The sequence below is a fragment of the Phascolarctos cinereus genome, unplaced genomic scaffold, assembly GCF_003287225.1.
Source record: "Phascolarctos cinereus isolate Bilbo 61053 unplaced genomic scaffold, phaCin_HiC Scaffold_4;HRSCAF=312, whole genome shotgun sequence".
Lineage (NCBI taxonomy): Eukaryota > Metazoa > Chordata > Mammalia > Diprotodontia > Phascolarctidae > Phascolarctos > Phascolarctos cinereus.
Genome location: NW_027555847.1, coordinates 531,019,064 through 531,091,152, shown reverse-complemented (window position 1 = coordinate 531,091,152; position 72,089 = coordinate 531,019,064). Strand labels below are relative to the sequence as shown.

Sequence of the window (72,089 nt, the reverse complement as noted above, 5' to 3'; positions counted from 1 at the left end):
CCCCAAAAGATATTTTGCTAAATCTCTATTCTTTTTTACTGCCACACCCACAGAACAAACGATCTGCACTTGCTGTCTCCCAATTCAAACCACTCACTTCTCAAGTCCCTGCAATCTGGCTTCCAGCCCCAACACTGTAACAAAACTGTTCTCTCCAAAGATACTGAAGATCTCTTAACTGCTCAATCCAATGGCCTTTTCTCAGTCTTCATCTTCTTGACATCTCTGCAGCTTTTGTCTCTCCTCCAGTATACTCTCTTCTCCCTGACTTCTATGGTGCTGATCTCTCCTGGTCTTCTTTTCCTTTGCCCCATTCGTCTCCCACCCTCTTAGTGTGAATGTTCACTAAGGCTTATATCCTGAACTTTCTTTTCTTTTCTGTGTAAACTTTTCTTATTCAATAATCTCATCAGTTTCCATGAGTTTGATTCTTTTCTACTCATATCTAAATATTACATTCTTCCCTAATCTTTCTCCTGTATTCCAATCCTCCAACTCTGTCTGCCTACTAGATATCTCCAGCTGGATGTCACATTAGTAACTCAATATGTTGAAACTAGAACTTGCTCCTCCCCCCTCCCCCAACTTACTCTTCTCTAAAGCTTAACTATTTCTGTTGAGAGAATCACCATCTTTCCAGGAACCCATTTTATAAGCTCAAAACCCATGTTTATGGCTCCCTCTCCCTCCTCCGTATCTAAGAAAATGTCAAGTCTTTGATTCTACCATAAAAAAGTACTTCACATATGTCTCCTCTCCAACAACATGATTACCATCCTAGATCAATTCCTTATCACCCTTCCCATGGGCAATTGTAATAGCTTCCTAATTTCGCTTCTAGACCTTCCCCTCTCCAATCCATCCTCACTGAGCACAGAGAGGCTAGCCCAGGGTCACACAACCAATATCTGTCAGTCAGTCCGTCAATAAACATTTATTAAGCACTACTATGTTCAGTGGGGCAGCTAGTGACTCAGTGGATAGAGTGGCAGTCCTGGAGTCAGGAGAACCTGAGTTTAAATCCGGTTTAAGACATTTTCTAGCTGTGTGACCCCAGGCAAGTTACTTAACCCTGTTTGTCTCAATGTCCTCATCTGTAAAATAATCTGGAGAAGGAAATGGCAAACCACTTCAGTATCTTTACCAAGAAAAACCAAAATGGGGTCACCAGAGTCAGACACAATAGAAATGACTAAACAATAACATCCGTCAAAGGTTGGAATCTGACATTGAGATAATATTGCCATTCCATCTTCTGCCTCACCTTAGATGAATCCCGATGCCTGAAATGTACTTTTTGACCTCTTTGCAAAATCTTTATTCTGCTTTAAGATTCAGATCAGGTTCTACTTCTGTTTGTGAAAACTTCGCTGATACCCTCAATGGTATGCGCTGTCTCCTTAAATCACCTGGTTCTTACTTACTTGTTCATAGAGTACATCTCCCTATAGCGGGTGAGTTCCTTTAAGGCAGAGACTGCTTCATTTTTTACTTTGTATCCCTAGCATCTAATACCTTGCTTTGAACACAGTAGGTAGACATTTTAATAAATATTTGATATGTTTGTTAGCTAATTATAGACTAGCTTTATACATAGGTGGAGAAGGCAGTTTGCCCATGTGGTTAGTCTATATTGAAGGGGAATCAAGAAGGCCCTCCAGCCTGAAATTCCACTCTCAGAGATTCATTCCTTTGCATTTTGTTCTCATTTTGGTCCTCTTGTCATATTAAAATCACTAAGATGTTGTGTAGATAACCATAGAAAAGGGAAATTTTAAAGTCAAGATGTTTAGTGGCACATAACTCATTCAGTTCGTTCTTTTCAAGGGTGAAGACAATCCATTGGAGCTTCTGGTAACAGGGCTTCAAAGGGTTAAATTTATGTGATCAGGGCTTCCAAGGATTGATGATTTCTACAGGATGTCGTTCTGGCCATAAAACAGGGAGAGGTCTGGGTAGAGGTAGATCTCAACTACTTGGCAAGATGATTAACAAATGTTAATGTACCCTCCAGGCATTACTCAGAAGGTACAGAAATTGGTCCTTTTGAAAATACATGACTTGTGACTCATTGTTGCTAAAGGAAAATTCTTAAGCAAACATATCAGAAAAATCCTCTAAAGAGAAGCCAAAAAGTCTTGTTACTTAACTTTGTTTTGTGTTCCACTTAATTAGACAAATGTGATTACTGAGCACCTACCATGGATATAGTAGATAGTGTGATAGGCACTATGGGTTTGCAATAAATGTATTTTTCAAATGGGCCTAAAGTTCAAAGTTATCACTTTATTAGACTGTAAGCTCTATGACAGCAAGAACCATGTGTTAAACTTTTTATCATGGATAGAGCACTGGCTGTGAAGTCAGGAGGACCTGAGTTCTAATCCAGCCTCAGACCAAACACTTGACACTTACTAGTTGTGTGACCCTGGGCAAGTCACTTAACCCTAAGTGGCTAAAAAAAAAAGAAAAAGAAAAAAAATTATCTCTCTCAGGATCTAATAAAAATGCCCTGAACACAATAGGTGCTTGACAAGTATTTATTGAATGGAATGGAATGGAACTGGATGAGCTTTCAATCTAACTAGGGAGATAAGAAATAAAACAATTAAAGAACAACACACTAGAGTACAATTAAGTGCTAATATGTATGGTACTGAATATAATGAGCGCAGTAATTTAGTAAAAGAGATCAATAAGGGCTGGACTAGTCAGAGAAAGATTTATGGAAGATACTGGAACTGATGTGGACTAGGGTAGGCTGCTAATGAGATCGTTGTTTGGTCATTTTCAGTCATGGTCAACTCTTCGTGAGCCCATTTGGGATTTTCTCTGCAGAGATACTGGAGTGGTTTATGATTTCCTTCTCCAGCTCATTTTACAAATGAGGAAACTGAAGCAAACAGGATTAAATGATTTGCTCAGGGTCACACAGCTAGTAGCTTGAACTTTTGAAGACTTGAAATAAGGAAGATGAGTCTTCCTGACTTCAGGCCTGGCACTCTACCTAGCTGAGATACCTACCTAGCTAGTACTGGTGAGGTCTAGAGGTTTAGGGGTGCTGGGATCCCAAAATCACAACACACTGATCTTGCCTAAAAGAATTCAACCCAAGCCTTCTTTCAGCCAAAGACAAAGTTTATTAAAGATCTGACATATTAGCCATACTCTTAAGGAATCTGAGCACCTGTGAGCTATTGGCTAGATAGTAAAAATCTGAGCAGTAGCTAGACTATAAGAATCTTAGCACCTTAATGGTGACAAAATGGACTTTATATACAGAAAGACTGTGGGAGGGATCTAGGAGTAGCCAAGTAGTCTGCAGGGATTGTAAGGTAATAGAATACCAGGGACCTGGACCTGGCAGCATGAAGCCTAGCTAGGATTAAGGGTGGAAAGTGGCTGGGGGCCATAGGGAGGTAAAACAATTAAGGGCTAAACTAGGTTAAGGGTAAAGGAGAATTGGGAGATTGGGTGCAGCCACAAAGAAAGGCCAGTGGATGGGATTATAACCTCAGACAAAGGCCAGGGATTTGGCCATGTGGGAAAGTCCAGGGTTTTCCTTTCTGGGGTCCAGATCCCAACCCCATCAGTACTACCTAGCTGAAATTACTGTACTGCAAATCTGTTGGGCACCCAGAATCTTGAGGTCTTTTAAGCCTTGGACATTGAACAAGAAAAAATACTGAACAAAAAAAAAGTCAATTTAGCCCTAGAGAGAGAGAGATTCAATGTATGTATGTCGATTATAAATAATTTCTAAAAGTGAAAGTATCAGAAAAAATATACCATAAGGGAAAATTTCAAAATAGCAATTAATAATAATGAAACTTAGTATAAGTTGAGCTGTTGACCCCTATCATGGTAAACTATTAGCTCACAAATGAACATATTCTATAAAATAAAAATAGAATCATTAACAATCATTCTAAACATATGATGGGCAAATATTCGATTCCTATCCTAGACCCAATGGGGTCTTCTCAGACATGAAACTAAGTAAAATTCCCTATTAGAGAGATAGAGAAAGAGAGGAGAAAAAAAAACAGACAGATTTAGAGAGACATAGATAGAAAGAGGCCTTTTACCTGCCTCTTCTACTGAGACTGGACTTCCTAGAAGAACTTCCCAGAAGACCTGACTGAAGATGCCATTATGCTCCTAGAGGGAAAGAATTGAGGGTGAGGGGAAAATTGCCTTTATATCCCTTGCACACAGCATAGTGTCTGACACATAGTGAGTGTCAGTATTTGTTTAATCATTATCCATAACAAATATTATTGTAATTTAGTAATTTATGTTTCTGTAGTGATTTTCATTTTATAAAGCACTTTCCTCAGAGCAAGAGAATGTAAGACAGATAGTAGTGTCCTTTAGATGAACTGAAACCATTTTAATCCCACTTAGAAAAACTGATTGTTAAATTTCTGGTGTGAGCATTTACAGGGCTTGTTTTTGTTTTGTTCATTGTCTAGACTGGAAGTGATGGAAAAATTGTTAATGCAGATAAAACGAAAAATATGTCAGGGTTGTTGTTGTTGCTGTTTTTAATCTGGATGTTAAACATTCACCAGCACACCACACTTTCTCTGAAGTACTTAGAGTAATCATACAAATGCTTCAATCTAGTATTTCATTAAATCAGTGTATGCTTCTACCAAGGTAGATCAAAACCCCTCCAGATCTTAGTACACAGTCTTCATAAATTGCTGTGTGAAAAAAATCCCCTGGTAAATAATCTGAGAATGAGTCTCTTAAACTGAGAAAACAAGCACTCAGACAAGATATATAATCTGTCAACTGGACTACATTTGATGTTTTACTAGCTTGGTAAGGCTTGCCAAAGTTTACACTCCACTGATGAAACTTTTGCGAACCAAGGGTCAACTACACAATGTCATGAGGCACCACAGGAGGACTTCACCATGGGCAATAGGTGTAACTGATGGGGTACTAATGATAGGCCCCTAAAAGGCCCCAGATTTTCCCACAAACCTGGCCCTTCCCAATAATCCTTTCAACTGGCCTTTCATTGTGGCCTCATGCCCAAACCTCCAAGTCTCTGTTACTTCTAACCTAGCCCACCCTTAATTCCATCTAGACCCCCTCTCTGTTACCCTCAGTCACCCCAATATACTATCCACTCCCATCTAAATCTTCCCACAGATCTTTTCCCTATAAAAAGAGTTAGTCTACCAAAGAGTGGATTCTTAAAATCTTTCCCACCTCAGTCTGCGTTTTAATAATCATTATCATTGACTGAAATAAGGCTTCAGTGAATTCATTCAAGACTGGATCCAAATCTTCTGCCCTTGAATTTTGGGGTTCTCAGCACCCCTAGACCTCAACATAACCACCTCTTTGTGGGAACCCACAAAAAAAGTATGTCCCCCTTTTATGGAAATCTATCTGCTTTATAATTAATCATGGGGAAAAGAACCCTTTCTGAAATGTTGGGTTGAAGACTCAGTAGTTAACCTTTTGCAACTGCCAATACACATGTACTTTAAATTTGGAAATTGCTTATAAAATTGTCAAACATGGCATCTGTTCTTTGTGTGGTCAGGCTTATAGTTTTTTCACTAACAGAAACTTATTTCTGTGAACTAAGGCAGAAATCCAACAGAACAGAGGAACTGCTAGGGAACAGGGTTTTATCAAAGATAAAAAAGGAGAAAGAAGAGATCTCAACAGAACACTGGAGGTCACTGTTGCTTCAAACAAAAACACATGGAAAAACCTTTTGGGTGTTAAAGAAATTATTCAGTGGAGTCTGGAAAATGATGTTTTCTACCATTCCAACTGACTTTCAGACTTCCTGGATGGCAGATGGTTGCAATAGATTTTTAAAATATATTACATCGGGAAAAAAAAATGAATAACAGCACTATCCATGCTTGCTGTTGTCATAGTGATGATAGATGTTAGGGCAATGTGCACTGGGAACCTCAGAGGTCTAAAACAGGCTGGAGAATGAAACAGACAGTCAGTGAGATAGAGAAAAAGATCAAGCAAGACAAACAGAGACAGATGGAGAGAGCTATTTTAATTCAATGAATACCTATCCAATAGATCACCATGTCACTAGGCACTTTAGGGTACACAAAAGAAGGATAGCATTTGACCCCAGCCATCTACTAGTGATACCACTGTGCAATGGCACAATAGTTAGTTAACAATACAGAATGATATATGAGTAAGTACTCAAAAGAGCAGCACAAATGTGTGTCTAAGAGTTCAGAGAGGGGAGAGAAAGAAGAGAATGATCTGGAATAAAAAACAGTGTTGGTGCCATATTTTAAATAATGAGAAGAGCAATGGGGGAGTATAAAGTGAGGTGGGGTGTATAAAATGTAGTATGGTGCTGTCATTACTGTATGGGGTACTAGTCTGGGCACATCGGTTCCATTTCTAGCTGCACTGTTACTAACTAGCTACAGCAAGTCCCTCAACCTCTCCAGTCCTCAGTTTCTCCATTGAGAAAATGAAGGGATTGGACAAGATCAGAGTTGTCAAACACTGGCCAGCAGGCCACCCTGCAGCTGCAACACAGAGTATTGGGAACTAGATTAAAATGTAGTTGGGAAATAGTTTTTTCAGTTTTTTAGGCAATTGGGGTTAAGTGACTTGCCCAGGATCACACAGCTAGTAAGTGTCAAGTGTTGGCCTGAGGCTTCAGGGCCGGTGCTCTCTCCACTGCACCACCTAGCTGCCCCTTTAATTGGGAAATATTTAACAAAATAAATAAAAACACAATGGGACAAAAAAAATACAATGGGACATAGATGTTAATTTGTGGTTTTCTAAGTCAATATGCACCAGAAAAGATCTCTATGCCGGGTTTAGTGGCCTTTCTTCTATTTGACTTTGACACCAACAGACTAGATTATTTCTAAAATTCCTTCTGGCTCTAAAATTCTCTACAACTCTTTCCTGGAAAGGCTGCATGAATAGTAGTAATCCCTGATGTTTATATATCACTTTTTAAGGCTTGCAAAGCATCTCGGCTATATTACCTCACTTGAGCCTCACAACAACCCATGTAGTAGGTACTATTATTATCCTTTATATGATAGGGCATGGGCCCTGGAGAAACCACCCCCCTAACTCTCCTTGAATTTTCCTGCAAGGTCAAGTCTCTGGCGTTCACCTGAGGCATCAATCCATCCTAGTAATGCTCTCAACTGGCCTTTCACACCCAATCTCCCAATTTTCTGTTATCTCTAAACTAGCCCAGCCCTTCATTGTCTGTTACCTCCAGATTGCCCCCAGCTACTTCTTGATTCTATCTAGACCCCATTCTCCCTTGGCAAAGTGGTCCAGTTTCCTGGCATTTGCCTAAAGAACCAGGCCCTTCTCTGTTACCTCACAGTCACCCCAGTTTACTGGCCACCCCCATCCAGATCTTTTTCATATAAAAAGAGTCAGTCTCATCTATCCAGAAAGGATTTTTAGAATCATGTCCACTTTGAACAGTATTCTAATAAACCTTGTCTTTGGCTGAAAAGAAAGTTTGGGTCCTATTCATGGTCCTTGAAGACAAGGAAGGTCTTTTGTCTCTTTATGTGTCATTCCCAATGCTTAGCATAATGCCTGGCACTAGTAGAATTAAATTGATCACACGGATCCCCACCCATGCCCATCAGACTGGTCCAATGATTTCATCAGCATAGGGAACTGTCTCCATTAAATTAGATCAGTACCTTCTCTATAACATAGAGAATTGCTTAGAGCAGTGATGTCAAATTCAAAAAAGAAATCTAGACACTAAACCTTATGAAAGGATCCTTGAAGGCCATATATTGACTTAGAAAATGACAAGCATTATCCATATTTCACTGTATTTTTTAAAAATTTATTAAACATTTCCCACTGGTTCTGCCAGCACTAGTAATGTTATGGACTACATTTGGCCGAAGGCTGAATGTTTTACACCTCTAGCCTAGAGCTCTAAAAGTTTAAATAGACTTGCCCAGGATCACATGGTCAGCACATGTGAGAAACATATTTTCAATGCAGGTCTTCCTAGCTTTGAGGCCAGATCACTATCCACTATGCCATTCCATGCTGCTTCTCATATAAGTGTAAGTGTATAGAGACAGATATAGGTGAGGATATATAGCTACAGATATAGACATGGATATGGATATATATGCGTACATACATAGAAAATACATACATATACGTTTGTTGTTTAGCTGTGTCTGACTCTTTGTGACCCCAGTTGGAGTTTTTGTGGAAAACATACTACAGTGGTTTGACATTTGCTTCTCCAGCTCATTTTACAGATGAGGAAATTGTGACAAACAGGGTGAAGTGATTTGCCCAGAGTCAAACAGCTAATAAGTATCTGAGGCTAGATTTGAACTCAGGAAGAAGAGTCTTCCTGACTCCAGACACAGCATTGTATCCACTATGCCACCTGGCTGCCAAATACATAGTTTTTTCTTTTTTTTTTCTTTTAGTTAATTTATTTTGATTTATCAACAATCACTTCCATAAACTTTTGAGTTTTAAATTTTTCTCCCCCTTCCTCCCCATCTCTTTCCCCAAGACAGTGCACAATCTGATATAGGCTATACACATACATTCCTATTAAACATATTTTCACATTAGTGATATTGTAAGAATTAGAACCAATAGGAGGAACCAGAAAGAGGAAACAAAAAAAAAACAGAAAAAAAAAAGCAAATAGTATGCTTCGATCTGCATTCAAACTCCACAATTCTTTCTTTGGATGTGGATAGCATTTTCCATCATGAGGCCTTTGGAGATGTCTTAGATCTTTGTATTGCTGAGAAAGGTTAAGTCTATCAATATTAGTTATCACACAATCTGACTGTTACCATGTACAACGTTCTCCTGGTTCTGCTCACATCACTCAGCATCAAACCATACAAGTCTTTCCCAGTTTTTCTGAAGTCTGCCTGTTCATCATTTCTTATAGCACAGTAGTATTCCATTATATTCATTAACTGCAACTTGTTCAGCTATTCCCTGACTGATACACATCCCCTCTATTTCCAATTCCTTGCCACCACAAAAAGAGCTGCTATAAATATTCTTGTACATGTGGGTCCTTTTCTCATTTGTATGATCTCTTTGGGATACAGACTTAGAAGTGGTATTATTGGATCAAAGGGTATGCACAATTTTATAGCCCCAAATTGCTCTCCAAAATGGTTAGATCATTTCACAATTCCACCAACAATGTATTAGTGCTCCAATTTTCCCACATCTTCTCTAATATTTATCACTGTCCTGTTTCGTCATGTTAGCCAATCTGATAGGTGTGATGTGGTACCTCAGAGTTGTTTTGAATTGCATTTCTCCAATCAATAGTGATTTGGAGCATTTTTTCATATGACTATAAATGGCTTTAATTTCTTCAACTGAGAACTGCCTGTTCATATCCTTTGACCATTTATCAACTGGGGAATCCAAATACATGTTTGTGGCTATCTAAATACATACACACACACATATGTGGCCCACAGGTGGCATGGACAGAAAGGACCCAAGGTGTGACCTACTTCTGCAGAGGGTAGAATGAGGGTCATGCTTGTTCTACCACCAGCCTAGCTGAGGAGAGTAAGTGGGGAGGGTCGAGTATTCCACTTTCAAAGAGCTAGACTTATCTGCCATCCCTAAATATCTAGCCCAGGAGTATGATTCTAAGAGATACATAATGAAAGCTGCTTCCTTAATTGGTCTTAAGAGGAGAGGATGCCCTTAACTTACACCTGCTCCAATTAGCTCCTTCACACCAAACAGTGACACACAAGATCATCACAGATACCTAATAGCAAGTAAACCCATTTATCTAAACAAAGCAGTAAACAGAAGTGGGGAAGCGATACAAATTAAAATAGACCAAGGAAAACATAATAGTAAAGGAGTTCCAGCTAGAATCAAAAAATAATCCCTCAGCTCAGAACAGAAGAGAAAGGGAATGGTCTCACCAAAGGAAAGTGATCTCTAAGCATTCTCTAGAGTTGCTGGAGCAACTCTAGTTCTATCACTGGAATTTAAGGGACATGATAATTGCCCCCTTACATGTCTGTGGCTCTGACACCCCAAACTGCCTTTTTTTTTTTTGCAACAGCTCCACTCAAAATCTTTTCCTTTTTTTTTTATAAAGAACTTTCCTTGAGTAATTTTGATATCAGTATTGAGCATTGGAAATCTATACCCATAGAAGATTTCATAGAATAGCATTCCTCCCCCTACACACACACGCCAGGCCTCTTCCCAACACCCACTAGCACTTTGAGAACAGATCCCCAAAAGTTTATTGACTACTTCTCTCCTCAGGGTTAAGTCTAATGGGCTCTAGAATTTGCAATACTGTCACTCGTGAGCCCCCTGATTTCTGCCCATTGATTATCAGTGTCATGGAGTTTGAAAATCTGTTCTTTTAAGTTAAACTTCTTGTCCCAGTAAAAAGTGAGGTAGGATACCATGCAGGAAATATTTTGTGATTGGCTGAAGAAAATCAGACTACTGTGGATAATCAAATAGATAATAGATAATCAGATACATGGATAATCAGAAACTATGGATAAAATAGCATGCCAGTTCAGAATCTCATGTTTCAACATCAAGTCAGCCTATGCCAGTCAAGTTCTGGAACCATTCCAACCAAACTCATGGGAATTCATTTGATCAGGGGTGAATCAAGGATGCCTATTATCACTACTATTATTCACTATTGTACTAGAAATGTTAACTATAGAAATAAGAAAAGAAAAAGAAATTGAACAAATTAGAATAGGCAATGAGGAAAAAAAACTATCCCCTTTGCAGATGATATGATGGTATATTTAGAGAATCCTAGAGAATCAACTAAAAAACTACTTGAAATAATTAACTTTAGCAAAGTGGCAGGATATAAAATAAACCCACATAAATCATCAGCATTTCTATATACTACTAACAAAGCCCAGCAGCAAGAGCTAGAAAGAGAAATTTAATTTAAAATTTCTGGACGGTATAAAATACTTGGGAGTCTACCTGCCAAGACAAACCCAGCAACTATATTAACACAATTACAAAACACTTTTCACATAAATAAAGTCAGATCTAAACAACTGGAAAAATATTAATTGCTCATGGATAGGTCAAACCAATATAATAAAAATTATAATTCTACCTAAATTAACTTATTCAGTGTCATGCCAATCAAACTATCAAAAATATTTTATAGAGCTAGGAAAAATAATAACAAAACTTATCTGGAAGAACAAAAGGTCAAGACTCTCAAGGCAATTAATGAAAAAAAAAATGTGAAGGAAGGTGGTCTAGCCATACCAGTTCTCAAACCATATTACAAAACAGTAATTATCAAAACAATCTGGTACTGACTAAGAAATAGAATGATAGGTCAGTGGAACAGATTAGGTACACATTACTTTATAGTAAATGACCATTGTAATCTAGCATGATAAAATAGAAGATTCAAACTTTTGGAACAAAAACTCATTATTTGACAAAAACTGCTGGGAAAACTGGAAAACAGTATGGCAGAAACTAGATATAGACCAACATCTCACATCATATACCAAGACAAGGTCAAAATAGGTACATGATTTACATATAAAGGGTGATACCATGAGAGCATAGAATAGTTTATCTGTCATATCTATGCATAAGAGAAGAATTTAGGACCAAAGAAAATATAGAGAGCATCGCAAAATGTAAAATAAATAATTATGACTACACAAAATTAAAAAGTTTTTGAACAAACAAAACCAAATGCAACCAAAATTAGAAGGAAAGCAGAAAACTGGCGGGGGGGGGTGAGGGGGGAGATTTGCAACAATTATCTCTGATAAAGACCTCATTTCCCAAATATATAGAGAACGAGTCAGATTTATAAAAATACAAGTCATTCCCTAATTGATAAATGGTCAAAGGATATGAACAGGCAATTTTCAGACAAAGAAATCAAAGCTATCTATAGTCATAAGAAAAAATGCTCTAAATCACTATTAGAGAAATGCAAATTAAAACAACTCTGAGGTACTGTTGGGGTGCTTGGGTGCTTATGTTTGGGTGCTTGTACTTGGACCCCAATTTCTCCCTAGCCTCAGAAACACTGTCCCTGACAGTTTCTCCCCAGCCCAAGGACCCTGTGCCTAGCAATTACTCATGAGTGGGCCCCAGCTTATCTCTCTCTCTGGTGCAGTTCCAAACAGTACCTGAAGGATTTATTAGTTTGAACTGGCTTTGCACTGGGTCATAAAGACATTTTTACCCGCTGGACTATCTCCTACCACCCTACCTCATTATCTACATCCTGGGCTCCTCATTAACTGTATTCTAGACTTAAGACATATGTATACTCCCTACATCTATCTTGTCAAACAAGACATTGATTGGAGGCAGACTGGACAACTCTCAGTTACCCTGAACTCTGGTTGACTTAGTGACATAGCAGGCCTAAAACCACACCTCCACGTGGCCTCGCTTGTGGGCTTTTCCTAGTGAACTCTGGGTAAAACACCTGTGCAGTAGGTACAAGAAGTGCATGTTCCTTTAAGAACTGGCCACTCCTTAACCACGCCCTAATCCCACCCTGAATCACCTAGTTAGCATATTTGGCACATGTTTTATTGTACTTTATCCTATGTAAACTTTAACTGTACCTCTCTGTTGCAGGATCCTTAAGAATCCTTGCCCACTGAAAAGCATAACAATAAACTTTGCCTCCTTGACTTAAAGAATGCTTGAGTGGGTGAATTCATTCCAGATGATCCATCCTGTAATTCAGACTTTGAAGGGTCACAACCTCTCAACCTCTCAGTCCACAACAGCACCGCAACAGCACCACCTCACACCTATCGGATTAGTTAATATGACAAAAAAGAAAAACGATACATTTTGGAGATGATGTGGGAAAACTGGGACATAAATTGGTGGAGTTGTGAACTGATCCAACCATTCTGGAGAGCAATTTGGAACTATGCCCAAAGGGCTATAAAACTGTGTATACCTTTTAATCCAGCAAGTCCACTCCTGGGTTTATATCCCAAAGACATAAAAAAAAATAAAAGTAAAAGGGCCTATTTGTACAAAAAAATATTTACAGCAATTCTTTTTGTGGTGGCTAAGATTTGGAAATCAAGAGGATGCCCATTAACTGGGGAATGGCTAAACAAGCTGTAGTATATGATTGTGATGGAATTTTATTGTGCTATAAGAAATGATGATTTCAGAAAAACCTGGAAAGACTTACATGAATTGATGCAAAGTGAAGTGAACAGAACCAGGAAAACAGGAGCAATGTTGTACGATGAAGAATTGTTAATGACTTAGTTATTCTCAGCAATAAAATGACTTTTGTCTTCTGTCTTCTCTATAGCTATGCTTCAGTGTTACTATCCTTAAAATCTGTAATCTCTATCTTCACAGATACTGTGGGAAACCATTCCCTAAACTCAACGTATCATTCTTTGTGACAATTGTTCATACTATATATACCACCTCAACAGACTCTTTTTACTAAAAAATGAATTTAGGCTTTTGACTGTTAATCATTAAGGAATGTAGTGGGTGGGGTCTCATTAGTGACAGTAATTGTATAGCCCTCAGGCCTTTAGGATTAACACTAAAACACTGAAGGAAGGAGTAGTCTGGGAGTTCTTCAAAGTTGGTGCTATTGGTGGTGATAGTGATGACTGGGTATAGGCCCTGGAAATCCTCCCCACTCCTCCAACTTCCTCTGAACTCTCCATTTCGGTATAATCCTTTCAACTGTCTTTGCATTGTGGCTTTGACCCTGCTCCAATCTCCAATTCTCTGTCACCTCTAACCCAGCCCAGCCCTCACTGTTTGCACCTGGCCCCACACTAAACTACCACTTCTTGATTCCATCTAGACCCCTTCCACATGGCCCAGGTCCCTGGCATTAGCCTGGGGCACCTGGCCCTTCCAAGTCCTTCTCTGTTACCTCCCAGTCACCCCACCCCTTGACCACTGTAAGTGTCCATCTTGCCCCCATTAGATCAGTCAGACTCCTTAAGAGTGTGGCCTGCTATCCACATCCAGAGAAAAAATTATGGAGTTTGAATACAGATTGGAGCATACTATTTGCTCTTTTTTTCTTCTGTTTCATTTCGTTTCCTCTTTCTTATGGTTCCTCCTATTGGTCCTAATTCTTCCTTATAACATGACTAATGTGAAAATATGTTTAATAGGAATGTATATGTAGAGCCTACATCAGATTGCCCACAATCTTGGGGAGGGGAGGGAAAGAGGGGAAGAAAAACTTAAAACTCAAAAGCATATGAAAGTGATGGTTGAAAACTAAAAATAAATTAATTTTAAAAAAATTAAGAGTCTGGCCCAGTTGTATTGGCATCACAAAGGCTCAGACTCTTAAAATCTCACCCACCCAATTGGTGTTTTAATAAACGTTGTCTCTGACTGAAAGAAAGCTTGGGACGGATTCATTCGAGGCAGGAGCCACATTGTTTGCCCTTTAATTTCAGGGTTCCCAGAACCCCTAGACCTCAACAGGTGTGTGAGTGTGTGTGTGTGTGTGTGTGTGTGTGTGTGTGTGTGTGTGTACGCACTTTCAGGATATTTTCTCTTTAAAGTTAGTCCATTTGTCCCACTGAGGGATGATTTTGGACCTCCAGTTGGTTTTCAGATGTTATTTACTGAACCCTGGAGTAAAAATGGGTGCCCTATACTTCATGGACCCAGAGAAATTTTCTGTTATTAAACCTAGCTTGTATGTCTGGGTCCAGAGTAGAGGAACCTCTTTGTGGGAAGAGGACAGAAAGTGTTCCTAGTCTCCCCTAGACCCAGTGTTGGTTTGTTATAGCACTTAATACTCAAACGAGCCTAGAACAGAGGGACTCCACAAAGGAGAGGGAGAGTCTACACACTCACACAAATTCCCCAGTGCCAAGAAATTAGTATTACTTCACAAATAATCAAGCCAAATCTATTTGCCTGAAGGCTGGAAGAGAGAATTCCAATTGAATATATTTCTGTGGGAAGAGCCCCACATGTTCTGGAAGCTCAAAGACAACTAGATTTTTACTGCTGTAAGGAAAACATGATTTCATTTTACTTTTTCTTTTCTTTATTATTTATAGATTGGGAAAGGATTTTTGGAAGTACAAAAGTACAGTACAAAAAGTACAAAAAAGACAATAACCTATAAGGATATTTTTAAACATATTTTTATTACATTATATCACCATTTATTTTAAAGTAAAGAAAAAGTTCTTAATGGTTCATTAACTGTACCCCAGAGACTTTTCCTGAAGCCCCTTAACACAAGGCACTAGGGAAGAAATTCATAAAGGATAATTAATGCTGGACCTCCCCAAGGCAATAGAAATTTATCTAAGGTTTTAGGGCTTTGGACTTTGGCAAAAAGAGCACAGGTGAGCAAATATTTAACTAAGAAGAGAATGTTAAGAGTGGATGTCCACTTCCACCCCACAATTAAATACAGAAGGCCCAGACTTCTCAGTTGAGTCAAAGAATCAGTTTTGGAAGAGTTAAGTTTGAATGAAAATAAAAATGCCTAACAGGAAATATTTTTTGATTGCCTGAAAGAATCAGCCATACCTATAGCCCTGTGTATAATTTAAAAATCCAGTTTGGAAACACTTATTTCAACAATGAAGTAGTCAATCTTCAGGAGCTTCCAGGCTCAGGATCTCCTAGGGAAAGTATACCCTTGTGCCTGTACCAAAGAAAAGGGAGGTGAGGGTGTTGCCATTTGGAGTGCTCGGAACCCTAAAATATAGGGTACAGGGAGGTCTGCCTCAAAAGAATTCAACCACTCAAGTCTTCTTTCAGACAGAGTAATGAGGTTTATTTGTTATGAAGCCAACTAGATTCTAAATGAATCTGAGCAACTTAATGGGGGTAAGACTGGTACTTATATACAAGAAAAGCCTGTGAGAAGATCTGGATGGGATTAAAGAGTGATAAATAGCCTGGGACGTCCAGGTGCAACACAGAAGGGGGTCTAGATGGGATTAAGGAATGGGAAATGGCCCAGCTGGGCCAGGTGCGGACAGTGTTAAATTAAGTGGTCAGAGAGCCCCAGTGAAAGGACAGTTAAAAGGATTATTGAGTGTCTAGGTAGGCTGTGAAGGGCCAAAAGTCTCAGATGAAATGCCAGTGTGGTAAAGTTCAGGACAAAGCCATGTTCATTTCACCAGAGACTGGAGCAAAGGAGGGGTGAAGAAGAAATAATGTCAAGGGGGTTTGAAATGTAGACTAAGTAGCACACCACAGCAGAACCAGAAGATCTGGGTTCCAGTGTTCCTGTCTCTGTTGTGCACTATCTGTATAACCTTGGTCACATCCAACTCTTTGTGATCTCATTTTGGGTTTTCTCAGCAAAGATATTGCCAGCAAAGTTTGCCATTTCCTTCTCCAGCTCATTTTACAAAGAAACCAAGGTGAATAGGGTTAAGTAATTTGCCCAGGGTCACACAGCTACTAAGTGTCTGAGGCCAGATTTGAATTCAGGGAGATGAGTCTTCTGATCCTAGGCTGGAAATTATCCACTACACCACCTAGCTGCCCCCAAATAATCAGAGCTAGTACTTAGAGCTATCCAGAAGTGAAATGGGCTGTCTCAGGGAATGATAGGTTTCTTCTGTCTGAAGGTCTTCTTCAAACAGGCTGAAGAGACATCTGTAAAGGGTATTTTTGTTTCTGTGTGCGATGGAGTTACCTCTAAGGTCCCTGGTGGCTCAAATGCTGTGATTTTATGACCTCAGCCTAAGCACAGGGCTATGATACTGACCTCACAAAGGGAGGTAAGGGAAACTGTTTCCCTTGGTATTTTTTTTTCACATTACCTGGATTCCCTCTTTGGGAATAAAGTGGAACAGCTAGAGCTAGGTCCTGGAGCCATGTTATTTTGGCTGCCTGGTTTTTTAATGTGTCTCATGAGCAGTTATTAATACCTCTATTCTGCTGACCTCTCCCTCAGAGAGGAAGCTAGGACCGGGCTTCCCTTCTCTTTGTGTCTAAGAGGCACTGGACCTTGGGCAAATATAGAAAGGGGACAGGAGACACGAAGGACCAAACCTACTCTGGCTTCCTCAGCCTAAGCGCCATAGGCCAAGGCATACCAGGGAGAGCCCTCTCTATGGAAGATCCAATTCTGGGTGTACCAGCTACAACTTCAGAGTTCCTCTCTGTGCAAGCTGAGAACACAGAAGTGAGAGACTGGAACTGAGCTGGCAGCGGACCTAGGGCTACGGGAGTGGAAGTAGTTATACCATGGCATCCACTGCTAGAAAAACATACACTTGGCCCAGAAACTATCTCACAAGAAGACTACAAACATCTAGTGATGTGATACAGCGCATACAAGAAGCTTGGCAGAGAGACATAATGCGAGAATTTTTGGCTGAATTCATGAGTACATATGTCATGATGGTGTTTGGTTTAGGGTCCGTGGCCCAGAAGGTTTTGGGGGGAAATAATTATGGGACATACCTCACCATCAACTTGGGATTTGGCTTTGGTGTTACTATGGGAATCCACGTGGCTGGGAGCATCTCTGGTGCCCACATGAACAGTGCTATTACCTTTACAAGCTGTGTCCTGGGTCAGACACCCTGGAAGAAGCTTCCTGTCTACACAATGGGACAGTGCTTTGGATCCTTCTTAGCAGCAGCTACCATATATGGCCTCTACTATGGGGCACTCATGCAGTACACAAATGGGAATCTCACAGTAACTGGACCCCGGGCAACTGCAGGTATCTTTGCTACTTACCCTGCCCCTCACATGTCACTGTGGAGGGGATTCATAGATGAGTTAGTCTTAACTGCAATACTCCAGCTATGCCTGTTGGTCATCACTGACAAAAAGAACAGCCCAGCTCTGAAAGGGACCCACGCTTTGGTCATAGGTGTCGCCATAATCACAATAGGACTGTCACTGGGCATGAACACAGGTTACGCCATCAACCCGGCCAGGGACCTGCCCCCAAGGATCTTCACGAGCATTGCAGGCTGGGGCAATGAAGTCTTCAGAGCACGCGACAACTGGTGGTGGGTCCCTGTGGTTGCCCCAACATTAGGAGCTTTCGTGGGAGCCATTGTCTACCTAGTCTTTATTGGAAATGTCAATCGCCTTCAGAACCAAAATGTAAGGATACAGGTGAGTCTTTAGACCACTGAAGCCTTCTTTCAGTCAGAGTAGTGAGGTATATTTGTAAATCTGCTATCTTATCACCAATAGAAGCTGGCTAGATTCTAAGTGAAACTGAGCAATTTAATTGAGGGTAAGATTGGAACTTATATACAAGAAAAGACAGAGAAAGGATTTAGATAGGATTAAAGAGTAGAAAATGACCTGGGGTGAGCCAGGTGCAGACAATGTTAAGTGGTCAGAGAGCCCCAGTGAAAGGGCAGTAAAAGGATTATTGAGTGTCTAGGTGGGCTGTGATGGGCCAGATGCATCAGGTGAAACGTCAGTGTTCAGGGCAAAGACATGGTCTTTTCCTTTTAGGGGTCCAGGTCCCATCATCCCATTATTCCCCCTTCAAATAAATGGAACCCAAAATCTTTTAGAGTAAGGGGCAGAAGGTCCTGGCTTCTGAAACTACTTCCTTGCTGGCAAGGGCTATAGAGCTGTCACTGCCTCAAGGGGGTGCCAGGGAGGAGGTTGGCTGGAACCAGAACATAGGAGCATCAGATGCATTCAGGGAATGATGGGTGGACATGTGCTGATACCCACTGTTTGCTGCCAACTATAGGTGAATGGCCTGTAGTCTAGAAGACACAAATCTGACAAGCAAATTCAATATGTAGGGCCCAAATATAAGGAGAATTAAAAGTGACGTCAGAATGTGGGAAAGAAAAAAAAAGAAAACAAGAGCGCTATCAGAATAATTCACATTTGACACATAGGATTACCTGATCTTGTTACTTTCCCACAAGTTTCCACTCTGATTCCAATTCCTTTTGGAGAATCAGATGCTATCTGGAAGTAACAACACTTTTGCAGGTACAAGTTTTCCACCCCTGGGTTCAATAGTTATACAAATAAATTTGCCAGACACTTGACTTTTACTCCAATTATAATAAAAGACTTGGGAGGATACTTAAGTAATGACTAGGCCAAATATCCATTTTTCTATAGGTTACCTCCCTCTAAGAAATTTGATTGCACTGAAACTCTCTTCCCCAAAGCAAACTGAAGATGTTTCTGATTAAATTTCAGTCACATCTGCAGGCAGGCAGGCAGATGAAAAGCCCAAGTACTAATTTACCCAATTGTTTGGGATATGAAATGACTACACTTTCAGGTCAAAACAGCAAGATCTCACATACTTGTATTGTGCTCTTATATCTTTTACTGATCATTTGCTCTGATTATAGAAATTTGCTATAAAAGGACAAAGCAGGAACATTATTTGTCAATTCCACTTCATAGCCAGACTCAGTAATAGGTAGATGGGTAACATTTCTTCTCAAAAGAACACAATGGGAAAACTGAGCCAGGAGGATCTCATTTTAGACAGAGGCTAAAATTTCCTCTCAGCTTTTTCAGCTGCAGACCTCCACCTGTATCACATTCTCCTTTCAGTGTAGCATTTCTTTCAGATGGTAGATTATTGACTATTGATTATGGATGGATTATTATGATCCATCACACAACTCAAAATCAGTTATAGTCCCGAGGACTTTCACTTCAAGAAGCTTGATGAAAATTTTACCAGGACTTTTATCTCAAATTTAAACTTGTCCTTGTGTAAAAGCCAATCATTAGAGAACATTTCTATATACTTGCAAATTCTCAGAAAGCCAAGTTCATTGTTTAGGAACTCCATAACTCCAACAAGCTCTTTGGCAAGTTTTACAAAATAAGAGGGGTAGACAGGGAACCCAGAGAAAGGGCTTCCTATCCACCCCATCTACCCTTAGAGTTGTTGTGGGCTATGCCTTTTGACTAACCCTGAGGACTGCTCTGAATGAACAGAACCAATCTGGATAAGGCTTTCACCTTCATCCCCCCCCACCTCTCACTCTCCCACCCCTGCCCTACAGACACACAATAATCAGTTATTAGTTTTAGGTTTCAGCATTAAAACAATAACCAACAATCTTACAATTTTTATAAGTGATAGCCAAATTGTTTTAGCTGCAATTTCCTTTTAACTATAGGCCAAGATAAAAATAGCCAATTTTCTAAATAGCAGTTATGAAACATTGTAAGACAGGGTTAACAGGGAAACAATTTTTTCCACTGTCTTTAGTTTCTCTTGTTTCATACTCTAATAACATCCAAGTTATGAAAACTTGTTTGACATAACTGATACAAGTTTACCAATCTAAAACTTGAAACAAACCTATTAGCAATCAGGTGACTTCAATCTTGTTAAATACGTTTCCAAATTACTTTACACAGAAAATCAGCATTTCATCATTAATGTGTTAAAACTACAACTTTTAAGAGTGGGCTTATCAAGTACAGAGGCTGGCTGGCTTCTTACCTCGTACTGCCTTGACCCATCTCATTTTTACCAACAGCTGCTGGACAGGAGTGGGGGGAGGTAGGATGTGCTGAACCTGGATGATATTTTCAGGCTTTCTAGGCAGTCTACAGGGTGCCCAGGGGCCAGGGCTATTGCCAGTGGGGCCCTGTTGTAGCTGCTGTCCTTTTTCCCTCCTTCCTTTGCCAGGTGGGGGAGAGTGACTCAAATTCCCTACCATTCTCCAACACTCTCTTCTCTTAATCTGATCAGGCATGGGAGGGGTTAACCGGAAAACACCAGGCTATTTGCAGTCCCAGAACTGAGAATTCCCTCTTGACTCAGGGGAAGGGAGTGGAGGAAAGGGAGTACAGGGATTGTAAGATTTTTCTTTTTTTGTTTTGTTTTGTTTTTGGTTTTGTTTTTTAGGCAGTTGGGGTTAAATGACTTGCCCAGGGTCACACAGCTAGTAAGTGTCAAGTGTTTGGTCTGAGGCCAGATTTGAACTCAGGTACTCCTGACTTCAGGGCTGGTGCTCTATCCACTGCACCACCTAGCTGCCCAAATATGTTTCTTTTTTTTTCTTTTTCTTTAGGCAATTAGGGTTAAGTGACTTGCCCACGGTCACACAGCTTGTAAGTGTCAAATGTTTAGTCTGAGGTCGGATTTGAACTCAGGTCCTCCTGACTTCAGGGCCAGTGCTCTATATACTGCGCCACCTAGCTGCCCCTGGATTGTAAGGTTTTTCAAAACTCCTTAATGATCAATCTCAAAATCTCCAGAATCTGCTAAAATGTTTTTAACTTTTCTAACTTTTCACTGTAGTCTTAGCCTGGTCAGAGATGGGACTGCAAGAAGAAGAATCTTAAGAATTTATGAATTTGCCAGATCGGTTCTCTAGATTGTATCAAGGCCAGGCACAAAGCTTTGCTTTTCAAAGTCTTGAAGACCGAGCTTTTTCTAATTCTGTGAAAGATAAGCTAGGGGCAAATCTTGGGGAAGTCCCACTGAGTCTGGATTCCAGGCTGAGGATCTGGGTGGCCATGAGGCTGGAAGAGAAGGGGAATCTGGCAGGCACAGGCATAGGAACTGAGAGTCCCTCCATAAAGAGAATCCCAGGGTGTAGAGGGAATGAACTTCAGGAAACCAAAAAGCCACCTGTGGTTTTCCCAGTTCCCTAACATCCCAGAGAATCAAGAGAATTGGGCATATGCCTCCAGATAGGCTCCTCTATACAGTGGAAAGCGTGCCTACGTCCAAGACTAGCCTCATATCATAACCATCTGGACTAAATGGAGCCTAGAGCATCAGGCCCAAAAAGTACCTCCAAGCCTTCCTAGGTGCTTGGAAAGACCCTAACTGCAGAGGAGAAAGGGATAGAGAGGGAGCTTAAATACCTTCTAGTCTTTACTGGAGAAGGGCTTGAGGAGGTCAGGCAATTCCCCATATAGGGCCACCAAATATGTTGCAGTTTGGGGTGCTGGGAACCCCAAAATGTAAGGGTACAGGGCAAATATTCCTCAAAAGAATTTGACCAAGTCTTCTTTCAGTGAAAGTAGCAGGTTTTATTACAACACCAGTATGGTGGGTAAAATTCCTAGTAATTCTGCTATTGTATCACTAATAGGAGCTGGTTAGATTCTAAGTGAATCTAAGCAGTTTAATGGGGGTAAGATTGGTACTTATATACAAGAAAAGACAGAAGATCTGGATGGGATTAAAGAATGGTAAATAGCTTTGGGGTGGCCCAGGGGCAACCTAGAAGAAGGCTCTAGATGGGATTAAGGAGTATAAATGGCCTGGGGTGGGTCAGGTACAGATAATGAAAGGAGTTAAGTGGTCAGAAAGCCCCAGTGAGAGGGCAGTTAAAAGGATTATTGAGTATCTAGGTGGGCCATGTTGGGCCAGACGCCTCAAATGAAATGCCAGTGTAGGAAAGTTCAGGGCAAAGACATGGTCTTTTCCTTTTAGGGGTCTATGTCCCATCACCCCATCAGAGGAAATTGATAAGTGTAGTCCAAAAGGACAGTTAACCATTCCCCTAAATTGATGATGTTGTTGGAAAGACAATCAATGAGAAGCAATGCATCCAGTGCTGGAGATACACAAAGGACAAACACAAACACAGATACAGAAAGATGGCCACCTGAGGAAAGAAGCAGCTTCTAGGTGCTCACCCCTTAAACAAGAAAAGAATGATGACTATGGACTCAAAAAAGCTTTCCTGTACATAGATTTTGGAGCTTTTCCTCTGGATGCAAATATTCTCTACGCATGTGGCTTACTACCATCACATTCTAAATTTGAGCCCATTCTTTTCCTGGACTCTATGTATATGTGCTGGAAAGTATTCCTGAGGCTTTCAGGGTAAAAAAAACAACACTTTTTTTTACCAATTGTTTTTACCATAACACAGTATACATTTCTTTCTAAACGCTAATTAACTCTGGCTGATAATCAATGGAAACACACTTAATAGAGACTCATGAGCAAATGTAATAGAAAACCCAGCCCCTCAAGATTTCCCCCTAGAACTTTAAGTGAGTTAGTTGTCAGCCTCCCTCTTGGGATCTAACTCATCAGTGTCAGTGGTTTGGAAGAGAGTGATCAAGTAGGGGATACTGTAAAAGACAAACAAACAAGGAAAAACAAAAAATCCATAGGTCTAAAGCTGGGTGGGACCTCATTGACCATCTAGACTACAGAGGAAGAAACTAGGACCAAGAGAAATTAAATGGATTGTCCAACATCCCACAGGCAGGGAGTAAAAGAGCCAAGATCTAATCATTGTTGATGAGAATATATCACTCTTGAAACATTTCATTTCTTCTTTTTGCCTTCTTTCCAATTTTGTCTACAAATACCCCCTGAATATTATAACTTAGCTGGCTCTCTATATTTCTTTTTGTCTGCAACTACTTTTCCCAGTATTGTTCAGTGAAACGACTCAAAAACTTCTGTCATCCTCCTCCATAAAATGCTTTGCAAATGAGCTTTAACTCTAATCTGGTGTTGCTCTTGTCTGCCATTTCTCCCTACCTAGAAAGGACATCAAATGTCTTCAGGTTCAAAGAATTTCTAAGCTATTATACACTTCTTCCTATGAAGGAAAAATCAAATGGATAAGAAATGCTTATTGTCCAAATTATATCACGCATTTGGATAGGTACTGCACTACATTATTCAACCAGTAAATATATCTTAAACAGACACAGTACAAACAGACAGTGATTTAAGCCCAGATTTGAATAGAAAAAGGAGAACAAGCTGGGCTATATGTGTGAAACTGTACAGCACTCACAATTATTTCATGCTGCTACCATATTTAGACATATACCACCCCAAAAAACATTTTTTTATCATTTCCTTATGTAATGCTATATGGCAATAAATCATGGAACATCATAATCTCCAAAGATTCAACATAGTGAGCAACCCAAAAAGCAATGGTAGGCATGTATAGACAGCATCATATTACTAGTGATGCCTTCAATGTAAAAATATGGCATAAAATATATCATTCAAGGAAGCTATACTAAGGAAAGGAAGTAGGTCAACCATGTAGCAAGAGCAAAGGTCTTAGTGCTTCACTAGTACTTCTGCATTATTTTAAAGACTGTTACGTAGAGGAAGACTTTCAGCACATTGGATAGATTCTCTATGGAGGGCTTATGGAAGGACCTGTACAAGAATCACCTACGATGAGTATAGATGGGTTATAAGCTGAACTACTGAAGGTTCAGATCACGTCTTTATCCCCTCTATCAATGAAATCATGTATCCAATGAAGGTATAGTATATACTTTGCATTGGTTAAAATTCTGTAAAAGAGTGATGCAGCCAGTCTATTTTTGTCCATTTCCCATGTTTCAGAGCTAATTGCTTGTTTAATTAAACCATTCAATTGAAGACATAACTGCACGTGGTGTATCATCTTCCTTTCTCATTTGGATTTTACTATGTCTTTCCTCTAGTAGTCCTTTATCTAAGTAGCCCAGACAGCTGAAATGACTGCTATATCTCTAGTTACTTGTTTCCTGTCCAGACAGACCTTTTCACTTTTTTTGATGTAATGACGTGCTCACCACATATAGTACGTTAGGACACTCTTGAAGAAGATATTCATAATACACAGATGCAAAACTTCTGAGTATTCAGAAAGTCTTTAGCCTCTTTCTTTTCCTAATTTCCAAACTATATTTCCCAACATAGTTTCTGTCATTGTCCTCTGTGCCCATCTTTGTATCTAAATCATTAAATGTTTTTGAAAGTTGACCTAGTTTGGAGAATCTTAGAGATTCCTTCATAGAATTCCTCCTATTCTTCATCTTCTGAAAGAAATGTTATAACATAAGCTGTAGATACATTTATGGTGATTTTAGAACTACAAGATGAAATGACACAGTCCCTTCAAATAAAGTTTTTTTGTTGTCCTTGAGCATCCATTGAGAGTAATTCTGCCAACCCCTTTATTTGGCTTTCTGAAAGATAAAAAACAAATCTGTGAGGTGAGAGGTAGTGAAATGTGGTGGTAAAAATAGCTGATTTAAAGGGCAGCCAGGTGGCACAGTGGATAGAGCACTGGCCCTGAAGTCAGGAGGACCTGAGTTCAAGTCTGGCCTCAGACTGAACACTTGACCCTTTCTAGCTGTGGGACGCTGGGCAAGTCACTTAACCCCAATTGCTTTTTTAAAAAATAGCTGATTTAGTATTAGAATGAGAAAGGACCTTAGAGGACCTCTAGTCTAACCCTTTCATATTAGATTAGAAAACTAAGACCCAGGGCAGCTAGATAGCGTAGTGAATAGAGCTCTGGTCTTAGAGTCAGGAGGACCGAGTTCAAATCTGGCTTTAGACACTTGGCACTTACTAGCTGTGTGACCCTGGGCAAGTCATTTAACCCCAATTACCTCACAAAAAAACAAAAACAAACAAAACAAAACAAAAAAACAAGGTTAAATGATTTGCTGGGGGTCTCATACTATGCCAAATGACAAAGTCAGGATTTGAACCCAGTTTCTTTGACTCCATATACAGTATGCTTGGAGTCAGAGATGTGGGTGCAGCTCAGCTCCTTACTACTTGAATAATATTGAGCAAATCTTTATAAAATGAGGAGATTGTACCAAATGAGCTATAAAGTCCATTTCTGTCCTCTGTCTATGTGTCATCTTTCTTTCCATTTAGCTCCTGTCTTTTGGTTTTGTTTATAGGAAAAAAATCAATATGTATATGTTCAATATGATCATTCAGTGGTACCTCAACCCATTTGACAAAGATTGCACATTAACAGTATGGAGACAGGGATGGAACCCTATTTCATTGGCAAAGGGAACTTCAGGATGAGGAAACTCCTTCTACCAATGCAAATCAATACTTTCTTGAAAACTAGTGCTTACTTTGTGTCAGGCTTTGAGCTAAACACTTTATAATCATTATCTCATTAATCTTTACAACAACCCTGAGAAGCAAGTGCTATCATTATCTCCATCTTACAGATGAGGAAACTGAGGCAAACAGAGGTCAAGTGACTTGCCCAGGATCACAGAGCTAGTGTCTGAGGCTGGATTTGAATTCATGTCTTCCTGACATGAGGTGGCTTGCAGAAAAACATAGAGGATGTCTTCCTCTACATTTTTTTGGGGCCACCCCAAAATCCTTTGGCAGGCCACAGGGTGTGCAGGCCTGCTCTAAGCCTAGTGCTCTATCCATTGTACTCTCCACCTACTAAGAATGGTGAAAGCCTTAAAACTCTGCCTTCTTTTGAGACACATTCCAATCATCACTGCAGAAGCAGACTGTACAGAACTGAGGGCTATTTTGTGTTTTTGTATATTTCTTGGTTTCTCTGATAAAATAAATAGAAGTTTTTTCTTGATTCCCTCACTTTGTGATCATTTTTTCTCTCCTAAAATATTCTTGTATTTACTTTTCTTTATCCTGTCACATTTACTTTTCTTTGAGAATGATGTACCCTCCCTTCCCAGTAGATTTTTGTTCCTTTACAGAAAGAATTGCTTTTCCTTTTCTTCTCTGTAACTCCAGTGGCTAGCAAAGCAGTCACTTAACAAATTCTTGTTGAATTAAACTGAATTGGATTGGCCAACCCCCTGGTAATGAGCCTCTCTCTATATATTGATTTGGGCTGTTCCTCTGACAACAAGCAAACAGACCATCCACTTAAATTCTTCCCAATTTGGGGATACTTGTCAGAGCTTGCATTGTGTTGGCATCATCTCCTAAAATTTCGAGTTTTGCCACACCCCGATGACATCAGAGTTGGATTTCTGTGAAAGGACCTCCCCAGATGGTGCTTTTTTTTTCCTATAGTCTGAATCAGACTGTCTGATTATTACTTAAGACTCTCTTGTAATTCCTTCCAGTACTGGGCCTAATAATAATAATACTTTTTTTGGGATTGTTGAGGGTTGGGGAAAAAGACATATATTTTTTTAAAGCTGGATACTTTTTCAAAAAAATATTTTCAAATATTTCAAATAATTTCAAAAGAAATACACAAATATGCACGCATACACACATACACAGTGGGTCTCAAAGTCTGTTCCATTTTCTGTTATTAAAAGCTTAAAATTGCATTGACTTTTAGGATATACTATGTATGTATAAACATCACATCTGCCATTTATTTAGGAGTCTTAGGATGTAGTTCATGTAGCTCTGGTGATTAAAACATTATGTTACTTACTTAGCTTTTCCTCACTTGCATTTCAACTCTGCCATTTTTTGTTCACAAAGTTATACAGATAGAGATATATGTACATGTATATGCATATATGTAAATGAAATGCTGGGCTTTGATTTAAATTGAAGTATTCCAATTTTAACACTTTCTCCAAATATTAAATGAATGAGTATATAGAACTACAAATAATTGCCTATTGTACATAAGCGTCTAAGTGGTACTTACTACAGAGTTAAAAGTTGCAAAGTACCTGTTGTTTTCTAGGAGTTTACATTCTCCTCAGGAGTTGGTTGGAGTGTGGATGAGTGGAATCCAACAGAAATGTAGCCAAACTACAAGCAAGCATTTGGAGGCAATGAAGAAAACCAAAATGCTCTAGGAATCACAGAATTCCAGATTGGAAAAGAACTTTAGAAGTCATCTTCTCTAATCCTAACCTTCCACAGCATCCCTCCTAACAAGTAAAAAGCAAGAAGGAGTCTGCTACCTCTTGAGGCAGCCCATTCAGATTCTGTACAGTTGAAATTATTAGGAAGTTTTTCCTCATAGCAAGCCTAACTTTGCCTCTGTAAAACTCCTACAACAGTTTCTTCTGTTTCTTTCTAGGACCAACCAGAACAAGCCTACTCTCTGAATGACAATCCCCGCAGTACTTGAAGGTAGCTACCATGTTTTCATATCTTGTTTTCTCCAGGCTAAATACTGTCAGGTGTTTCAACTGATCTTCCTATGGCAAAGTCTTCTATTCCATCCCAATTCTCACCACTATCTCATTTGTCAGTGGCCTCCTTAAAATGTGGCACCCAAAATTGAACACAGTTCTCTAAATGTGATCTAATAAGCTCGGAATACAGTGAAACAATAACCACAAGATCTGGATACTGCCTCTTTTAAAGTCACCCAGAATACTATGAGGTTTTTGGCTGTTTGAGTCATACTGTTAACTCGTTTTGACCTTATACTCTACTTCAACATCCCTAGACCTTTTTTTCATAGCAACTGCTATCAAGTCACTACTCTCTACTCCAGTATCTTTGAAACTGATTATCTGAAGTGTATAATTTACATTTTTCTTTATTAAAACTTTAGTTTCCATTATTTACTAAGCACCTACTATGTAGGTAGCCACTATTGCTATGGATAAAAAGACAAATGGTCCCTTCCCTCAAAAAATTTATATTCTGTTAGGGAGATAATACATGGATATAGAAGCATATATTCTCTCTGTCTTTGTCTCTTTCTCTCTTTCTCTGCATGTGTATGTGTGTGTGTGTGTGTGTGTGTGTGTGTGTGTGTGTGTGTGTGTACATGTGTATATGTATATGGGCAGCTAGGTAGCACAGTAGATAGAGTACTGGGATTGAAGTCAGGAAGACTCATCTTCCTGAGTTGAAATCCTGCCTCAGACACTTTCTAGCTATGTGACCCGATGCAAATCACTTAATTCTGTTTGCCTCAGTTCCTCATCCATGAAATGAGCTGGAGAAGGAAATGACAAACCACTCTAGTATCTCTGCCCATAAAACTCTAAATAGGATCACAAAGAGTTGGACATAACTGAAGCAACAGCAACAAAATGGATGGATAAATAGACAGACGGATAGATATAGATAGATAGATAGATAGATAGATAGATAGATAGATAGATAGATAGATAGATAGATGATAGACAGATAGATGACAGATAGATGACAGACAGACAGATAGATAGGTAGATGATAGATTAGATAGATAGATAGATAGATAGATAGATAGATAGATAGATAGATAGATAGATAGATGTATCTATACGCATAAATAGATATCACTGGGTTACCAAGACCTAGGATTACAGAGACTTTGGATACTGACCCTGTACCTTTAAGATTATCATAGAAATAGTTAGCTGACATTCTGAGAACTAGCTCCTTAACTAACATCTTGAGAATGGACAGTTAAAAGATATTTTGACAATTGTCAGTAGTCATTCTGAGAAGAGCTTAACAAACATTCTGAAAAAACCTCAGTTTGTTAAGGAAAATTCTATTTGGGGGTTTCACAGGCCTCAATAAAGAGACTCGCTCCCAAATTTGGGGTTACCACATGAGATGAGAGACAAAAGTTAAAAAAAAAAGCATTTGTGTGAAAGAAGAAAAGACAATTATGTGTCCTATTCTTCTAGGTGCTTGATAGTTTTTTGGATCCTAATTCTGTCATTCAATATATTAGTTTTTTTTTTTCCAGAAACAAGTAATCTCCAAATTTGTTATCTATTGCAATTTTACCTTGTTTTTATTTTGTTGGGGTTTTTTGTTTGTTTGTTCTTGCTAGGCAATGGGGTTAAGTGACTTGCCCAGGGTCACACAGCTAGTAAGTGTTATGCATCTGAGGCTAGATTTGAACTCAGGTCCTCCTGGCTCCAGGGCCAGTGCTCTATCCACTGCACCACCTAGCTGCCCCTCCAAACTTACCTTGATCTAAGTCATTACTAAAAATATTGAACAGCATAGGGCCAAGGGTAAATCCCTGTGGTACTCCACTGAAGACCCCTCTTCTAAGTCACCAGTGACCCATTAATAACTATTTTTTGAGTATGGTCATTCAATCAGATTTGAATCCACCTAAATGTGTTATCATCTCACCCACAGTTATTCATCTTGTCTCTAAAAAAAGCACAAAAGGTTTGTTAAATGTTTTGCTAAATTTATATAAGTATACTGTGTCTATAACATTCCTCTGATCTCCCAATCTAGTTGCCTTGTCCAAAAAACATATATAGTCATAACCTAATCTTGAACCTGTTGTTTCTCAGTGATTACTGCTTTCTTTCTAAATCATTACAAAAATATCCTTTTAACATTTTTTCTAGAATCTTTTGTGGAATTAATGTTGTTTGCCAATAATTCACACACTACTCTCTTCCCTCTTTTGAAAAGCAGAATGTTGTCCTTTTTCCAGTCCTATGATTTCACTGCCTTTCCCCAAATAGTTGACACATCAACAATAGCCACTGATAATCACATCTGCCAAGTTTTTCAGAACCTTAAGATCTGATCCTTGTGATTCTCATTGAGTGCAATCAAGTACTTACTTTCTCTTCACTTATGTTGAGTTTCAACTCCCTGTTAACCATTTTTGCTCTGTCCTTCTAAATCCAAAGATCATTCTCTTTAGAAGAGAAAATAGAAGAAAATCCCTTATTCATATTCCATCCACCTTGAGTAGCAATCCTATCAAATTGGATTTGGACTAGATGACCTTTAAGATCCCTTCCAACTCTAAGTTTATGATCATATGATCCTTTCCCTTTTTCAATCTTCCTCTGTGTCCATGATAATTTAAAACAAACAAATCTTTCCTGTGTTTCTTAGCATTCATCTCCAGCCTCAATAAATTCTGGGCTTTGGTAAAATTTAAGATGGGATAGGACACTTCCAGCTGGGGAAATCAGAGAAGGCTTTAAGGAAGGTATGACATCTGATCCTTTAAGGCAGGGAAGGATTCTGAAGAAAGGTTAGGAGGAAATAGTTCAAAGCCTAAGAGGTGGCCTGTGTGGATGTATAAAGAAACACAAGATGTTATGCCGCCTTCTGGAAACAGATAGTAGACTAATTTGGTTGGAATATAAAGCAAATGAAAGTGTGTAACAAAACAGGGCTGGAAATGGAGTTTAAAGGTGGAGGACCTTACATGCCAAGATAAAGGTATGACTTATTCCCATGGTAAAATAGCATCTACTTCAAAGTTTTAAGGAATAACTGGAATGAGCACTAACCAGATGCATAACAAAAGGAGTGGTGTTACATGAGTCTATGAATGCTTTTGACGTCTTTAAAGAATACAATGGTGATAAAAATGAACTTACTAGAATAAGGTGACTTTCACAATTTTGCTAATGAATTTCTAATGAAACCTGAGAATGCTATCTGGGCAAATTGGTTTCTATCTAGGCAGAATCTAAATACCATCTATTCTAGTTGGAGGCATAAATGAAAAGACTGTCAGATACAGTACTCATTGGCGGTTCAGGTTGAGGTTACAGTTGTGAGTACTGTAAAAAATGTTTTAAAAGGAAACAAAATGGAGAAAGAGGAGTTAACCAGAGTGGCTTAAGGAGGAGCCTCTAATCTAAAATAATTACAGCACAGGAAAAGAATTTAAAAGATGCTACAAAATTTCTACTAAATGTTTGGATCGTGTACCAATAAGCTGTTATTAAATACACCAAGCAAGGTTTCTCCATAGAGGTCTCAATGTTCCTATAATACCTTGCAGTCCAGAGAACCTCCCTCACTGTGAGAAAGTCTCTGGATTGTATCTCCAAGAAGGATAAAAATAAGCTCTGTAACACAGGAGATTTGAAAATTAAGGTTGCAATTGGGAGCTAGAGAGATGGTTAATTTTTACTAGAAAAACCAGTATGGCAAGGCTAAAAAGAGGAGAGGACAGAGACTAAGAAAAATGGCAGCATCATTTAAATCTTGCTGAGGTCAGTTACATGTTTGACAAAACACAGAGCAAGAAGAGTGTGGTATAGAGATAGAAGTTGTAACCACGTGGAGAAAGACCATGTGGTGTGGTATTTCTGTACTCTTGAATGTTGTCTAGACTCTGACTGCAGCTGGAGCTTAGGGCCATAGGGGCCAGTATCCATGGCAAATAGCATTCTCTATACCATTTTGGGCTGAGAATGAAGGGGAAGTGCTTAATCAACATCATTTCCAGCACCAGTGTTGTAAATTAACCTAGTTAAATCCTTTCTCCTGCTATGTTGAAAATGCAAGACAGATGGAATGGGGAGATAACTGACATTCTCACTTGGGGGCATGAAAAGTAGCCATCCTGGGGCTAGGAACACTTGCTATTTAACTTAATTTCTTGTCAGTATCTTGCTATTCTGTTTCCCAAAATACTTTTTTTTTTAAATTTGAATTCACAAGTCTTCTTTCCTGGTCATATCATATAGGGAATATCTGATAAGGGATCACGAAGTATAAATTGAAGAGACACTGTCAATATACTTTAATCCTGGATATAGACTACAGGGGATTTTTGTTGAGAGAATAAACTCAAGCTATAATAGTCTCGAACAGCCAGATCTCACCATAATCCAAGCTCAATTCTCATAACTGTTCAACTGTTCCTAGTGATTCCTCATCTCCAGAACTATCTCTGGTTTCAATTAAAAACCCATGAAGGGTGCTACTGGTTGTCTCACATGGCTACTGTTAGAAGAAAATAAAATAGTAGACTGAGTGCTTTGACAAGTTAAATCATAGATATACACAAACAATGCATTATGTAATAATAATAAATAATTTTTTATTATTGTAATTATTATTTTATATCTCAGATAAGTCTAACTGTATGACCCATTTAAGAGTAGAGTGCATACTGATTAAGTATATTAGGATTAGCGAAGGTTTTTTTTCCTCATATCTGTGATTTTAAAAGAATGTAGAGAAGAACTGGACTTGGCATCAGAAAACCTGGGTTCAAATCCTGCCTCTGTAACTTACTAATTGTGTGTCTCTCTAGGCTTCAGTTCCCTCATTTACAAAATGAAGGGGTTGGACTAGGTGTCATTTAAGGTCCCTTCCAGCTCTGAACCTATGATTCTATGATTTTCTATCAGTGCAGATAAGCACCTGCTCAACACCTTATATTTGAGACTCTCTTGACTGGGTCATTGTTGTTTGTCCTTCATTTTTGAAAAGGACCAATGACATCACAGAGTAATGTCTTGACTTGCATGTCTTCATGTCTTGATTCTTTCTTTGTCTCTGTCTCCGTGTGTGTGTCTCTCTCCCTCTCTCCTTTTCCCTTCCCTCAGTCCACATACAGTATCACACCCTTACCCCTTACCTGAGGGGTTCTCCACCCAAAGGGAATGTAAATTTTATTTTAATCTCTGAAGCTTTTCTTTTTTAAAAAAAAACCCAAATCATGCAGGCTCTCATTGATTGGCAGACTAGGCCAAGCCCTACTTGGTCATTGTTTGTGCCCAGATTGGCTCAGAATGAATGTAAATAGCAACTGTTTCTATTTTGGCCAGAAACTCTGAGGGTCTTTTCCTCCCTGACGGATTTTTTTTAAATTTTAGGTAAAGATGCTATCCTCTTCCCCATTTCTAGTTAAACGTTAATCACTGAATGGGCCTTGCCTCAATCAAACTGTGACCTGTTAAAGACCTTAGCTTGAAAAGGGCAAGGTCCCCCACTGCATCCTGGTCCATCTCCAGTTGCCCTGATCCATATCTGGCCACTGGACCCACATGGCTCTAGAGCAGAAAGTGAGGCTCGTGATTTTGCACAGCCCTCCTTCACTTAAATCTAATTCACTCGCATGTCATGGCATCACCTCCCTGATGCCATGGTGCTCTTCGAGAACAAAGGACAAACAACAACAGGCTTGGTGACAGGGAATACTATTCTTGTTCATATTTTTATCTCCAGTGCTTAGCACAGTGCCTACCAGTTAAGCATCTCAGTGACAAAGTGGATCAAGCATTGTGCCTGTAGTCAGGAAAACCTGGGTTCAAATCTGGCCTCAGCTACTTCCTAGCTGTGTGAACCCTGGGCAAGTCATTTAACTTCTCTGTGCCTCAGTTTCCTTACTTGTAAAATGGGAGTAATAATAACACCTACCTCACAGAGTTGTGAGGATCAAATGAGATATTTGTAAAAGGCTTAGCATAGCTCCTTGCACATAGTAGGTACATAATAAATACTTGTTCCATTCCCTACCTCACAGAAAACACTTAATAAATGCTTTATTTATCTATGTACATACACATACATCTTTAGGGAAAGGAACTTGTATGGTAAGGTCCCCTTATAAAATCAAGGAATATGACAAGCAAGCAAAATTCCACTTATATATGTGTATGCTACTTAATACGAATATTTCTGTTTTTACTTAATATATCCCATATATGAGAATCACACTTGCAGTTTCATTATACATAATTCTACCATAACCTATGACTGAAAGTCATGCCAGGAAAAACTTAAAGTCTCATCCTGAAATTTGGGCTGAAATTTGACCCTCAGAACAGTAGTGGATTATGTTTTTCCCCCTTCTAAGATTTTCATCAAAATAAACTTTTACCTTTTATGCTAACACCTCTAAAGTAGGTCCATAGCAAGAACATTAGCATTAGTACTAAAACTGTCAAATTCGTAGATGCCTAGGTTTTAACTAGGCAGGCTGCACAAGGAAAAGGACCACATTTCATTGTATTAGTTTCCTCACTAAACCTAGACTTCATGGGTTCTGCGTGGTGTAGAGGTGACCCTGATTTCTCTAAGGCTAGGCCAGAGAGGTACAACCCCTAATAGGCCCTGTAAGCTAGGTTGGCATTGCATCTATACCCAGGTGCGGTATCTGTATCTGTTGTCCATAGACCAGGAGATTTACGATCAGAGAAGCCCATCAACAGAAAATGAATCACCAGGAGATGAACTGTATTGGACACAACTACTCAAATCAAAAAGGAAATGCCCACAAAGATGAAATCATGGATCCTTAAAGAACTGAAGTAATTTTCCCCTAGCTAGCTAGGAAATGAATTGAATATAATTACACAATCTGATTTTTTTTTAATGTCTAAGGTCTCAGAAAAAATTCCACTAAGGCTTTTATTAATAGCAGTCTAACTCAACAGAAGTTTCCAGCTCAGGTATATGACCTCTGCATTTCCTTCTAGTTCTAAATCTATGATTCTATGATCCCAATTCACTCTTCTGGTTGCCTCATAACCTGGCGATGACGGCTTTGCAATCACTTACAAATCTTGTAAGACCTTACATAATAACTATACTCAGAGCTTCCAGGAGCATTAAAGTCAATGATAATAGTTACAGTTTATCTCTGAACAGCTCTGTTAAAATACAAATAGAAGGGGTGGATTCTTCTTGCTATCTTCTAAAGGTAAGTAAAAAATAATTCAAAGGAAAGGTGGTATATTCTGTCATTTATTTCATCAGTATTTTCCCTCAGACCACTCCACTGTAAAACTTCAGTTTTTATAGTCCTTTGCTTAGGTATAAAATGAAACTGGTCCCTATGACAGCACAGAGTTGAAAGCAGCTTCCTAAAACTCTCATTCTGGCCTCAGGCACTTTACAGCAGTCAGCAGCCAGCAGAAAGCTCAAAGAAATCATTTCTATCATCAGGCAGGAAGCACCTTCTGGCATGAAATCACAGTGGGGTTAGAAGCTTGCTTTTAACCACTGAATACTTTCTATCTACTTTCAAAGGAAGAGAGAAATCACCTTTTTAGGATGAAATGTTCAGGGCAGTACAGCAAGCATTTCTTTTAAAAAAATCAATATTGGTGAGTGTCATCCCCAAAAGTGACTCAGGAAGCGCAGAGTCAATATGAGCCATCTCTTCAAGGATCAAGCAATGAACTCCACATTGTCCAGTTTATATTCTGCCACTGAAGAAGGCAGTATAAAATTTCAGTTCTTCTCCAATATGTTGAAGGAGTGATCGATTATAAATTATAAATCAATTAACAAGTATTCATTAAGCTTCTGTCATGTGCCAAGCATTATTTTCTGGGTGCTAAGGATACAAATACAATTAATTAATACCCACTCAAAGGAGCTCACATTCTGACAGGGGAGACAATAAAACAAGGGTGTAATGTATGTACACACACACATATATGTGGGTATGTATATATGTGAATATAGGTATATGAGTGCATATATATATGCAGGTATATGTATACAGAAAAAACACATAGCATACTATAGCAAAAACAAAAACAAAAAAAGGTCTCATGTAAGAGGTGTTGAGAAGGCAGAAATGGCAAGATTTGGCAATTGATTGGACATATGAGATGAAGGACAGTAAAGAGTTGAATATAACACCATGTTATATACCAGAAAGATGGGAAGAATAGTGGTGCCTCCCAAGGAAATTAGGAAGTTTGGGAAAGGATTGGGTTTGGAGGGAAAAATAAGTATTTCTGTTTTGGACATGGTGAGTTTAAGATGTCACTGGGACATTCATTTTGAAATTTCTAAAGGAAATTACACACTGAAAGAACTTTTAATTATTTTAACTATGTTGGGGTTCATGAGACTATAAGTTACTTGAGGTCAGGGATTATGTCTAATTTAAATGTTGTATCTTCCTAGTACCTTCCATCATGCTCTACACACACACAGTACATACTAAAACAAAGTCCGTTGTTTTGGATTTGTTGTTATTGTACTGATGATGTACACGAGAAATTATATAAATACAATTATAGCTAGTATGCTTGTAGTCATAGTAAAGGACCAATTTTCAATCTTGGGAATTCAAATCCAACTATGAAAATCAAACTAGCAAATTCTCAATCATTACAGATGATGCTTATTTTGCAAATTTGAATACTTAAATGCACACAGGGTCTTTGTATTCACATTTAATATCTAGTTCACTTGTCTTTAAAGAACATCTTTCTTACCAGTATCCAGGATCAAGCACATTCCTTGCAGTAATTGTTGGCTAATTCTCACAGATAGTTTCTAGTAAAAAGTGCATATATGTGATGAGCTCAGGAGAAAGACCATGGCTAGATCTATAGATTCGGTAGTCATCTGAATGGAGATGATACTTGAAGTCATGGGAGCTGATGATCTCTCCAGTAAAGTAATTCTCTATTAAATAGAGAAGAGGCAAGACAGAGCCACGGAAAACAACCACCCATAACAGTCTCTAATCTTGCAGAGTAGTAGCATCTTTTCATTTGTTTTTGTTTTCACATTAACATCTAACACACATGTACTTGAACAAAATTATATCTAGCCATGGCAAGTCCCAATCAAGTCTTTGGAATCAATGGCCCTCACCCCCCATCTTCTGACAGATGAGAGATAACATCCTACCCAGTCATTCTGAGGCAGCTCATTAGAGGCCCTTGACCCAGTTTGTCCTGTATCTCCCCGCATTTTGCCACCATTTGACACAAGGAAGAAAAAAAAAGAACTTTTCTATGTCCTTCCATCATTATTTCACACATCTTTTCACTCCAGGGATATTATCTTCCCTGAATTTCAATCACGTAGTTTGGGGAAATTACCTTTGACAGCTTCATTTCCTTCAGCTTTATATCCGAATTGTTATTAAAGATTGAACTTAGTTCCATATCTTTCACGATATCTCTTATCCAATTTCTCTTTAATTCAAGGACTAAAATCCTCATTAGTCAATTCTCATTCAAGCTTTTCATTGAAAATTGGGCTGGACTTGATGCCCAGAAAAATTGATCAGTGAATATTTATTAAGCACCTACTATGTGCTGGGCATTGTCAAATCCTAAAGCTGATGTAAACATTGATAGCCAAGTTACTTAATCTCTTAGAGTTCATTACTTCATCTGTAAAATGGAGATAAATAATACTTTCACTACCTACTTCACAGGGCTGTTACAAAGAAATTGTTTTATAAGCTTTAAAGTTACATAGAAATGGAAGTTGGTGTTATTACTGATAATTGTTATATCGGCCCCTCCCCATCATCTCTTATTCTCCACTATAATATCTTAACGTAATGTACATGATAGCCAACATTTTTTTTAAAACTGCACTTGGGATTCCATTGGTATAGAGAACTTCCCGTGAGAAAATTTCCTCTACCAATGCTCAACTTGCAAAGGTAAATCAAACATGCAACAAATATAAAGAAATTCACTTCCTTTCCAAAGTTCTGCCCTGCATGTCTATTGTGCTTTCTACCAAATAGAAAAATCTGTCCAAGTTTTTGAGGCACACCAACTTCCAGCCCCAGTCTTTCTTGGTGTGGTCTAGCCTTGAGTGATACTCAAATGAAATAGGATTCTATGAACTAATAATGTTCAATGACACTCAGCATCTCAAATTTATCACCTTTGGCAGCACCAGAAATAACTGGTAACATAGTGGACAAAGTGCTGCACACTGGAATCAGAAAGAGCTTTGTTCAAATCCAGCCTCAGACATTTACTAGCTGTGAGTGTGATTCTGGTCAAGTCACTTAACTTCTATCTGCCTCAGTTTTCCTAACTGTAAAATGGGGCTAATTATAGCACTTACCTTTCAGGGTTTTTTGAGGATCAAATTAGATAATCAAATTATAGATAATATTTTTAAAGTGCTTGGCACAGTGCCTGACACATAGTAGATGCTTAATAAATATTTGTTTCCTGCCTGCTCAACTTCTTTCCTTTTTTCTTTCTTTCCTTCCTTTCTTCCTTCTTTCCTTTGGAAGGTAGACGTTTTCATTGAGAGTGATTTGTTCTCATGAAGGTAAAATTATAAAAACACACAAGAAGAGTTAGGGATTATTTTCCACCACACCTTCTCAGTCTTTCCAAATTCAGAGAAACTGCCTAAGTTTGCACTGTCAGAATAGCGCTCTTGAACCCTGCCTCACCTTCCTGCCACTGCAAGGCATGGGATGTTAGAGGGCCTCAGATAATTATCATGTATACATTAGAAATATTTTTGTATACAAAGAGGCATTATGGTGCATTGCAAATAGGGCTGGACCAGGAGTCAGAGAGCCTGGGTTAGAATTTTGGCTATGCCATTTACTCCCTGTAAAACCTTTCCAGGCTTCAGGTTGCACCTCTGAAAAATGAGGGGATTAGACTAGATGGTCCATAAAATCTGTTCTAATTATAAATTTTTGATCCTATTGCTTATATTCCACTGAGATTGTTAACTTTGCAGTGATTATTGATGATGATGATAATGATGATAGCATTTATACGGTACTTTAAGGTTTGCAAAGCACTTTAAAAGTATAATATCCTTTTATCCTCACAACAATCCTGGGAGGTGGGTAATATGAGAAGACTGAGGGCAGCACCTTGTAATTTGCACAAGGTCACACAACTAGTAAGTGTCAGAGGTCAAATTTCAACTCAGATCTTCCCAATTCTAAGCCCCCTCTCTCCACTACACTACCAGTTGCTGAGAGTGGAAGAGGCAGACAGATTTGTGTTTGATATGAGAAGAAACTTTCTAATAATTAGAGCTATCAAAAAGTAGAATGGGAAGAGAAATTAGATTTGTCCTATTTAGCCCTAGAGGGCAGGATTAGGAGCAATGGGTGGAATTGGTAAGAAGCAAATGTAGACTTGATGTCAGCAAATTTGTTCTAACAATTAGAACTTTTCATAAATGGAACTGACTTCCTCACTTTGTTATGGATCTGCCACACTGGAAGCCTGGCTTAAAGTAAACTGGATGGCTACTTGTGGAGTGTGTTGTAGTGGGGATTCTTTTTCTGCAATCAGTTAGACCATATGGCCTCTGAGGTCCCCATCAATTCTGAAGTTCTGGGATTCTATGACCATGGCTAACTCTGTCTCTTAAAAAAAAAAATTCACTTCTTTGACTCAGTGGATATTAGTCAAGAATGATTGGCTTATCTAATCAATCTAATACCAGTCATTTACCCAGTCCACATCTTCAACTCTTTTGCACTTCACCCATTCCATTTTTCTACTGCTAGCACCCCAATCCAACACATCCTAATGCTAATCTTCAATTTACTGTAATTTTAAACTTAAGAAAAATGAATTTTTGAAAACCATCAGCAAGTATTACATGTAATAAGGATAAGCTAGAAGCCTTCCCAGAATAAAGAATGCTCATCATCACTACTATTATTCAATATTGTACTAGAAATGTTAGCTACAGGGGCAGCTAGGTGGCGCAGTGGATAGAGCAGTGGCCCTGAAGTCAGGAGGACCTGAGTTCAAATGTGAACTCAGACCAAACACTTGACACTTACTAGCTGTGTGACCCTGGGCAAGTCGCTTAGCCCCAAATTGCCTAAATACAAAAAATTTTTAAAAAAGAAATGTTAGCTATAGAAATAAGAGAAGAAAAAGAAATTGAAGGAATTAGAGTAAGGCAATGAGGAAACAAAACTAATAGTCTTTGCAGATTATATGACGGTATACTTAGAGAATCCTAGAGAATCAACTAAAAAACTACTTAAAATAATTAACAACTTTAACAAAGTTGCATGATATAAAATAAACCCACATAAATCATCAGCATTTTTATATATTACTAAGACCAGCAAGAAGAAACAGAAAGAGAAATTCTATTTAAAATAACTCTAGAAAATAGAAAATACTTGGGAGTCTACTTGCAAGACAAACCCAGGAACTATATGAACACAATGACAAAACACTTTTCAAACAAATGAAGTCAGATGTAAACAACTGAAAAAATGTCAATTGCTCATGGGCAGGCCAAGCCAATATAATAAAAATGACAATTCTACCTAAACTAATTTACTTATCCAGTGCCATGCCAATCAAACTACCAAAAAGTTATTTTATAGAACTAGAAAAAATTGCAACAAAATTCATCTGGAAGAACAAAAGGTCAAGAATACAACATGAATTAATAAAAAAAAAAATGCAAAGGAAGACGCCTAGCAGTACCAGATCTCAACCTATATTATAAAGTGTTAGCAAAACTATCTGGTACTGGCTAAGAAATAGAGTAGTGGGTCAGTAGAATAGATTAGGTACACATGACACAGTAATAACAACCATGGTAACCTAGTTTTTCTAAGCCCAAAAGACTGCAGGAAAACTAGAAAATAATAAGAGAAACTAGGTACAGACTAGCATCTTACACCATATACCAGGATAAGGTCAAAATGATTTAGACATAAAGGTTGATACCACGAGCAAATCAGAAGAGCAAGGAATAGTCTACCTGTCAGATATATGAAGAAGGGAAAAATTTAGGACCAAACGAGAGAGAGAGAGAGAGAGAGAGAGAGAGCGTAATGATGTAAAATACAGATAGATTTGATTATATTAAATTTTAAAAGTTTTTGTGCAAACAAAACCAATGCAACCAATTTTAGAAGGAAAGCAGAAAGCTGGGAAACAATCTTCATAGCAAGTATCTCTGATAAAGGCCTCATTTCTCAAATATAGTGAGAACTGAGTCAAATTTATAAGAATACAAGCCATTCCCCAGTTGATAACAAGTGAAAGGATATAAACGAGCAGTTTTCAGATTAGAAATCAAAGCTATCTATAATCATGTGAAGAAATGCTCTAAATCACTTTTGATTAGAGAAATGCAAATTAGAACAACTTTGAGGTAGTATTTCATACTTATCAGATTGGCTAATATGACAAAAAAGGAATATGATTAATGTTGGAGAGGATGTGGGAAAATTGGGACACTAATGCTCTGTTGGTGGAGTTGTGAACTGATGCAACCATTCTGGAGAACAATTTGGAACTATGCCCAAAGGGCAACCAAACTGTACATACCCTTTGATCCAGTAATGCAGCTCCTAGGTTTATATCCCAAAGAGATCATAAAAAAAGAAGAAAGGAGGGGCAGCTAGGCGGCACAGTGGATAGAGCACCAGCCTTGGAGTCAGAAGGACCTGAGTTCAAATCCAGCCTCAGACACATAACACTTATAAGCTGTGTGACCCTGGGCAAGTCACTTAACCCCAGTTGCCTCACCCAAAAAACAAAAACAAACAAACAAGAAATCTACCAAAACTACAGTGAAGAACCAAAACAAAAATAAATGTTTAGGGGGGAAAAAAAAGAGGAAAGGAGCTACGTGTACATAAATATTTATAGGACTTCTTTTTGTGGTAACAAAAAAAATTGGAAATTGAGGGAATGTCCATCAACTGGGGAATGGATGAACAAGCTGTGGTATAGGAATGTAATGGAAAACTATTGTGCAATAAGAAATGATTAGGGGCAGCTAGGTGACCTAGTGGATGGAGCTCTGGCCTTGGAGTCAGGAAGACCCGAGTTCAAATCCAGCCTCAGACATTTGACACTTATTAGCTGTGTGACCCTGGACAAGTCACTTAACCCGGACTGCCTTACCAAAAAGCAAAAAAAAAAAAAGAGAGAGAGAGAGAGAGAAATGATTAACAGGAAGATTTCAGAAAAACCTGGAAAGACTTACATGAACTAATAAAAAGTAAAATGAGCAAAACCAGGAAAACATTATACACAGTATCAGCAACATATGCTGACTTAGCTCTTCTCAACAATACGTGATTACACACAATTATGAAGGACTCGTAATGACAAATACTATCCACATCCAGAGGAAAAAAAACTAGTAGACTCTGAATACAGATCTAAGCATCCTATTTTCACTTTATTTTTTTCATTTTTTTTTCTTTTGGTCTGATTCTTCTTTCACAACTATGACTCACGTGGAAATATGTTTTACATGATTGCACACATATAATCTATATCAAACTGCTTACCATTGTACAAAGTGAGGAGGGTAGGGAGAATTGGAGAAAAGTTGATACTTAAAATTTTGTAAAAATGAATGGTAAAAATTGTCTTTACATATAATTGAAAAAAACTGTTAAAAAAAGACAAATGAATATGCTTAGAACTCATTTCTTGATTGCACATTCCTTTCTTCCCCCTTCTTTCCTATCTCCACACTCCCCAAATTCACATACCTAAATCTTGGGGTAGATACGCAGAAAGTCAAGCAAAACCTGATGTGTTTTCTCACTAAGCCAATAATGCCTATTTCCAGGGATATTTTCAGATATAGCTGACTTAGGACAATTATCAGAAGAATCCACAATGTAAGCCACCTTCCTCAAATCCAATAAAAACTGACTCCCCCCAAAGAAAGTTATACTTTCTCAAATACCTACGATATTTTTTATTATGTTATTTTGATTTATCAGCAATCATTTCCATAAGCTTTTGAGTTTTAAATTTTTCTCCCCCTTCCTTCCTCCCTCCCTCCCCAAGACAGTGTGTAATCTTATACAGGCTATACATATACATTCCTATTAAACATATTTTCACATTAGTGATGTCCTAAGGAAGAATTAGAACCAATAGGAGGAACCACAAGAACGAGAAAAGAAAAAACAGAAGAAAAAAAATAGCAAATAGTACCTTTAATCTGCATTAAAATTCCATATTTCTTTCTTTGGATGTGGGTAGCATTTTCCATCATGAGACCTTTGGAGATGTCTTAGATCCTTACATTGCTGAGAAGGGCTAAGTCTATCAACGTTAATCATCACACAACGTGGATGTTACTGTAATACCCATGATTTTCAAGCACTTGGTCTTCATCTAAGTTCCCTTTGTTCAGCTGAACTCAAAGTATTATTACCTAATCAGGCACATTTATTTCATCTGACATTCCAACTTTCTGCTCCTCAGACATAGGATTCAGAGCAAATCTTTGCAATACACCCTTGCCTGGACTAGCCCCTACAGACATGCCTAGATATAATGGCATTAAAAGTGACAAGAACCAGTTTTTCAGTCAAGGAAGAGTAGAGGAAGAGAATTGAGTTGCTCTCACAATTCCATGAAGTCAATCAATATTCCTGAAATATGAGTTATTCATCATGGCTGTCATCTACCTGAATCAATTTTTCTTGTGAATGTGGCCGTCTGCCAACTAAATCTATGTTGAATATCCAGGAAATATGTAAGGTTGAAGGAGCAGAACAAAAAAACAAACAAACAAACAAAAAACACCCTCCCCCACCTAAAGGAATTTTGCTCAAAGTTTATTGTGCTCCTACAAAGCCCTTGCAAAGGGCTACTTTTCCAGCAACCTCTACCCCTTTCCCTCCCCCCCCAAAAAAAAGAATCCATAAATGTTTTTCAAAAGAAAATAGCTGTTTTTAATCAAGGTTAAAAAAAAACACTTAAGAATCATAGGATCATAGATTTAGAACTGGAAGTCTCCAACCTCTTACAGATGAGGAAACTAAAATTCAGAAGAGTAATATGATTTGATTAACATTGTAAGCCTAGAAAGTTCTGAGGTGGGATTTGAACCCAGGTCTTCCCACTGCCAAACTTTCAGGTTCATCTGGGAGAAGGGCTCAGATGAGGACCAAAGGCCTGAAAATGATGATATGTTTAGTAAGAAAGCACACCATTTGAATGTGAGCAATTTGAAAGCATTTCTTTGTAACCCCAGCACTTGGCACAGGGCCTGGCACATAGTAAGTATCTAATAAATGCTTGTTGATTCATTTCTTTGAGGAGAATGAGTATTCAGGAGATTTGGGAAGGTTGTTGGTAGACATTTTTGAATCACTTGAGACATTCATATAGGAGCACAGGAAAAAGGAACGAGTTTTCCCTTTTGCCAGAAGTGCCAGAAAGAGCTAATATGGAAGGGGAGTTGGTTGGAGGGCTTTTTTTTTTTCACTTATTAGGGAGGGAAAATTATTAATAGTCTCCCAGAAGAAAGAACTGGTTTCAATAGACAATAATTGCCCATTTTAGCCAAAAAGGTAGGAGATGATAACCTGTGAATCAGGAACTTCTCCATTCTAATTAGGGAAAATGCCAGAACTAAAAGAAGTCTCTTCATCATAGTAGGATAACAATAAAACATACTGCTCTGCCTTAAAAGGGAGCTGCCTAGAATAATTGGTTCATTTCTAGAAAGCTCTTTAAACACCTTCGGTGTTTATGAGCAACGTGATGATTATCAAACTTTATAGAAAGCCACTCCCTGGGAGAGGTCACCTGAATGCACTGTCAGCACAGCTGGAGTCAATTTCAAAAGCTAATCCAACAGGCTGGTTTAAAGAGCATTTAATCTCTAGTAAGTAACTGCAAATAGTTTTCACTAGAAAGATAATGCAAAACTTCTTTGAAGGTGGGGAATGCTAATGTGCACCTTTTAGGGAAAACTGAAATGTACCAGATCATTATTTCCCAACATGTGATGTGGGACTCTGAAGGTCTTCTACAGTTACAGTGAAGGCTAATAATTTTAAAAAAAATGAAGTGGTGAGGGAAGAGAATCCAGAAAAAAAAATGTGACTAGAGGTAGCCAGAGGAGGGTAAACAATGGGGCAAAAAGGTTACCACGTACAGTAAAAAGACTTGTGAATAGAGTGCTGTCTTTATAGTCAGGAAGACGTGAGTTCAAGTCTTACTTCTGACCCATATTGTCTGTGTGGCCCTAAAGAAGTCATTTCTCAGGGGCAGCTACGTGATTCGGTGGATAGAGCACCAGCCTGGAGTCAGGAAGACCTGAGTTCAAATGTGACCTCAGACTTATAAAATTTACTAGCTGTGTGACTCTGGGCAAGTCACTTAACCCAGTTGCCTCACCAAAAAAAGAAGGCACTTCTTACTGCCCCAGGAGCTCTCTAAGACAAAGATCAGAACAGTTGTTAATATGCACTAGTAAAAAGAATTTTCTCACTCTTAGAGTTCATTATACATATGAAATCAGAGGGAACAATAATTATCAGGTACATTGGGGATAGAGAGACAAAAAAAGAAACAGGTCCTGCCCTCTAGGAATTTAAATTCTATTAAGGAAAAACATGTCAAGTCACTGTGCTAAACTCTGGGGATACAAATACAAGCAAAAGGAAAGATAATCCCAATCCTCAAGGAGCTTCCATTGTAATGAGGCAAGACAACATATTAAAGGGGGGGGCGGGGGGCAGCTAGAGAAGGTACCTGACGGGAACTAGCCAATCAGAAGAGGGAACCATAGGCTAGCGTCTACTTCCACTTTGAGAAGTCCAAGAGTGAAGTAAACTTCCAAGGTGAGGAGGCTTCTGTAGCATGGTAGAGAAAGTCCAGAGTCATGAATGAAGCCTATGATTTAAATATATTACACATCCATTTACATATAATGAGTATATTTAAAATTATATAAAAATTAATAGGGGCAGAAAATCAGGAAAGCTAGCCATGAAGCTAGTTGTAGGGGAATGAAAAAAATTATAAAAATAAAGCAGGATGAAGGTGGAGAAGCAGAAAGATGGAGCGTCTGTTGATATGAACCTTAAAAAAAGAAAAATAAAAAGTATACTTTATTTAATTCACACTAACTATAAAGAAGTCCAGACTAAATTATTTAAAAGTCTATGTGGGGGAGTGGGGAGAAGGGTTGGGGTTGGAGCAGTCTGAGGAATTCAGTTTTAGTTTTTCCAGGTACCTATGGTACCTATCAAGCAAAATTAATAAAATATTGACTAATAAAAAGTTCTTAGGAATTCTCAATCATTAACAGATAAAAGTAATTTCTCACTAACAGAGAAATTATTTGTCTGTATGTGTATGTATTTGTAAAGTGCTTGCAAATAGTCATAAGTATTTTAAATTCTTCCCCCTACAATCTTGTTCACATCCTTAGGGCTATTGTGAAGAAAGTATCTCATTTTATAAAGCACCCTGTAAATTCCAAAGCACTCTCAAGATGATTATTATCATACCTATATTCATTTATAGAGGCAGCACGATATCATAGAAAAAGAGCTGGCCTCAGAGTCAGGTAGACCTGACTTCAAATCCTAAGATATACTGTCAATGAGAAAAAGGGTTGTTAAGCTAAAGTTTAAACTGCAGGACCAGTCTCTGAATTATCACACATTCCAAACCAATGGACAAATTCTAACCAAGGTTTACTCTATGCAAAGGAATGAGAAGGGGTGTTCCTACCTCCTAAGTTAAAAAGAAATGCATTTTAAAAGTTTTGTCTTACCCACTAGGGGGCACCTACCACCCCAGGTGAATTTTCTTTGGGTCTCAGTTTAATATTCGTTTGTTTATTCAACTAGTATCTGTTGAAAGTTTGTGCAAACCACAAACTTAGGTGCTATAAGGGAGAGGATAGAATCCCTGCCCTCAAGAATTTTTAAAGAGATAAGACAATTTTATAGTTTATGGGTCCATGATTTTATCTGCATGCATCCCTCCACTAATAAAGATTGTAATCTTTCCTTACCTTCTTGTTCTGCTTCCCATAAATCCTCTGCAGACTATGTGAAAACTCAAATAATGCTATAAGGTAGAATATGATTGTATAAGAGTCACAATGTGACAGATTCAGCGCCACAATGAGTTACTCGCCTTTCCCAAACTTCTAGGCTTCATAAAGCAATATCCCCCTCCTTTCTAAGTTACTTATAAATTGACAAGGAATCTGAGGATTTAGTAATGTCCATTGTTGTTCTAAAATTCCCAGGCCATCAGCAGCAAGTAATTTGTATCTTAAAACTGCTACCCTGGCCCTTCTTCTTATGTTGAATTAATCAGCAGAGGGAAGGATGAAGGGCTGTGAAATATGCCCCATCACTAGGTGGATGAATGAGCTGTCAAGCAGGATCATATCGGCCTCTTACATAATTTTGTCTGCAGTTCATATACTCTTTTGGCAGAGACAAGAAAGCGCCTTCAGTGTAATCTATAGAAAGCACTGTGATTCTTTGTCAAGAAGTAAAGTGAGATATAGATGGGAGTTTTAAGTATGAAATATGTCCCAAATTCAAGCCAATACACTCTATAAGCAAGTCTACAGGAGACAATGTTTTCATTTTCAAACTATTACGGAATTCCTGCTTTCTCACATGAAACTTTTGTAAAAATCATGATTATTAGATAGGGATATACATCTTCCAGTGCCTTAAATCAGAATGACATTTCATTTGAAAAGTGGAAATTTGACCAAGGACTAAGATATATTTCATTATATTAGCTCTTTGCTGTTTAAAATAAATGGTCTGCTTGTTTCATTTTACTATCCCAAAGTTTCTCTTTCTTATGACTGCCTTAGCAATGGATTTTGCTAATTAGACAAATGGCCTTCACCTATGAGGTGCCAAAGTTGCCCATGATGAGAATAAGAAAAAGGACATGGGACACAGGTGAAGAGATGTTGCTTCTAGTCCTTAATTCTCCTCTAGGAAACTCAGATCACTCTCTTCCAACTACCTCAGAACGGAGGACCTCCATTCAAATTTTATTAAACACCCTGAGGCCATCCATTCAAGTTCCCTCTTCTGCACAACTCATATCCAAGTAACTGTATCTCCCCATTCACTCCTCCCTCGCTCAAGTGTGAGAGGAAGAAGTGGCCCTTCTTGCCAAGGACAACCCCTTTCTTTACTTTTGCCCTTAATCCCTTTTCCTCCAGGACCTTAGCCGTTTGGTTATCCCTTCTCTTTCCTTAATTTTCAGTCTCTCTATATCCACTCATTCTTCTCTGTTGCCTATAAATGTATTAAGATTTTTCCTGTCCTGAGAAAAAAAAATTTAAAACCTTCACTTGGTTATTCATTCATTAAGCTATCATCCTATATCTTCCCCCCCCCTCTCTTTTTGCTGAGGCAATCGTGGTTAAGTGATTTGCTCAGGGTCACACAACTAGTAAGTGCCAAGTATCTGAGGCCATCTTTGAACTCAGGTCCTCCTGACTCCAAGGCCCTAACTCTATCCACTGTGGCACCTAGCTGTCCCTCTCCTTTCTTTCTTAACCAAACTCCTAGGAAAAGCTGACTACCTTCCTTGCTTCCACCTTCTTATCTTATGCTGTTGTTGTTCAGTCTTGTCTAAGTCTTCATGACCCCATTTGTGGTTTTCTTGGCAAAGATAGTGGAGTGGTTTGCCATTTGCTTTTCCAGCTCATTTTACAGATGAGGAAACTGAGGCAAACAGGGTTAAATGACTTGCCCAGGGTCATACAACTAGTTAGTGTCTGAGACCAGATTTGAACTCAGGGAGATGAGTCTTCCTGACTCCAGGCCTAGAACTCTATCCACTGTGCCACCTAGCTGCACTTTCAAAATTACTTTGTCTTTATTTTAAATGTTTTGCATTTACTTATACATGTACATGTATCCCCAAGTCAAACATAAATTACATGAGGGCATGGGCTGTCTCATTTTTGTCTTTCTATCTAGCCTAATGCCTGGCACATAGTAGGTACTTAATACATGCTAGTTAAATTGAATTGGCACAGCCCCTTATCAAAGATGCCACAGTTGTTAATGGGGCATTGCTGCAAGACTGGCTTTAACACTGTTCTCTAGAAAGAAAAAGTCCAAGGGACCTACTGTCAAAAATCAAAGCAGAATTTTAGAGCCTTGTGAAGGCAATCCAAAAAAGAGAAAGAGGACAAGCTACTCCATGGTGAAAGGTATTAGCTCTAGAATGAAAAAACCATCATGTGAACATAGGCAAACCTCTCCTCCTCCTAAAGAACAACTTTAGATGTGTAACAATGTCTACATTAGAAAAGAAGTGCTTTGGCAGATCTATGATTTATTTAATCTGTATGGGTACTCTCTCCACCAGTGCAAATACTAGCCGCCTACAACTTAGTAAGTCAGTTTTACGAATTGCTGAGCCAAAAGTCATCATCTGTGTCCAACCCCAAGAGGCTCCTCTCTGAATAAGCTAGTCCGGACTTCTGATGATAGTCTGTCATTGTCTCCGCAGTTGAAGCCTTTCCTGTTTGGTCCCTCCTCTTTTCAATTCATAATTCACTCAGGTCTGACCATTTCACTGCCCTATTCAGCAGTCTTTAAGGGCTTCTTAATGATTTTACAACGAAATACAAATTCCTTGACTTGATATTCAATGACCTTCCCAATATTATTGGAATCACCCTACCAATTCAGATTTATTTCATATTATTCCCCTTCATAAACTCTACATTATTATCAAATTGGCCTACCAGCTATCCCCAGACTTAACATTTCATGTGCCACTATGAATATTTCTACAGGATGCCCCATATGCTTAGAATACCTTCCTCCTCAACCCGGCCTCATAGAATCCTTAAGACTCAGCTCAGGTTCCACTCCTTTGCTTCAGGAATCCTTTCCTGATCCATAGAGTTATTAGTATTCTTCTTTTTCAAATTTCATCTGATCTTATATTTATCTCAGTATTTTATTTACCCAAATAGAAGGTAAGTTGCTTGAGGACATAGACCATTTTCATTTCATCTTTATATTGCTATCATCTAGGACGTAGTAAACACTTAAAAAATGTTGCTGAATGAATGGTAAAATTTTGCCACAATTTGTGTTCCACTACCATAGTGGCTGGTTCACCTCCCAAAACAGGAATTCACTACAGGTGACTCTGGATACTATGATCAAAACAGTTTTAAAAGAGTATGGAATTCATATCAGCTCTGTTAAATAAGTGAAGGAATTGTGTATGAACCACAAAAAATGGTGCATATATTTCTTTGTACTCCATAACTCTTTATAGGACTATATTAGTGCAAAATTCTTATTAATATCCTTTTAATAATACAACTGGAGTTAAGAGAAGAAAGATTATGGTGAGTTGGTGAGGTCATATATATCTAAAAAAGATAGTAATATAAAACAAAGAACTGAAGTATGGGGTCAAATCTAGAAGATGCTCCAATTTTTTTTTCCTTTGCTTTTTTATCTCCTATTCATTTGCAGGAGACCAAAACGAATGGGGGAGGGAGGAGAAAACAGATGGGTACTTAGACCTTGGATTTTCATTTGTTGAAGGCAAAGCCCCTAAAATCTTTCTAAGGAGTATTGTTTGACAATTAGACATTAAGAAAAAGTTATAAGATTTTATAAACCTAAATCAGGTGGAGGCTTAGGACAGTCACTGCCCTTGGTGAACAGGAAGTTAAGGTTGAAAAAAAAAAAGACATAATGCCTCCAACTAGCTGTTCTATATTTCCACATTCCAAAAGAGCTTGGTCCCTTTGGGCAAGGAATCTTCTTTAGGAGAGGAAAAGCCTATTACAGCCAAGACCCAAACAAACTCTCCTTATGTGAATAAATGAAGCTAAGGCTTTTCATCTAGTCAGATAACTAGGTACATGAAGGCCCTGCCTTTTCTAATAGAGCTAAAACTTAAGCCTCTAATCTCTAAATCAGAAGAGTGATGGCAAAACCCACTTTTCTTCTTATGGTGAAGAGGCAGCACCTCAGCTGAGGACTTCAGCTAAAGCCAGAAGCTGAAAGCAGAGAGAAGCTCAACATTCTCAGGTTCAGTAGGACAACCCTGGCAGGGGCCAATGACCACCAAAGCAATGGACCACTGTCCAGCAATAGCCAGAAGGGACAAGCAGGAAGTGACGCAAAAGTACTATACATTATGCCAGATCTAACCAAAACTAAACAACAGCAAAAAACAGGACCAGCATGTTCATATCACCAGAAGTTACCAATACCCTTTTAGTGACAGAGACATGTTACCCTTCATTGTATGTGCCCTGACCACTTGGGTTCCTTACATGTATACATCTCTGTGTGTCTTAGCAATATACCAGTGACCTATATTCCCTAGGTGTGCTCACTTCCTACTGATAGAGTGGGCATGTGTGGTAGAATGTGCCTCAGATTTATAAAGAAAATGCTTTAATGCTGCTTTTCTTATTATGTATGATATTTCATTAAATGCCTTTGCTTTGAACCTATGTCTGAGTGCCAGAGAGGACCATTGTTAATTTAGGTGAAAGGGGAAACTGAAGATTCCCCCTCCCCTGGAGGACCTGTGGGTTGAGTTCTACCCAGAACCATAGCACATCCCTCTATGGGAAAGGTCTTTAAATACCATACCCAACCTTTTCTGCAAGCCAGTCAAATCCCATAAGCCACTGAACTTATGAAGGTAGAGTATCTACTAATACTGCCAGCATAGGGGTTGTTGAATGTATTCAAAAAATTCTAGAGAGAAGGCAAGGGGATGGAGTTTAATAAAGAGACTGTTGCAACTAAAACTTCCAAAACTAGCATAGGGGTATGATAGAAAAAGGGAATATGATAGAAAAAAAAAGTTTGGGACCTCCAGAACCAAGGCCTAGAGCATGTGCTAAAAGTTACAGTGTGATTTGAGTATGAAAGTCTTCCACCTTGGTGTGTGCCTGAATGGTTCTTTCATGCTAAGTATACAAACTTACACCTTGCTGCAGTCAGTTACATTCACGCCTCCTATTTATTGTGAGCCAATAAAAATAAATATTTTGCTTTGAAAGAGGAAATGTATTTTCCCCCAGACTGCTGCCAGCCTTCATTCCACACCTTGCTCCCTGCATTTAATTAGCCATGAAACTAAGGGAGCTTTATCTGAGGCCAGGAAGAGACAGCAGGGAATCAGTGACTCATTGCTACCCTTGAGTTTTTTTAGGTCAAGGGGACACCAGCTACATGCGCCTCCACTCCCTCCAGAGGGAACTATGCATGTGGGAACTGCAGTGACCTTTGGTTAGAAAGTAAGGAAATGAATCATAGGGCTTAACCAAAGCTTAACAGCTCAGTTTCCAAATGAAGAAACAATGATAAACTCGATGGCTGTCTGATAACCAAAGAGGGCGGGTATGTGACAGAAATACTTTTAACAATCATTTTGATCCCTTTTCAAGGGAGAAACGCTGGAAGTGCAACCACAATCAGCTAATTTCCATTTTAAAGGTTTGCCCCTGAAAGTATAATGGACCCCAGAAAGGAAAGCTCAATTTTGAACCTATTAGCATTGCTAATAGGGGAAATTTTGACAGCAAGTGCTTTGTTTTACTCTCATCCAAACTAACTATGTGATCTTGGACAAGCTATTCTGTCTCTCTAGGCCTCGTTTTCTGATCTTTAAAACGAGAGGGTTGGATAGATGAACTAAAAGATTTCAAAGGTCCCTTCCAGCTCTAATATTCTATGCTGAGCCAAGTGTAAAGTAGACAGGAAACATACACAAGCCTTAGACGTGGGTTGGAATCCTGGCTCTTCTACTTACTATGTAGCTTCTCTGAGCCTCAATTTTCTTATCTGGCAAATAAAGATAATACTTGTACTATCTGCTGCTTGGAGTTGCTAGGAGAAAAAGGCTATAAAAATGAAAATTAATATTTTTATTTTATTTTGAAACACTGAGCTCAATACTTAATCTTTTGAATTGTGCATTTTCTCCAATAAGGAAAACATCCATCACGTCTTACCAAAGTAAAAGTAAGAGAGAAAAGTTCCTTCCTCCAAGAAATACTTGTGCAACCCCCACCCCACCCTCCCACTGCCACGAAAATAAATAAAACCTGCAACATGCAATATTCATCTTGGCTAAACAAATAACAACTACTAAGCTTGGTAGCTTGGACTACAAAGAGAAGAAAAGATTGAAAGAAAAGGAAAAAATGAATTCCACTAGCTTCAGCCTAAGGTTTATTTGTTTTATGAAACAACGGTGGCAGCAATTTTAAGATGAAAATTACCATGCTCCATTATTAGGCAATGTGAAGGAACTATTAGAAAAGACAAATCTTACCATTAGGAAGTGTGACTATATATTTCACATCCTCCAAATAATAGAGATGGTTGGAAAGGAGAGCAGTAGAGATTATGACCCTGGAAGTGTTTTCAGCCATCAGAGTCAAAGTCAGTTGTGACTACATTTATGGTCCTATAAGTCAGCTTTGTACATACTGGGAAGCCAAAGTGGTTGAGGCCAGGCTAGGTTCAAGGGTAATATTACTTCTATTTAAAGAAGAGGCTGTGTTCTAATGGCATTATTTGTCAGGAACTTCATAACCAGAGGAAAAAATAAAATAGGGATGCTTTACAGAATAAGATAAAAGGGATATGGTACAAAAATCATTCGCTAAGGCAAATTAAAAGCAAATGTTCTCCAAAACAGAAAAGAGGCATACAGGGAACAAGGAGGATAGGAAGCTGGGTTTAGGTTAAAGTTATATTAATCATGTGTCTGGCTAGGCATAGAAGGCCTAGGCAGTAGAAAGAACTCTGGCTTTGGAGGCAGATAATTTAGTGCAAAGTCTGCCAGTAGGACAGAGTCAGTCTGAGTGACCCCAGTTTTAATCTTGTTCAACCTTTGAGTACGGTGCTCAGCCAGTCAACCAGCAGGAGAGGAAGAGATCATTTTCAGACTAATCCCATCTCCTTCAGGCTACTCCCATCCCCTAAAGGCTACTTCCATCTTCTGAAGGCTAATCCTATCTCTCAAAGATGCTCTATTGGGGAGAAATTTGAGGTGACTCTAATCCCACTTCCTCTTTGAGAGGTCTACCAATCAAGATTGTTTTCCTCTTAAATGTAAATTGTTTTACTCTTGTCTTTGAAAAGCAGCAGCTCACAGTTTGAATTTGGTGGTAGGCTGCGCTCCAACTACTTGATACATTAGTGTGCTAATAAGCTTCCTTTTTGTCTTGTTTCCTGAGTTTGCCTTTAACTGACCAGGGTGAGGCCCAAACCAGGATTTTCCTTTACATTTGATTAAAACCTTCCCCACATACTTATTACCCATGCAATTTTTTTCCCCGATTAAGTATTAAAACAATTTAAAACAATTTTTAACATTTGTTTGTGTTTTTTTAAGTTTTTAATTCCAAATTCTACCTCACCCTTCTCCCTCCCTTCCCCTCTCCCTGGGATAGTAAGTAATATGGTACAGGTTATACATGTGCGATCATTTAACACATTTCCATATTAGTTATTTTGTACAAGACTCAGACAAAAATAATGAAAGAATGAAGGAAAGAAAGAAAAATAGTATGCTTGAAAGGGGTGAATATATCACCAATGAAGAGGAAATTAAAACAATGCCAATAAATCTGATAATCTAAATGAAATGGATTAATATCTTCAAAACTATAAATTCCCAGATTAACAGAAGAGGAAATAAAATACTTAAATAACCCAATCTTAGAAAAAGAAATTGAACAAACCATCAATGAACTTCCTAAGAAAAAATCCCCAAGGCCAGATGGATCACAAGCAAATTCTACCAAACATTTAAAGAACAATTAATCCCAATACAATATAAACTATTTGGAAAAATAGGCAAAGAAGGAGTCCTACCAAATTTCTTTTATGACACAAATATCATTCAACCTGTTGAAGTATATAATTCAAGTAACCTCCCAGGCCTCTCTTTCCTCTTCTGAAATAATACTAGCTAACATTTATGTGGTACTTAACCAAAAACGTTTTACATCAAATGTTTTACATTTAATATGTCTTACAAAGAACTTTACATGTGATTTCACTTGATCCTCACAACAACCCTAGCTCTTCTTATTGTACCCATTTTACAAATCAAGAAACTGAAGCATAAGAAAAGGTAAATGATAAATGTTGGAGAGGGTGTGGGAAAAGTGTGACACTAATACATTTAGTGGAGTTGTGAACTGATCTAACCATTCTGGAGAGCAATTTGGAACTATACCCAAAAGGCAATCAAACTGTGCATACCCTTTGATCTATCAATACCACTGCTAGATCTGTATCTCAAAGAGATTCAAAAAAAAAAAAAAAGGAAAAAGAACCTATTCGTACAAAAATATTTATAGCAGCTCTTTTTCTGGTAGCTAAGAATTGGAAATTGAGGGAATGCCCATCAATTGGGGAATGGCTGAACAAGTTGTGGTATATGATTGTAATAGAACATTATTGTGCTATAAGAAATAACAATCAGCATGATTTCAGAAAAACCTGGAAAAACTTACACGAACTGATACAGAGTGAAGTGAGCAGGACCAACAGAATATTGTATACAGTAACAGCAATATTATATGATGAACAACTGTGAACAATCTAGCTATTTTCATCAATACAATGATCTAAGACAATCCCAAAGGACTCATAATGAAAAGTGCTGACTCCAGAGAAAGAATTGATGTTGTCTGAATAGAGACAGAAACATACTATTTTTTCTTTTTCTTTCTTTCTTTCTTTCTTTCTTTCTTTCTTTCTTTCTTTCTTTCTTTCTTTCTTTCTTTCTTTCTTCCTTTCCTTTCTTCCTTTCTTTTCTTTTTCTCTCTCTCAAGTTTTCTTGCACAAAATGACTACTATGGAAATATTTTACATGGATTGCTTACCTTTTCAGGAGAGGAGTGTGAGACAGATAGAATTTGGAACTCAAATTTTTTTAAAAATGAATGTTAAAATTTCCTTTTACATGTAATTGAGGAAAAATAAAATATTATTAAGAAAAGAAACTGAAACAAAGATTGGTTAAGTGACTTGCTCAGGGTCACACAGACAATAAGTATCTGAGACAGGATTTGAATTCAGATCTTATTTGTTGTTTTTTAGTCATTTCAGTTGTGTCTGACTCTTTGTCACCCCATTTGGGGTTTTCATGGCAAAGATACTTGAGTGGTTTGCCATTTTCTTCTCTAGATCATTTTATAGATGAGCAAACTGAGGCAAACAGGGTTAGGTGACTTTCTGAGGGCCACACAAGATAGTAAGTATCTGAGGCCAGATTTGAAATCATGAAAATGAATCTTCCTAGAGTCAGGCCTGGGACTCTACCCACTGTGTCACCTAGCTGCCCTCAGATCATATTTCCTATCTGCTATATATATCTATCTGTTTCTAAAAATACAGGGTTAGACCCACGGACCTCCAAGGTTCCTTCCAGCTCTATATATGGGATCCTATGGTGCATCTTTTCTTTGGAAAATATCCCTCACAATCAGACTGCACTGATTGAGAAAAAATCCTAAACTAGAGGCCTCAAAGGGCCTCTAGTAGGGCAGGAAGGTAAAGATGTCTCTCTCCTAACAGGGGAGTTGTTTTTTTTTTTTAAAAAAAGAGGAAGCTAAGTGGTGGAGGAGGAAGAAGGTAACAGCCATAGAGTTAAGGGGCTCTCCCAAGACATGCCTCAACCAGCTTCCACTTCCCTCTCTGCCACTGACCAAGATAGTTAACTCTTGAATGAGGCTGGAGACAATCTAAGGTGGTTTCCAGCTCTTAGACCAGGGGTGGGGAACCTGCAGCCTCTAGGCTTTCTAGGTCCTTGGGTAAGGCCTTTTGACTGAGTCCAAGTTTTACAGAACAAATCCTTTGTTCTGTGAAGTTTGTGTTCAGTCAAAGGGCAGCACTACAGGACCTAGAGAGCCACATGTGGCCTCGAGGCTGCAGGTTCCCCACCTTTGCTCTAGGTCCTCAAGTGTGGCACTTTGACTGAATCCAAATTTCACAGAACAAATCCTTTTATTAAGACTTAGACCTATGATTATCCTGACTCTAATCACCAAACATGAATAAATAAATAAATACATTTGGTTTACATTTAAGACCACTAAGACAAGCAGGTAGGTTGCAATTTAAAGGAGCAGCTCCTCTCCAATTCTAACCTGCAGGCTGATATCTGAAATTCCTTTGATAAGGAAAAAGCTTCCTGTTTGTAATTAGTGTTAATTCTGTGTATTCCCCAGTGGCAGCTGCTCAGTGAATGTTTTCATTCCTTATGACTCCTGATTAGTGTTTCATTCCTTTTGATTTCCTATTTGTGTAGGCTGCAGCAGTTTCTAGAATGGCATTTATTCTAGGTATCTCAGACTTCCAGAAACACTCAATCTTACATTCAGGAGGAGTCTCTGAGGTCATCTAGTCCAACTCTAAACAATTATCCTTCCTACAGGATACGGAATAAGTAATTGAAGGGGCATGGAGGCGGGGGAGTTTTGGGGAAAAACTAATTGTAAAGAAATATTTCATTATATCAGGCCTAAATTTTCTTTTTTGTAGCTTCCAAACATTTCTTCTGGTTCTGCCCCCTGGGACATCACAGGACAAGTCTAATCCTTCTTGCATATATGACAACCCTTCAGATACTTGAAAAGTTTCCAAGAGACAGTAGTGTTCTTAGCTGCTTGGCACACCTATTCAGGCAAAGGCAATTTTTAATATGCATAACATTAACTTACAATATAGAAAATATTAATCTCTGCTCTTTCCAAAACTTGTATTTAATACCTGGGCACTTATTTATTGGGAGATCAAATCACCCATCCAGGTAGAACTTAAGAACTTCAGTATCTGACACTCCCACAAGGGTAGCCACCAACCACCTCCCTAAGCACTCAGACTCAGGTTTCCAAACATACAATGGCTTATTTATACAATAAAGGCACAAAAAAGATTGGTGTGTAAGCCTAGAAAAAAAACCGAGAGCCTTCTCTTCCCTTCAGCAGGCTTCCCAGGCCTACTTCCAAGGCCCAGGGCCTTCTACAGTCTCCATGATTCATGCTAGATTGCTCCCTCTGTTGCTCTTACCACTCTGGGTTTCTGACTATATTGACCACGTCCTCTCCAGGAAATTCTCCTGGCAATTTCTCTGCTCCTTGGTCTCCTTTTTATTGCTGCCTACTCCTAGTTCTTTTACTGGCCTCTCCAGGCCTGCTTCCCATGCTTCTTTCTCCCTCCCCATGATTACTGGATTCAGCCCTCTACTTACCCCATTCAGTTTAAAAAAAATTTTTTTTTAATCCTTCAGCCACCAGTGTCTCCCTTGGCCTTGATGGGGTGATGGGTCTCTCCCAGGGAAAGAGCCTTCCCCACAGGGGAAGCAAATACATTTCTCATTATATTTAGCTTGAATTGTGGAGTAGCAATTAGAAAACCAGTCAGAGCAGGATGACCTGGGTCTAAATTTCACCTCGGACACACCCTGAGCAAATCACTGTAGCTTTAACGCAGCTTCCTAACAGTAGAAGTTCACACAGGAACTGATCTATATTAGAAGAGTTTCCTCACTGTGGAGGTCCCAACAGTGAAGAAATCATAGATCTGGCCCCAAAATAATGCAAACATAGTCATAAATTTTAACATTTTCTTTTAGTAAACTCTACCTGGGTCACCTCAGTATTATGAGCCATCTCTATATTCAGTTACAGAGAGAATTTCAGGAAACTCTCAACTTTGTTGAATGACATGAACTATTTGTTTCATTGGTCTAAAGAAAGGTGGATCTTCAATTTCAAATCTGAGAGACTTTGGCAGGGAAAATAGAGAAAAATTATATTGAACTTGGATCAGCAATCCACACGGTACTCTTTTTTTTGTGTTGTTCATTTGGTATCCGACTCTTCATGACTCTATTTGGAGTTTTCTTGGCAAAAATACTAAAGTGCCTTCCCCTTTCCTTCTCCAGCTCATTTTACATATAAGGAAACTGAGTCAAACAGGGTTAAGTGACTTGCCCAGAGACACACAGCTAGTAAGTATTTGAGGCTAGATTTGAACTCAGGAAGATTAGTCTTCCTGACTCCAGGTTCAGTGCTGTACTGTACCACTTGGCTTCCCTTAGACTATCAACAGTTTTATAGTCTTCACTCAAGCAAGTAAATATCATAGCAGTATGTTTGATAATATCCCTATTGTCACGATATCTACTGATGTGGTTGAATTTCCTGTTATCTTTCAAACTAAGACAAGAATACAGAGCACCCTTGAAGGTTTAAGGAAGATCTTGGGATGATTTTTTCCCCTAGATCTCATAAGCATTTCTCTCATGCAACTGAAAATCCTGATTGAATCAAATTGCATGATAAGTGAAAAAAGTCCTTGCCTTGGAGTCAGAAAATCTAGGTTCCAGATCCAACACTAAATAGCTACGTGAGAGAAGGGGAAAGGTGGCAAGGACAGGATGTGGATCTTTGTGAAAATAAAATAAAATTTTGATTTAAATAAATCTGATTCGAAACAAGTCATACCTCTCTGACCTTCAGATTTCTCATCTGTAAAAGGAAAATAATAATACTTTTACCATCTATTTCACAGGATTGTTTAGAAGAAAGAACTTTCTAAGCCTCCAATTATTACATAGATGCTATTTTATCATTGTTATTAATCATAATAAATAAAAATCAACTTATTTTTATAAAGATGAGTCATATGTTTGATTACAGTATAATGATTTCTTTCAGGTTTATGGATTCTTCATTCAATCTCTATTCAAGGTATCTGATAATCCTTGGATACCTTTAAATTGATGCTATCTCAAATGATTAAAATCATTCTCTATCTCTATTTTTCAGGTCTAGGGCTAAACTCAGTAAAATGGTTAATCCTAGACTAATGTGGATTGCAGATCTCCATCTTTTTTTAACTTTTCATGCATCCAGTTCCAATCTCCTCATTTGTCATTTTAATTCTTCTGAAATTGTGGTGTTCCATGATTCACAAGTGTAGTATCACTGGGAGGATACTTTGATATTTACCTACCTTGCTGGTGATTTTATCAATGGTTACTTCTCTCAGTGCTGCAGATCACAACCTATCTATATTTTTCCACTTTATACCTCTCTCAGCCATGTCTTCTGTGCAGCATTGGGAAATCATTAGTTTTAAAATGCTGAGCTTTGATGGAAAGGGACAGCTTACGATTACTAAAAGGTTGTACAATTTCCCAAGTGCAATTCAGTTTGGCATCCTTTTACTGCTCAGTTCTGGGCCAAGCTCATTGTCCATTTATAGCATTCATCTGTCTGATGGGGGTGCCCAGCCAGCAACATGTCATTGTCATGGTGACACATGTCATAGACACAATGTATATTTTCATCTAATTTGTTCTTTTAGTGTGAATGGTTGGACTTATCTCTTCCACTTGATTTGAGTATAATTTACATAATTGATTTGTGTACATATATTAGCTTAGATGATATATCACTTTGATTCATTATCTCATTTAATATTCATTTTTTAAAAAAACATGAAACAAACAGTACAGGTATTATTATTCCCATTTTTACAGAAGAAATTGGGGTTGAGAGGTAATTTTCCCCAAATTATACTGCTAATAAGTGGGAAGGCCTAGAGTCAGTGTTATATAGTGAAAAGAAAGTTATATTTGACTTGGACAATTCTGGGTTGAAATCTCCATTCTGCTAATTTACTACCTGTTTGACTTGGGGCAAGTCACTTAAACTCTCAGCCTTAGTTCCCTTAACTATAAAAATGGGGGTGGGGGGGAAGGTCAGACTATTCAGAAGTTCCTAAAGTGAGTGATATGGTCTCCTTGGGGGCACTAGAACAATCCAGGGGGGCAGTAGTAGCCTCATTTGTAATTGGGGGACATTGAAAAAAAATAAAGAGGCAGTGGAAGCATAAGGAAAGAAGAGAAGATGAAATTTTGAAAAACTTTGTATATGTTTCATCTGTTGTACAGCACAGTTAAAGTCATAATGATTACATTTTCCAAATAAACACACAAATGCAAGTTATAACCAATCAGTGGTCAAATCCACTAACAAGTGTTGGCAGGTAACCCTGTCATGCATTGTTGGGAAGTCCAGCATGCATTAGCAGGAATATGTGTGTGCAGTGACTTGTTTACAATGCGATACCATAGGGTTACATTTTGCAATACTGCATCATCAAAATTTCAATGCAGGAAAAAGCCCACAAATTTACAATGAATTATTAAAGATGTGTCATTTAAAAATATATATATTTTTTGAATAGATGCAAAACTTTAAAAAAACATTAAAGGGTTAAAGAGAGTAGATTTCTAGAGGGGTGGGGGTGCTGAGTATTTTTTTTAAAGGGGGCAGTAGGCCAAATAAGTTTGGGAACCTCTGGACTAGATAATCTCCAAAGTCCCTCCTATGATACTGACTCAAATCTAGATCTTCTGACTTCAAATCCAGTTCTCTTTCTATTAAACCAAACACGGGAAATGATATAAGCAAGCTACTCTTTTTTAAAGTTTTTATTTATTTGTTTTTAGTTTTCATCATTCAGTTCTATAAGATTTTGAGTTCTAAATTTTCTCCCCATGCCTCTGCTCCTCCCACCCCAAAACATCATGCAGTCTGATATAGGCTATACATGTACAATCATATTAACCATATTTCCACATTGGTTATGTTGTAAAGAAGAATTAGAACCAAAGGGAAAAACATGACAAAGAAGAAACAGAGAGAAAGAGAGAGAGAGAGAGAGAGAGAGAGAGAGAGAAACAGTATGCTTCAATCTGCATTCAGGCTCCATAGTTCTTTCTTTGGAAGTAGATAGCATTTTCCATCATAAGTCTTTCAGAAATGTCTTAGATCCTTGTAAGGCTGAGAAAAGTCTATCAAAGTCAGTCATCACATACTGTTTTTGTTACTGTATACAAGGTTCTCCTGGTTCTGCTCACTCCACTCAGCATCAGTTCATGGAAGTCTTTCTACGTTTTTCTGAAGTCCACCTGCTCATCATTTCTTATGGAACAATAGTATTCCATTACATTCATATACTGCAACTTGTTCAGTCATTCCCCAATTGATGGGCATCCCCTCAGTTTCCAATTCTTGGCCACCACAAAAAGAGCTGCTATAAATATTTTGTGCATGTGGGTCCTTTTCCCATTTTCATGATCTCTTTGCAATACAGACCTAGAAGTGGTATAAGCAAGCTACTCTTGACTTTTTTAAAGAGTAGCTCACTTACATCATCTCCTCCTTTCTTTGCAGCTCCAGGTATTTATTACCCAAAAAAATTAGGTAAGGAAAGTAATGACTCCTATTTATATAGCACTCTCAAAATTACAAAGTATTTTTTCTTCACAACAACCTTACAGCACAGGTAGTATATAGCACTATTTCCAGTTTATCAGTTCAATTTCACAATAGCTCATTTCAATGGCACTTTGAGAATTACAAAGTGGGCCATGTATCTGTTATTTACATCTTGTTACTCGATCCTCTTTCATACCCAATAGAATGTGAGTTCCTTGAGAAAAGAGACTATTTTTCATTTTCTTTCTGTCTCCAACATGGTATATTCTTAATATACTCTTGTTGGTTTGGACTGGATTCCGTACACAAACCCAAATGGGTTTGTATCCTTACTTAATTTTATAGAAGGAGAAAGACAAAACTACGGCTCAGCAAAAGTAAGTGACTTGGTTGTGGTCAAACAGTTGCTAAGTGTCTAAAGCAGGACTTGAACTCAGCTCCCCTGATTCTTAGTTTATTACTCTTTCTCACTGCCCCACAGCTAGAAATCCATTTCTATTCTTGGCACACTTTACTGAACAGGGAAATAAAGCCACACCTAGATTGGAATGCATTTGACCCATTCTATAACTTTCTTTTTCACTTGACACTATCCTTGTTACTCAGGAAATATTTAGACAGGATCCATCCTTGCCTGAATGAGTAATCTAACCACTGAAAGGCTCATCTTGTGAATCTATTTATTCCCATCTCTCAAAAGACATTATGAATAGCTATGGTCTATGACATTTTTATTAAAAAAATTAAAAACTTGGACTCATAACCAAGCCACAATTGGTTAGGATGTTGGAAAACTAGATATTGCGGAGTTGAAATTTCCACAACCTTGAGAAAATTATTTTTGCAGAGCAATTTGCAGAACAATTGTTCAGAAGGTCAATCCTAAGAGTTTCATCAGGAAGGATTATACAATATGTCCAAGTGAAGCTAGCACCCATCCCTCCATAGGAACTCACCCAGAATTTTTTTTAAAAAGAACCTAACAGCTATCTAGATAAGTATGAATGATGATCAATTCCTCTGAATTCCCTAAAATTTAAGGTAAGGTAGTCTGGATAGTATTGGAAAAGATCCAAAACAGAGAAGAGAAGGAGAGTTTGGCCTCACTGTTATTATACTCTGACAATGGATAAAATAAGAAATCAAATCAATTCTCTGGCTGTTACATAGATCTAGGACATATTATGGAAGCCTAAAAAGTCCAATTTAGTCCAACCAGAGCAGCCAGCTGATCAATTCAATTCACATAGAATGGTGACAGGGCATGGTGAAAGTATACTTTAAACAGAGTCATAGGATCCAGATTGGAAGGGACCTCAGAGATGACCTACTCCAATCCCAAGTTCCTTGAGTAAGATTATACCAACATTAAAAACTACGAGAATACCTAGGTACCATAGGAGCAACTGGACTGTATGAGCAGTTGTGCCATTATTCCATGGTGTGAAGAAGGCCTTAGCCCAGGGTCTTGATAGAAATATGGATCCTTGTGCAAGACTGGCCAAAACCATATTGGTTTAGGTATAATGAATTTAGCAGCAGAGTGAATTGACCTAAGTAAGGCTCCCGTGTACAGAAATTCAAATACAGACTAAGCTGTTTTTCTGTGATCAGAAACCCCAATCCATATTTCAATAGGCATGTTTTAGAACTCCAGATATTTCAGGATGAAATTCACTTGAATTTGTGGTTCTGTGGTACCCAAACCTATTCATATAAACCTACCACATTCTCATTAAAATGAATCCTTGGATAAGACTTCCCATACCTCATCTCTCTACTCTTATTTCTTTTGCATCATGCTTTACAACAAATATGCATCAGTTTCTATTGAGTATATGATTCTTACTTTGCTCAAAGGAAAATTCAGAAATTTTATTCATTTTTTCCCACTGTATTACAAGGAATCCATGTGGCCAGGCATCCTTAAAAAGATGAAGCTTTACCTTTAGGGCCAGTCTTAAGCTAGTATGATTTCTCTCAGGGTATAACACATTCATAGGTCCAAAATTTGACAAAAATTAGAGAGAACATTGCTTGGGACTTAGTCCCAAAAGGAAGATCTCCTCACACAGTTCAGGTGGTCAGGAAGAGTATCCAACTCTGGGAGATGAGACTTGAGAGAGAGGATGAGTTCTCAGAGGATGAGCTCCCTTCCTTTCAGCCCTGTCTCAAAAAACCCATTGGTTTCAAAACCAATAGCTTTCAAAAGGTAGCACTGGGATGCCATTAATTTCTTCTATAGACTGATAAGAGCTGGAACTTAATGGGACATTTTTTTAAAACCTAGTGATTGAGAAGAGAAATGTTTTGTTTTGCTTTTGATAATTGTTCAGTATAATTTGTAATTGTTCTAGGGAAAATACTTTATAAACCTTAAAACACTACATAAATGTAATTAATTATTTATACATTTATGCATTTTATGTATTCATATTCTATAAGTCATTTTAGGAATGTGTTTGCCACATTTTCACTTTTGTTCTTTCCATAGGATGGTCCAAACCTGGACATGGGACATCTTCCTGTTTCCCAAGTACCAGACAATACAGTAAATCACAATGTTAATAAATATCAACTGTCTAAAACAGCAGCACTCCTAACAACATCATACTGGCTAACAATAATTTCTTACTTCTTGCCTTCATTAAGTAAAAAGAAGCTGGATCCCTTTCAAAACAGTTTGCTATGATAATTAAAAGGTTAAAGAACATAAAAGCAGTATCTAAATGGAAAAAACCCATCAGCTGATAGTCAAATTTACTTGGGTGAAGTAGCTCAAATGAACTGCTATTATATAGTTTTTTTTTTAAATTTTTATATTCTTCTTATGTTATATCACTCTTATAAGAGATGAAAAACTTTTAAGAAGAGTACATTTCTCATGGTAGCCTGAGGCTCAAGGCAGAGACCTGATTGGACAAGGGAAAGGCTTTACATGGTGTGTGGTTGATACTTTGGTTCAAAAGGAGAGGGGTAGGAAGAAAGAAAACAGAAGTGATGGGGGTAGGGAGAAGGAAAGCAGAAGTGATGATGGTGCCCCAGTGACAGTAGTGGGATCAACAATGGTAGTCTTCAAATGGCAACCACAGAAAGCATAGTAATGTGAACTAAGAAGAGAAAGAATATAAACAATAAAATTGGTTGATGAACCAAGTAAAGATCCAGGCACTAAATGAGTAAAATTTCCCAATATTTAATATAATCTAATTTCACCAAAAATTTTATGATACTTTCTCCACTTTGTAGGCATGAAGCATGAAGGAACTCTTATTTCTTATCCTATCTTAGAAGGAAAGAAAAATAAGTTGCACTTATTCAGAAATAAGTGCTGAGATTAATTTTTTATTATCTTCCTTTCCAATTCTGTCCTAATTTAAATATTCTACTTATTTAGGGTATGCTCTTTGGCTGTTATTTAGCATGGGGAAAAACTAAAAGTAGTTGTCCCTAGAAATCTCTAGTTAAAAAGAAATGCTAAAATATTTATGGCAACATATTTTGTAATATGAAATAACTGAAAATGAAGTATATATCTATCAAATGGGAAATGGTTAAACCAAATCACAGTAATGGTACACATTACTGTATTATAAATATAATGAATACGGAGAAGCATGGGAAGATTTCTATAGATTGATTCAATGTGAAGTAAGCAAAACCAGGACAATCAATATATACAATGACTATAATAATATAAACATAAACAACAAAAAAAAATTCATAACTGAACACTGCAAAATTATAATAACCAAGCTTGAAGTCAGAGAAGAAATATTAGAAGGCACTTCCAGATATCAGACAAATTGGGTGATTTTAAGGTAAAGTATTTCCAAATCTTAAAACTTAATTTCATTTTGGAGCACATAGGTAGATATCTATGGACAAGTCCCTATGAAGTCCCCCTTTGCCCTTCCAGAAGTTAATATTTCAGGTACACAATATAAGAAGATAACATTTTACTACTTGTAGAAGATGGCATTTAAATATAGTTTAGTGACCTTTTATAGACTAGATTATCATTTTCAGACTCTTCAGTTGTTATTTACATGATGATACTGAGTTGGCTCTTGCTAGAATTATTTTATCCAGAAGCTACTAGTCAATCTGGATTATTCCGTGGATAATCTAGAAGTCACTGGATTATCTGACATGAATGTGACTGTAGTCAAGACAGATTAGGAAGGACAAGAAACTGCTGGAATTGGTGAAAAACTGAAAGAAAATGGTGGTAAGAGGAAGAGTAACTAACCAGGAAACTAATGGCTTAATGGTTAAAATAGTAATTTAATAATTTACAGAATTGCAGAGTTTCAGAGAAGGAATGAATGTTAGAGATCATCTTGTTCACATCTCTCACCATATGAGGAAAGAGGCCTTTATTTCAATAATAACAGCTTAATATATAGCACTTTAAGGTTTACAAAGTCTTTTCCTCACAACTGAGTCCCCAGGTGGTTGAGGAGCTTGTAAGCTTTGAACTAAGACTCTCTAACTCAAGAGTTAGTGCTCCTTCTCTTGTGCCATGCTATTCTTGAGTTGGAGGACCTCTTCCCCTGACATTTATGTGCGACCTTGGACAGGTCACTTAACTTCTCTGGGCCTTAGTTTCCTCAAAGGTAAAATAACAGGTTTGAACTAGATGATCTCTGACATCCCTTCTGATGGGGTGAGCTCAAGCAGAGATCTCCCCCCAACCTTGTCCCAAAGGGAATCCAGCTCCCATTTGTCTACAGACCCCAGCTCCTTACCTCCCTTTGGAAGCCTTAGCCTTCACCTTTTGGCCTTACTCAGAAGCCTTCCAGCTCCCTCCATTACAGGCCCCATAAAATACTTAAAGTACTCCCCTTATCTCCCTTTGACCATTGCCTTCCTGTTCCCTCCATTAGCTATTCCCATTGTCTATTCAATCTCTCAGACCTCCCCAATTAGAATTCTTACCTAGACCCTTTTCCCAACCCCCTTCTCTGGCCACCCAAAATTACTTTAGTATTTCAGATCCACCTTGGCCCCCATTCAGATACTGAGAACCTCATGCTCAAAAGGTTGAGACTTTCTTATGCCCACTCCTACTCATGGGCATTACTAACACTCAGCTGAGACGCTGAGAATCTGTCATGCCCCAAAGTCTGAGCTTTTCTCATGCCCACTTGTCCTCACAGGCGTTACCTGGCCTATGTGATTTATCACTAATAAACTTTTCCTCCCCCAGCAGCACCCCAAAAGTCCTAGACTCTTCACCTTCCAGCTCCAGATTTCTGATTGTATGATTCCTCAGAGAAAGGTATAATGGATTTAGCTATCATTTAAGTAAGAATTTTAAATTATTATGCAATGCTCATTTTTACATCTGACATTTTTCTTTACAATTATGATTTCATAGCTTTATTTTCTTGTGACCTTTCCTTCTTATCTTTTAGCTACCCTTCACTTGACAGATCTACCCAATTTCCCAGTTTTCTTTTTCTTTTTCCTTCCTCACTGCTTTTTCTATTGTTTTTCCTTCTGAGTTTCTCAGTCCCTCTCTTCTCAGACATTTTTGAAATTCCCTTCCTTTCTTTTTCTACACAATCTTCTTTCTTCCCTTTATCTAGCATAAATACCTGTGTCCTGTCCACATTTATTTATTTTCTCTTGTTTATACCTTTTTATCCTTGTACTCTACTCTTTTATGTTCTTTTTAAATCTCACTGAATAAAAATTGTCATTACCCAAAATATTCTCTTATTCTCTTCACCCAAGCCAATTCACCCCACACATTGAAGAAACATAGACACTCATCAACCTCCCCTGCACATATATACACTCTCCCTCCTGTTGGAAATACAAAAATACAAATAGCATGAATAACATAAAGTACTTGTTAATGGCACAGAATCATATATTGCTAAGGTTGGAAGTAATTTCAGGGGCCATCTAATTGTCAATCAATCAACAAGCATTTATTAAGCATTAGTATGTGCCAGGCACTGTGCTAAATACTTGAGATACAAAGAAAGAGGAAAGTAGTCTGTATTCTCAGGAAGCTCACATTCTAATAAGGAAGTCAACTTGTAAATAACTAGGTACTTAGGAGATCCATACAGAGGAGATGGAAGGTGATCTCAGAGGGAAGGCCATAGCAGCTGAAGGAAGAATAAAAGTGAGATAGAGAAAAATCTCCTGCAGAGGGTAAGATTTTGGCTGAATCTTGAAAGAAGTCATGAAACTAAGAGGTAGATGTCAGGAGGGAGAACATTCCAGGCATGGGGAATAGCCAGTACAGATCTATAGAGTTGGAGATGGAATACCGCACATCTTGTGTGTGGTTTGTCCTTCATTCTCAAAGAAGACCATGACATCAGAAAGATGATGCCATGACTTGCAAGTAAATTAGATTACATTAAAATAGGGCTGGGCAAAGTCCACCAGCCTCACTTTCTTCTCCAGAGCCATCTGGGTCCAGTGGCCAGATATAGATCAGGACAACTGGAAATGGCCCTGATGCAGCACACAGTGAAAAATTTGGCCTCTTTAAGCTAAGGTCATTGGAGTTCTCACTTTGCCTGAAGGAATGCTCACCCCTTTAAACAAACAAACAAACAAAAAAAATCAAACTGGAAGGGGGAAACCTTCAGGGTTGTTTCTTGCCAAAAGAGAAACAATTACTATTTACATTCACTGGGGAGCCATCAGGGCCCAAAAAATAACCATTGAGTGGTGCTTGGGCAGGGACCTATTTTTGGCCAATTTATGGGAGCTAGAGTGAATTGGGTTTCCTACTCATTCTTTAAGAAATAAACCTAGCCAATAAAAGCCACAATGTCAAGATAGGCTTCAGCCATCAAAATTTACTTTTCTTTGGGCACAGTACCTAGGGCACCAAGGTGGCTCATGCATAGAGCTCTGGCCCTGGAGTCAGGAAGACCTGAGTTCAAATCCTGCTGCAGACACTTACTAGCTGTGTGATCATACACAAGTATCCCATGTGAGGAATCTAGTGAACTGTATGATAGAAGGCATAGAGGGGAGTAAAGTATAAAAGGACTAGGAAGGTAGGAAAGGACTAGATTGGGAAGAGCTTTAAGTGCAAAAGAATTTTATGTTTGATCCTGGAGGTTATAGCAGCCATTGGAGTTTACTGGGGCTAAAAGGTGGAGTGGAGATGGGGAAGGGGAAGGGAAAGGGAAAGATGTATAGACTTATGCTTTAAGAAACTATTTAGGCATTTGAATGGAGAATGATTGAGGTAGGAAAGGTTGAGGCATGAGGCCAATTAAAAGGCTACTGCAAGACTTCTGGTGCCAAGATGGTGGAGTAAGGAAGGAACCCATTGAAGCCCTCCCAAATTCCCCTCCAAACCATTAGAAAACCACCTCAGAATTGATCTAGGAGCAGGGAAGCAGCTTACCAACCTGGCAGGAAAGGTCTGTCTCGCTGGGGTGAGAAGGGAGCAAGGTCCAAGAGCAGCAGCAGCCAGCCTCACAACAGGGGCCTGCAGCAAGGCTCCAAGTCTGGGGCAAGCAACCAGTGAGGCCCTGCCCTCCTGCAATCCCCACTCTCAACAAGCCATCAGCAAGGCCTTAACCCCATCGCTGACCAGAAGTGAAGCCCTGCCCCTGTTGGGCTGGCCAACAGCAAGACCCTGCCTCTGGGGCCTACCAGCAGAAAGACCGTGTTTCCATAGCAACGCAGCAGGGGCCCCACCCCTGAGGCAGACCAGCAACAAGATCCCTCCTCTAGGACTAGCCACCAGAAAGACTCTGTTACCATAGCAACTCAGCAGCAACACCCCACCCCTGAAGCATGCCAGCAGCTAACCCTAGCCCAGGGGAGGCCAGCGGTGAAGTCCAACCCTCCTCCTCCCCAACTATAAGTCAGAAGGGAAGCCTACACTCTAGAGACAGCAAGCAGCTAAGCCCTGAAGCCCAGTGGAAGCCAGCAGTAAGACCCAGAACCACAGCACAAAAAGCTTGGGATAGTGCATGATCAGAGCCCAATTCTCACATAAAACACCAAGTCACAAAAAAGGCAGAAAAAATGAGCAAAAAGCCAACGAAACAAAAAGGGCTTGACTATAGAAAGTTACTGTGATGACAGGGAGCATCAAGGTATAAATTTAGAAGAGGACAATAGTGTCAAAATGGCTACATGTAAAGCCTCAAAGAAAAATGTAATTTGGCCTCAGGCCCAAAAAAAAATTCCTGGAAGAGCTTAAAAAGCAAATTAGAAAAGTAGAAGAAAAAATGAGAATAATGCAAGAGAATCATGAAAAAGGAGTCACTAGCATGGGAAAAGATATACAAAAATTTATGGAGGAAAATAACTCTCTAAAAAATAAAATTGGCCAGATAGAAAAGAAAGTACAAAAGCTCATTGAAGAAAATAATTTCTTAAAAATTAGAACTGAAAAAGTAGAAACTAATGACTCTATGAGACATCAAAATATGACAAAATAAAATTTTTAAAAAGTAAAATAAAATAGAAGGAAATGTGAAATTTCTCATTTAAAAAAAATAATAACTGGCCTAGAAAATAGATCCAGGAAAAAGAATTTAAAAATTATTGGACTACCTGAAAGCTGTGATCAAACAAAAGAAAAGAACAAACCTGGACAACATCTTTCAAGAAATTATCAAAGAGGAGGCAGCAGGTGGTACATTGGATACAGCACCAGTCCTGGAGTCAGGAGGCCTTGAGTTCAAATCTGACCTCAGACACATAACACTTACTAGCTGTGTGACCCTGGGCAAGTCACTTAAGCCCATTGCCTAACAAAAAAAATTAAAAATTAAAAAAAAATTATCAAAGAAAACTTCCCTGATATATTAGAACCAAAGGGCGAAATAGAAATGGAAAGAATCCACCTATCACCACCTGAAAGAGATCCAAAAATGAAAACTCCCAGGAACACCATAGCCAAATACCAGAGCTCACAGATCAAGGACAGAGTATCACAAACAGACAAAAAGAAACAATTCAGATATCAGGGAGCTACAGTCAGGATTACACAAAATTTGGTGGCTTCTTCATTAAAGAGCCAAAGGTCTTGGAATATGATATATCAGAAGGCAAAGGAGTTAGGATTATATCCAAGAATCACCTACTCAGCAAAATTGAATATTATCTTTTAAGAGGGAAAATGGATATTTAACGAAATAGAGAACTTTCAAGCATTTCTAATTAAAAGACCAGAGCTGAATAAAAATTTTGACCACTAAATAAAAGTTGCAAGGGAAACAGAAAAAGGTAAAAAAGAAATAAGAAAGAAAAAACATAAGAAAAAATCAATAAGGTTACACTGTTTAAATGGCAAGATAATTTTTGTAACTCTTAACAACCATATTATGATAAGAGCAATTAGAAGGAGTATATGTAGACACAGGGTGTGGATATAAGGTGAGTTTGATGGGATGATGCCCCAAAAAGTTAAATTAAATTAAAGAGATGAGAAAGAAAATTGTACTGGAAGGATGGGAGAGATTGAATGGTATAAATTATCTCACATATAAGAGATTCAAAAAAGCTACTATAATGGAGGGAAAGATGGAGATTGGAGAGTGGTGGGCAAAGCTTAAACCTTTCTCTCATCAAAATTGGCTCAAAAAGGGAATAACATACACATTGAGTTGGATATAGAAATCTATCTTACCCTATAAGGAAATAAAAAGGGACAGAGATAATAGAAGGGAGGGTATATTGGGGAAGGAGGTGATCAGAAGTAAAACACTTGTGAGGGGGGAAAGGTTGGGGTGTAAACAAACAAAAAATTGAATTCAGGGAGATACACAGTTATCATAACTATAAATGTGAATAAGATGAACTCACCCATAAAATGGATGTGGACAGCAGAATGGGTTAAAAACCAGAATCCCACATTATGTTGTTTACAAGAAACACATTTGAA

General features: G+C 38.3%; 1 protein-coding gene across 2 annotated transcripts; it reads left to right on the top strand.

Annotated features, from left to right (window-relative positions):
• Positions 1-16,832: 16,832 nt before the first annotated feature.
• Positions 16,833-64,816, top strand: LOC110207889 (aquaporin-7-like). Of its 2 annotated transcripts, none has more exons than XM_020985644.2 (3): positions 16,833-18,141; positions 27,780-27,832; positions 64,698-64,816. In XM_020985644.2, exons 1-2 carry the CDS (start codon positions 17,266-17,268, stop codon positions 27,828-27,830), a joined length of 927 nt encoding a protein of 308 aa, XP_020841303.1. In that variant the 5' UTR covers positions 16,833-17,265; the 3' UTR covers positions 27,831-27,832; positions 64,698-64,816. The 2 variants fall into 2 exon arrangements, with proteins under 2 accessions (XP_020841303.1, XP_020841300.1); XM_020985641.2 differs by having other exon boundaries at positions 16,833-18,153.
• The last annotated feature ends 7,273 nt before the right edge of the window (positions 64,817-72,089 follow it).

Excerpts from the sequence above, each read along its gene's own strand:
- LOC110207889 (XM_020985641.2), top strand. The coding sequence starts at position 17,266 with ATGGCATCCACTGCTAGAAAAACATACACTTGGCCCAGAAACTATCTC. Across the intron at positions 18,154-27,779 it reads ACCAAAATGTAAGGATACAG|GACCAACCAGAACAAGCCTA; the intron begins GTGAGTCTTTAG and ends GTTTCTTTCTAG.